We start from the raw sequence: 52,770 nt of genomic DNA, 5'->3' as shown, positions 1-52,770 counted from the left end.
GCTCCAAAATAAAGCCCTGCATAAAATAAATAAGTAAGTAAATAAATGAATAAATAAATCCTGCGCTCAAGAGGTAGCCAAATTTATGTTATAAAAAGATGCAGGATAGAGACAGCAGGGTTTTTTTGCTGTAAAAATAAGCCCTGGTGTTAAGGAACTGACTATAATCTGTGATAGTATAACACATAACAGAGCTCAGATTTAGATACCAAGTTCAGGCTCAATGCATTCTCTGAGTTTGAGTGCTTGTCCTTGAAATTTCCCTCACTAAACACTTGGGGAACTGAACAATACCTGAAGTCGCAGTCTGATGAGCACCGTAAATTATTTCTTCTGCTGTTTGAAGGAGTCACCTTCTCTCTGTCAGGCAAGAGCAGGCTCCAGGAAGAACATCAGGACACCAAGTAGAGAATCCAACAGCCCCAGGACAAGCCCTTGTTTCCTTCTGCAGCTCTGTTAAACACATCCCCCTAACCCCATGCCCTCTCCATCCCTTTCCATGCTCTCGCTGAGCCTCCCAACCCAACACCTGCCTTGTGCTGACTGCAGCAGGGCTGAATTACTGCACCTTCCAGGGCAGCCTGACAGCACTCGCTGACTTTGCTCCCCGTGGACCTGTGTGGAGTCAGGGAATATCCTGAGATGGGTTCCACAGGGATCATCGAGTCCAACTCCTGGCCCTGCAGAGGACACCCAACCATCCCACCCTGTCCCTCAGAGCATTGTCCAAGCAATCCTTGAACTCTGTCAGCCTTGGGGTCGTAACCACTGCCTTGGGGAGCCTGTTCAGTGCCCACCACCCTGTGGGGAAGAACCTTTTCCTGATATCCAGCCTTCACATTCCCCCAGTTCTTTTCCCAATCCAGGTCCTGTTGACCACCCAGGTCACTCACAGCCCAAATTCCCTGCACACCCTCACAACCCCTCAGTCCTCACAAGCACTCACAGCATCCCCAGCCATGAGGGCACCAGGAGACTCAGCACAACACCCAGAACTCCCCCAATCCTCTGGGGTGAGCTGGCAAGGCACCAAAAGGCCTCCAGGAGAGACTTTTACGGGAAAATCTGCCCTTTATTTAGCTAAACACGACAGCAGAGTGGACACAAAGCCAACACCAGCACGATGCCCGTGAGCAGGGCCAGAGCCCAACAAGGAGCCCCCACAGCACCCACTGGGCTGCCCTTTGTGAATGATTGTGCTGGGTTTGTTTGGAGTAGAGTGTATCTTCCTCACAGTGGCTGGCGTGGGGCTGTGTTTTGCTTTTATTTTTTGCTTTCCCTATCAAACTGTCTTTATCTCAAACCACGAGTTTCCCAGCTTTTACTCTTCCTGATTCTCTCCCTAATCCCCCGCTGGGGGGAGTTAAGCGAGCGGCTTGCGTGGTGCTTTGTTGCCGGCTGGGGTTAAACCACGACAACGATTTACTGGGTTTTAATTCAAAATTAACTAAATTACTAAACCCAAGCCTCTCCCCCTTGCACTGCCGGTGAGGGTCTCGACTCCCGCCCCAAGATGGCGGCCGGAGGCGCCCCCAGGGGGCTGTGCTGAGGCGGCGCCAAGATGGCGGCGCGCCGGGACTGCAGCTCCCGGCGGGCTGAGGGCGATGGGCCCGCCCCTCACCCGGCCCCGGGCACCGCCTCATGAACGGCGGTTAGATGTTAAATAACGCCGCGCTCAGCCGTTTGGTCTTTCTGGTTTTGTCTTTTTTTTTCCTTCTTCTCCTCCTATATATAAAAAAACAGTCGGAATTTTTAACGGTTCGAAGCCGAGCGTTTGCTGAGTAACCGGTGCTGGCTTTTGCCACTTAACGTGTTCCCGCCCCTCAGCACACCTGATGTAATTAAATCTGCATTTTCCCCCTCAAAATTTACCACATTTCTCTCCCCTTCTCCAGCCCGAAGGTACCGATGAAACACCGTGGTTCCAGGGGCTTTTTTTTTTGTTTCCCCCCTCCAATTCTGATGATTTTAGAGGCCTAAATGATTCTGCGATTTGAACAGTAGAAGGTGAAACCACTCAGGTCCTAAACGTGGGAGCGGGTTTAAGGTCAGCCACCGCTGCGCTGAGCTGCCTCTTTGGCACAGCCGTGGTGATCCCCACCGGCTTTCTTCGGGATAACATACAAATTTAATAACTCTTCTCGGTGGTCCAGCTCACGCTGCTCCTGCCACTTCCCTCCCTTGATCGTCACTGCCATCCTACTTCCAGACCTGTTCCACCCCGTGGTCCCGCACGCCACGAGGCTGGATGAGCTCTGTTTGTGGCTCTGTTTCAGAGGAGCAGGTTTTGGGGTGCAGCTTTGCAGGCACATCAAGCAGGGGAGGAAACCGAGGGGGGAAGGACTGCGTTGGCCCCGTTTGACCCGGCACATGTAGGAACTCGTGTGATGGAGGCAGATGCAAGACCATACACGCTGCTCTGTGGGACTACAGCTGCTTGTACCTTGAGGTGTGGATTTTGAGCTGTTCCTACGGCTGCTCTTGCAGCCTCTTCACAATTTCTATGATTGAGAGGAGCACAAGTGGCTTTCCAGCCAGCTCACCAAGCCCCCTCCTGCCGCAGGCTCGGGCAAGCTCGGAGTCAGGGCTGGGGAAGCAAACGCTGAACAAGACTCTTCTGCCTTTCTATTTCTACTGCAGGAAGGTAATTTTTCTAATCAGCTCTTCAGCGTGACTCAGAGCCACATTTAGAAAGGAACATCAGGGAACATGTCACCCTGTGTAGCCTTTCAACCAGGTACTTCTTCTCTTCCCTGCTTCACGAGCCGCAGAGAAAGACCTGAAAAATTCACTCGGTGATGATAATCCCATCACTCCCACAGCCTCTGGCTTTCATTAGCTTGGGAAACAGTGATCGACCAAGAAAGAGGAGAAAGAAGAGCCCTCCAAACAATTTATTTTTCTTTTGTTTCAGGCAGGCAGGAAGGTGCTGTACAGTCTGTAAGAGTTCTTTCGTTTTTCCTTTTCTTTCAGAGGGACTGTTTGGGCTGAGCACGGCTTGGCAAGGTTGGTGTGTAAATATGAGAGGATACCAGAAGGAAATGAAGTTGGATTGTTGGAGAGTGTGCTCATTCCTTTGGCAGCTGGCTGCCTGGGAAGCCTGTCACAGCAGGCATCTGAACAGACTGGGGGTGGTCGGACCCGTGGCCTGAAGTCTGGCAGGTCTCAACATTTTCTGTGCTCTCAATCCCTACTCTTTTTTTTTTTTTTTTTTTTTTTTTTGTGGCCCAGAAGTTAGCTGGGACCCACACCATGTTCCTTTTCACTGTCTGGGAAAACCAGGCACTTTACATCCCCCACTTTGTCCTGCAGCTCCCAATCTGCTCTAAACGTTGGTCTTTAAAGATCTCCTTCCTCTCTTTCACACTGATCCAGCTCCAGCTCCTCCTCATATGCCAAGCTGCATGTGTCAAGGCTAGAAACGTTTAAAAGGAGAATAAAGAAGCTGTTGACAATCCTTTACCAAATTCCTTCGTTTTATTAATGTAAGTAGCTCCTAACAATCCACTGTCTTGTAAAGTTTCTGTTGTAGAGACTATATAATACAGTGTATCATTAGCAAAGGTGGCACTAGACTGAGCATCAAACTCGTCTCTTCCTGGCTTTTCCTTTTAAATGACAAAATCTGTAAACTATCACATCTCACTGAATTTCTGTGCTTTGTGGGCTCTCCCTGCAGGGCTGTCTCCCAGGCTGGCAGCACCAATCAGTAATACCCCTCTCTCATACTTTCTCATTGAAGTATCCATTACTCACCACGGATGAACACAAGGTACCGAACTAGGTGTGACCAAAATGGTAGATGTGCTTTTCCTATATCTATATCCAAGGGAAATTCACCACTCCTCTTAAATAATCCTGGTTATCTGCATTTCCCAGCAGTGTCTTTGAACACCTGAGATGCTGAATTTGACGCTGCTTTGAATAGGATGGCAGAATTCACTCAGCACCTGAGATATGCCTGTCTTGCTGCCAGCATCTGGTACAGCAGAAGAAAGCAAATCCCACCCTGAATGCCTGTTAACGTTCCTGGACAGTACAGAATGGAGAGGACGCCAGAAGAGGAGGAATCAGCAGCATCTGCTGCAAGATTTTGGCTGCCGTTCCTTTCTCTGGGCTGCCCTTCCCCGGTGAGACCCTTCAGTCACAGAGGGAGGATTTGCCTTTAGAGCAAAGGACAATCTGTGCTGATCATCCACTCCCTCTTTGGTTTTTGCTGTTCCAGCCCATTGCTGGCCCCGGCGAGCGCTTTCAGCTCTCTCTCTTGCCGTTAGATGGCAATGCAGATCCACAGATCCCCTCCCTTCCTGGAAAAGAATCGTGCAGCAGCTGGAATGGCTCGTAGAAACTCAAATCTTCTACCTCACCTTTGGAGACCGAGGCACCTGAATGTGTTTCACCTGGAAGGAATGGAGCTGGATGCCTGGGATGGCAGCTCCTGTGCATTCACTCTCACTCCATTTGGGCCCTCCTTGGTGCACAGAAGTTTATTTTTTTCGCTCTTCCAGCAGTTAATTCATTTGTCTCTTGCTCTGCTGTTTCCACCACCATTTTGTTGTCTTGCTTGTTCCTCAGCTTCTTGCCAGCCCTGGCAATGAGTGAGTCATGGGCTGCCTCAGGCCAAACCCTGGAGGATACAGGCTCCTTCTGAGGGTCATGAATCTCTCATCTGGGAGGTTATAAAGAACTGCAGTGAGAAATAGCTACCACCACAAAATGCTTTCCTCCATACTCATTTTTCAGCTTTTCCATTGTCTGCACTTGACTGGTTCATTTAACATGTGCATTACTGGTTTTTTTTTTTTCCCCTTCACGTTGCCTTTTCCACCAGAAAATGCCACCAACTCACATCCAACTTTTGCTCAGAAAACTTCCAGGTTCATTTGTGTTCCAAAACCAGGCAGGTTTGATCCTTCAGAACTGAATATACATATTTTTTTTTTACTTCTGGAGCCTGTTTGAAGTTCAATCCCATGCCAAACCCAGTCCACCAGCCCTCATGCAATATTGTTGCTGGGCAGCCAGCCAGGACAACTGTAGGGCCTTTTGGAGTTTGATTTGGGTATTTGCAGCAGGATCTGTCTGACTTGGTGACTTCAGCTGCTTTAGTGGCAGGAATCCTCGTTTGTACCAGAAAAAATTAAACTACAATCAAACCCCATCCTTTTTTAAAAAATCTTTTATACTGGTGGAGCAGATGGAGAGCTCCTGACTGTGGTCTAGAACAGGGCAGGATGGTGGGCAGGTTTGCCCCCATGCCAGGCAAAGATGGGATATTGGAGCTTCCCTCATCACTCACACCTCCCATACACGTTAACACAAGCACCTTCCAGCTTTTCTGGATTTCAGATGATCTAAACAATGAGGATTTTGTCCTAATCCCCAGGAGAAGTGCTCCTCCCTGCCAGAAAGGCTCTCTTTATTCCTGCTGCACAAGAAGTTAATAGTGTTCCTGAGCCCTCTTGCAGATGTGAGCAGTGTGCTGCAGATAAGTTATATCAGGAGAAAGCGTTATCACTTGGGCTTACATATTTTGTGCTTATCCATTGGACTCTAAAAAGCTGTTGCATTTAATTACTCATTCCTCAAAGCTTTTATTAATCATTTATTAGCTCTTTGTTCCTTTTGCTGCAGATGTAACTTGACATATAAAGTGAGCCCAGTTATTTCATAACCAAGCACATCTCAGGAGGAGGAAAGCACTGAGTGATAGGAAGGGCCTTACTCATCTTGGCACGGGGTGGTACAGCTCTAGTTGGGGCCTCTGGGACTTCAGAAATATAAATATCAATGCCCCATCACCTGAGATATCTGTGGCACTGAGGAATTAGGTGGTTCCTCAAAGCCTTACAGGCTCTGCCAGGGGAAATCAGGGTCAGTTTTCCCACAGACGTTTCAGCTTCCCTGTGACTTCTAAAAGGATACAGAAACCTTCAGACCCTTATGGAAACCTTTATTTCCTGTAGGAACCTTTATTTCCTTATTGAGCAACATCCCCTTTCTCCTCTGTCAGCCTCTTGAAGGAAAGGAGCACAACAAACAGCAAAACAGCCCCTGTCAACCCCCTAACAAACCCCCACCTTCCTAAGAAAGAAGCATCTCTATTCTGGCCATATAAAATATTAAGGCCCAGGATCATCTCAACCAGCTTGAGATGTCTTAATAAAGCACCCAATTTAGGCAGGTGTTTCTCTTTTGCTCTAGTCAATGGAGTAAGGAAGCTCTGAGAGCAGGAGACATTTGATAAATGCTGTTGCTTTATTTCTTCCCCCCATAAAAGCATCACAGCCCACCTGGGTTTTAAATTGCTTTTCAGGCTTTCCTAATGAATGTCTCTGAATGTTTCCATGTTTTTTTGTTTGCCCTCAATATGGGGAAAAGCTTTAAGTCAACAAGTTTTTATTTGATTTGTAAACAATGCCAGAGTGACACATTATCACAGATCCCCAAAATTCTGACCCAATGTCTTTTCCTCCAGAGATGATGTGCCAGAGACACCACCCAAACAGGCTGCCAGGTGACAGAAATGAAAATAACTCGGAGGAAAGACCATCTAGAACTTTATTCTGTCTCTGTTTAGCCCACAAACCGTCAGGAGCTGGTGAAATAATTGCTTTGGACAGATGATAAAACATCCTCCAGCAAAACTAAGGTACTTAATATACTGCCCAAGTCAATTTCCCTTATTTCTGCTGTCCTCTTGCTTTTAATAATGGTTTAATGAAAAATTCAAAATTAATTGAAACTGGCATTAGACATTCACGTGTTCCAGTGAGGGTTTCACTACTTCAATATTTCATAAGCTGACTTCACTGCTGTGCTTCTCCTTATCCTGCTTTCCTAGGCTGGGATATCATCCCTGCTCATAAAACGAAGAGTCCCAGTGTGGGCAGATGGGGGTTTGTGAGGAAAGTTTGCAGCCACATCACAGGCAAAGAAATAAAAATAATATCCGTGTGTTTTCCTCCTGCCACCATCCCCCCCTTTCCGTATAATGATATTCATCTGAGCCTTGATGGGAAAGAGCTGTCCTAAAAATAACCAGGATCTGTCTGAAAGGTGTCTGAGGGAGGTTTTTGGCAGCTGTCAGGCTGTCACATATGCTGGGAGGATGGAGCTGATGGACTCTCTGACACCAGACAGGCTCTGCTGAGATGAGGATGCCTTATGCTCCCCTTGGCACTCACCTGGCAAATCCTCTTGGCCAGAGCCAGCAGACCTCGGTGTGTCTGGGGCCTCTTCCAGGTCTGGCTGCCATCAATGAGAGTCTGCCCTTGGATGGCACTGGGAGTTGGATCAGCCCCTTGCTGTACCCCTGAGGCTCTGGCTGCACACCAGGGATGATGAAGTTTGGCTCCCCAGGTGAATGTCACCCCAACGGAGAAGGAATCACCAGGCCCTGGGCTTGGAAGTTTCTGTAAGCCTCTGAAAATGAGACCCCTCCCTGAGGTACCTGGATATGGGACCAGATGACCTTTACTTTTTTTTTTTTATTATAAAAGCTTTGCACCTCAGTTTCTCCTTCTCTAATAGGGGTGATGTGGTCCTGCCTTCAACATTCACAGAATCACAGAATATGCTGAGTTGGAAGGGACCCACAAGGATCATCGACTCCAACTCTTAGCCCTGCACAGGACTAACCCCAAGAGTCACACTTATGTGCCTGAGAGTATTATTGACACCTCTGCAGATCCAGGTGGTTTTTAAATGCTCCCAGACCATGACTGTGCTGAGAGCAGTTCCTGTTCCCTGCAAGGCCCTCAATGGACACGAGTTCCACGTGTTACAAGGTGAGCAAACAGAAACACCAAGGCGTGACGTTGACTCATCTCAAGCCTTTGAAGCAACTCAGTGGCAGAGCGAGGACCCAGCAATCCCACACCCCACCAAAACAATCATACCTTTGGAGTGACCCAAGATGGGGAGAAAATGTTGCGAGCAGAAGCTTCAGTTCTTCTTAAATGCACAAGAAAATCTCCGCTGCCCGTGGGGTAACTGGAGGCATTTTGCTGCTGTTCTTGGCAGAGGCATAATGTGCTGGGGATGGAAAAGAGTGGGATGAAGACAGGCTGGAAACCTCGTTCCTCCATCAGAGAGCGGACACTTCTTTTGTTCTCAATGGGAGCTGCCTTCTGCCATATCTGAAAATCAGGCTGTTTTGTTATCTACTGGGCAAGAGCAGACTCTGAACTCAACTGTCTTGCAGCCCTTCGGTCTGAAAATACCGGTCTGTGTTAAGAAGAACGGATGAGGGAATTAATTCCTGTAATATGGGCTGCAGGAAGTTACCTCCAAGATAAGAGGGTGACTTGATCTTTTTGAGAAAAAGAGAAAAAAAGGCTTCCTTATCTTGATGGTGTTTGCTCTGAAGTATCATCTTGTGACTGCCAGAGTGTGCCTGGCAGGATCAGTCAATGACAGCCGGCTCTCGTGGCTGGCATCACTTCCTTCCTTTTGGAGGTGTCCTTGTATTTCCCAAAGTGTTGCCTGTTCCTCTCGGTGCTCCAAGGCTTCTGTTCCCAGTTTTCCTGGTGTGCCTGGAGTCCCGTGACGCTGCTCCCACTCACGTGCCGAGCAGGATACGATCAGCCCTGCAATTAGGCAGGGATCCGAGAGGAAGAGGAAATCAAGATGATGAAGCAACGAGGAGCACGTGTGAGTCAATATCAGCTATCTGAGGGTATGATGAGCACTGAGTGAGTCCTACCCCTTCTGGAGGGTCCCAGGCTGTTCGTGTACAGTGACTGTACAGACCTCCTGGGGAAATCTGCACTGGTGAGGGGTGTTCACACAGCCAGGCTTTATCTCTTCAGGGGGCTCTGGTTCTCCTCCATCAGGAATTTCACAGGATCACAGAATATGTTGAGTTGTAAGGGACCCACAAGGATCGCTGAGTCCAACTCCTGGCCCTGCCCAGGACACCCCAACAATCCTCCCCTGTCCCTCAGAGCGTTGTCCAAACGCTCCTGGAGCTCTGGCAGCCTTGGGGCTGTGCCCACTGCCCTGGGGAGCCTGGGCAGTGCCCACCACCCTCTGGGGGAAGAACCTTTTCCTAATATCCAACCTAAACCTCCCTGACACAGCTCCAGCCTTTCCCTTAGGTCCTGTCACTGGTCACCACAGAGAAGAGATCAGAGCTGCCCCTCCACCTCCCCTCATGAGGAACCTGTAGACTGCAATGAGGCCCTAATTTTCCACTATGCAGCGTACTTTGCTTCATTAAAATGGCCACATTAAATAGCCGTGAAGTTCCTAAATGCCTATTTTGCCAACAGGTCTTCTCCCCAGCTGGCAGCTTTTCAGAGCAGGAGACACGAGGTTGCTAAAGCCATTCATTTCTCACATGCACCCACGTTTCTAATGGCTGTGGAGATCCAGCTTTAAAGTCCTCTGAGAGCCATTGGAATGAAGAGCACTTTGTGAAGACGCTGTAATTATTATGGGATTGAGGGGCGTGTGGAAATGATTCATGGAGATGTTTCCCAGCCAGCAGGCTGATGGAGCCAGGTGAGCTCTTCCCTGGAATGCGAAGCATGCGGCGCAACAACCGGCAGGAACAGGTTTGGCAGGACACTTTAAGTTGTTCGAAGCAGACGCACCACGGGCTGTTCAGAGCCACATCCCTGCCTTGCCGACCTCCCAGCTGGATGCTCCTCTCCTCTCCGCCAGGCTGGCCCTGGAGAGCTGGCGAGGATGGACACGCTGCGCCGGAGCCTTTCCCGCTGGAAGAGGTACCACATCAAGGTGCACTTGGCTGACGAGGACCTGATGATGCCCCTGACGGTCAGGCCCAGGGACACAGTGATGGACCTGCGGGCTCTCCTGGTGCGGGAGGGCGTCACCTCCTGGAAGAAGACATTTTATTACAACTCCAGGCAGCTCGAGGAGCACGAGACTCTCAAAGAGGCCAATATCCAGAACGGCTCTGTCCTCCTCCTTGTCAGCAATAAAAGGTAGGCAAGAAGCTCGTTGTGCTGTGGGGGAACGCTCGCTGTGTCTCAGCCCCTTGGGACACTTTCCTACCGGGGTTTGCAGGCAGCAGATCAGGAGCTCAATCCCTGCCATTCCCAGCAGGATTGAGATTCCAGGCTCTTCATGTCCAGACGTGCTGCGGTGTGAAATAAGGGGGCCAGAGGAGGAGGGAATCTGCTTGATAGTGCCTGTCCTGTCTCGTTTTCCTGGCTATGTGGCCAAGCACAGAGAGGGGGGCAAGATGTGAGAAAGGGCAAGGGAGATTGTGCGACCTGGGAACCTCTCACTTGTCCTCATCCTTTCTCGTTGTGCCTGTGTCTCTCTCCATTTCTTTGTAGTAAATACTTTCTGCAGGTGTTTGGGGGTGGCACAGTCCTGCTGTGACAGGGAAGAGCTGTGAGCCTCCAGCTTACAGCAAAGATCCAGGGATGTCCAAAACGTGTCCAAATTGGCAGCAGAAAGTACAGTGAGCCTTGAGACTCCCAGGATAGCCAGTGCACAGGAGATCAATCATGGCAAGCATTATGTTCCAGAGGGGATGAAAGCTGAGATAATGGACCTGGGACCCACTGGCCCACAGGACAGTTTCGATTCAGTGTGGTGAATTTATGCCCACCTGCGCTGTCTTTCCTAATGCCTGGTTGTTGCTGCCAGCATGATTAATTCTGTGAAGCATTTTGGGGATACTGGGTAGAAGAAGTGCACGGGTGTGTTGTGTCTAATTCATCTTTCTCAATCCTGAGCCCTCTGAGTTATGTGTCTATGCTGATCAGAGTTTCCTCGGCAGAAAAACCTGCACTGAGGACTTCAGTTCCTGATTATATGCCACATGCTGGAATGGTCCTATTTTCCAGTCCAGAGGCAGCTTGAAATCTCACACAAAGAAGATTTAATAAAGCATTTCCTTTCAGAGCTCAGCCAGACACAGGAGATTTCACATTGCTCAGCTCACTGCAAACCCCAAGTCACCCAAGGCCCCTTTCTCCAACATCTCATTTCAGCTCTCTGATTAACTTGGCTCAGCTCCTCCTTTCCACCTTGTTTTTAATGGCAGGAGCACTTCTATTTGTTGTTGTTTGCAGTGTTTATTTTCCTAAATTGTACAGCCTGAATTCTTGGGAGTAAAAAAAATGGGATTTGGAGGGTCTCAGTTGATGGAGTACTCGTTTGGCAGATGCCTGATTTCCATAACATTTTGTGCACCTTCCCACATGCTGCCAAAGCAGGGTGTAACTGCAGCAATGCAAAACTCACCAGGAAATCCTGCCCCAGGTGTGCTGAGTGCAGGGTGCCCACCTGAAGTCAGTGGCCATTTCTGAAAATTCAGAGCCTGTTGCTCAAAGTCCCAGCTCAAGTTCTGTGAAAAAGGGAGTGGGGATTTCTAATATATTTCTCCTTGCATTTCTTGAAAACCTCCCTGGCTCCTGACAAGCACCTTTGGCCAATCTCTTATTCCCAGCACAGTTCTCTCAGGTGTTTCTGAGATGTGCTTGCGTGTGGCTGGGCAGTCACCACCCTGCTCGGGACAGTCCTGGGCTGAGGTCACGTTGTGACTCAGCAAGCTGGCAGATCCTCAGCACACGGAGGTTCCAGAGGGTTTTAGAGGGCTCTCTCTCTCCCTACCACTGGGAGTTTGGAAATACAGAGTGGGAGAAGGCAGGTGCTGCCTTGCAAGTGAGATTACAGGTCCAATTTGAGCCCTAAGAGCACTTGGGCAGAACTTTAGGTATTATAAATCCATGTTGCTCTCATAGTGTCCTTGGAAATACACTGGTCTCTCCAGGAGCCACAGGAGCAGAGAGGAGACAGAACATGATGCTGTGTTTGGCCAACAACCCTGAGGACTTAAGAGTTGGTTTTAGTGCTTCACTGACCCAGTGAGGCGATCGACCCTCCCCATCAAAGGTCAGCATCTACGTCTTTCAGTTCTCCCTGAAAATCTTGGTGCCTTCTACTTACTCTTTTGTACTGAGGTGCCAGCCAAGCAGAGCAATATTAATTCCAAAAGTGGAGTTGCTGTGATTGCCAAGGTCTGCAGCTCAGTGTCGTGCCCATAAATATTAATGGTCACTCTGCATGCTGTCTGTTCCTACAACAGGCTCATGGGACAGTTTGCTTTGAACTAGAGAAAACATGAAAATGACCCTATTTTTCATCCTCCCCTCCCCCCTTAATACCTTTGTAGATAATTGGCATTTAGCAAAGGCCAAGTCAGCATTTCCACTTCTTGCTCGTGTTTTCTGGGGTTTAAACTTAGTCATAAAAATTCACTTAAGGCAGCAGCTTGGCAGGAGAGGGATCAGTGTGCTAGCTAATGCTGAGAATTTATTTGCACCTTAGCGTTTAAAAGTTCAAGCAAAGCCATTCTGGAGTTCAGTCAACACGACCCTTTGCCCTGGGAAAACACATGGGCAGGCCAGAACTGGGAATATCCCACCCACCGAGGGTGCAGTTCCCCCTTGTGCAGAGCCTGTAAATCACACCAGTGCTGCGCTGACTGAGGTTGCAGTGCTGCTGCAGTGGAGGCTGAGCAAGGAACACGCTGAAAAACAGACTCTGCAGAGACATATTACAACAATGTGGTTTGCAAGTGGGTTAAACAAGCAAAGCAAGAATTAAAATGGCAGTGAGCAAGCAGAGAAATGCCCCGGCTCGGTGACCTGTGGCGTTCAAACCATCTCAGTGCCCAGCAGGAGATCGCCAGCGAGTCTCGGTGTGAGCGGAGCACCCACCCAGCTGGAGGGCAGGAGCACCCACCCAGCTCAGGGTGCAGGAGCACCCACCCAGGCATGCAGGGGCTGTCCCAAGTGCCCGAGGTGTGCTCAGCCCTGGCACTGCTGGCCCACGCCGTGGCAGAACCCGTTTGGCTCGCTCCGGAGGCGGCGCAGGGCCCCAGAGCCGGGGAGCTGCCTGGCTGGTCTGCTGGTGCCGTGGGAGTTCCTGAAACTGGCACGGTCCTGCCTGGATTTTGTGGGCTGCTCTTTGCTGGCTGCGTGCTGGGGAGCGCCAAAGTCAGGTTTGACTCCCTGGGACAGTCAGCAGCGGTGCTGGATGATGGGTGTGTGGAATTAGCTGCTCCTTGCCGGCCGTTTGTTGGCTGAGTTTTGATGTTTGATGGCAGATGGAGGGATATTGCCTCAAATTGGTGAATCCACCTCTTAACCCGGGAACTGTTTCCAACAGAGAATGTCAATGGGTGATCCAGAGTGATCCTTAGACGTGCTGGATCCCTGTCACTGCCCATTCCTAACAGCCAGATCTGGGTGTGGTATAAGCACAAGCACGTTGACAGAGCCTTTGCACTTGGTTCCAGGTTCCAGGCTCCTTTCCTGCTCAGTCATCCAGGTCTGTACTGATAAATTAAGCAGTGCTTGGACAGCTCTCTGTAACAATGCTGGAGTATTGCACTGCAGTTTTGGCCCAGTCCAGGGGCCTTTCAGGAGCCAGCATGGGCCAGGGTCTGCTCCTCATGGGCTGCCTGGGTGTTTCCACACAGGCTTGGGGGGTAGGAATTTAACACATAATCCTTGGCCATTCTGTGCCAGCTGTTCCCTCAGTGCAGGAGAAAGTCCCAGGCACATTTAATTTACTGGCACAGACTCAGCCACAGCACATGGGTTCCCTCAGCCTTTTGGAAGTCGAGGTTCATTGAGGCCAAGCAGCTTTTGTCATCATATATGGCTTGCCTGGAGAATGGAGTTCAGGGAGTCACTGGTGAATAGGTTAAATAAAGTAGATGCCAGCAGTGAGTTTAGCAGAAGTCTATTATCTGGAATCTATTGGTGTTGATTTTCTGGCCTGGAGCCACCTGAAAGCATCTATCTCAGGGCATTAGCTCAGTTACCATAACAACTCATCCAGGAACAGCTCCTGACAGCTCCAGGAGCAGACCAAGGTCTCACGTGGTGCATCAGCCACTCTTAGGTCAAAACAAGCACGTCCAGGATTCTCCCTCTCCAGCAATCCAGCCTCAGTGTCCCTGCTGAGTGCCAGTCCTTAAACAAGCTTTGACATGCTTGGGACCCTGTTTTATCCTTCAGAGGCAGTTCAGCCAGGTTTGCCTGAAAGTCCATCCACTCAAGAATGGATATTCTGTCTCCTGCCAGAATAAAAAAACCCATCCATCCTCGGGGAGCCTGTCACACTCTCCTACTGGCATTCAGTTTACAGCCTCTGATTTTTGGCCTCATAAAGGGAAACTCTGTCTGAGCCACTTGCACAAGGTCCAGCTTTGGTGATGTTAAACTCCAGCCTACAGGATGTCATAAGGATCAGTGGCAGACACTTGCCAGTGGCTCACTCCACACTTACATCACTCCACTGTCCTGTCAGCCCTGCTCACTCTCACTGGAATTCCCTGGGAAGCAGTCACAGCAAAGCAGGGAACGTTGGATCTCTAGAAACCAGCAGAATAATGAGACCTGCACCGTTTGACCCCAAAAGGCGACAGGACAGCCCAGACCTCAATTCAGTTCTCTACACTGGATTTCAGTGTGGTTTTGTGATGCCTCCTCCTTGCACCGACCCTCCCGCTCCTGGGGCTGTTCAGCAGTTGCTCCTCAGCAGGGTGGGGAGACTTTTCACCCCCCTCCAAGTTCTGCAGCCTTGCCCTGTTAAGCTGAGGCCCAGCAGCAGGCTCCGAGGCATCTCGCTGTAGGATAACGATCCTTTAAACAGCACTGGGAGTCTCTCTTCTCAGGGAGAGCTAATTAAGTTCTTCAGTACATGCTTAGGCATATGCTGACCTGGTGTGGCCTTAACAGGCCCGCTTCCATCTACCAGATAAATAATGCTGGCTTAAAAAAACATCCTCCTGGAGATGTGTTACTGAGGCAACAGCCAGGTGGGGGGCTGACTGCATCTCTGTGGCTGGAGGTATTTATGTGTATTACTCACGGGCCAAGCTCTCTGTTGGTGGACTGAGTTAAGTGATTTTTAAGTTCTGAAAGCACCGGTGCAGTTACCTCTGCTGACCTCTCACAGTGTACAGGCCAGACAGTGACACCTGTATTTAGCTCGTTCACTTCGTGTTCAGCCCAAGAAGCTCATTTAACAAAAGCAGAGGGTGTTGCATCAACAGAGAACGTGGTCCATAGGTTGTGAATTCCTCCCTGTGCAGTTGCATGGGGGTTGCAGGAGATGAAACCGAGCTAATGTGTCCCCCAGGGGTCTGTCTTGGCTCTAGGCAAAGAATTAATGAATGGAAAGTACATCCTAAACTAGATTCCTTTCTGGTGTGATATGGCCCAGCTTCCTGGACTTCTCTGCAGTGCTGGTTTATAGCAGGTGAGGATTTTACCCCTCTGGGATAAATCCCCTCTCCTGTGTGACGGTGTTTTACGGGGCAGATGTGCTACAGGGTGTGCTCCCAGAAACCCTTGGCTATCACAATCCTCCAAAATTTCAAGTGAAGAAGCAAATGCTGGAAATGTGAATCCTGCTCTGGGTTTTACAGACAACACAAACAGCAACTAATATCAGCCTAACTAGACTGATCCTTTGCTAGAACCCAACAAAAAAACCCACCCCATAAACTCTGAACTTCTCTAAGGCCTGATGAAATATTTGCAGCACAGGCTCAGTTTCTTGTCTGTGTAATTGCAAACAGCAATTCACAGGAGTCAGAAGACTCAGCCCTGCTCTTACTGGCTTGGCTGGGTGGGGTGGCTGCCTGGTGAAGCTGCTGTGGGCCATGAGAACCTTGGTTGAGGTCCAAGGTGGGATAATGAGCTCTCTGAGCAAATCCCAGCCCCGAAGAGGTACCCCTAGAAATTTGGAAGAGCTTTAGGCTCTGTTCTGGAGACCCCAGGGAGTAGCCCTGGTGATTTTGAAGGGTTTTCAGAAGAGTAACTCAGAAAGGAATTCTACTTTTGCTAAGCTTAAGCTTTCTATGCAGGGTCTGTACCCCTGTCAGAAAATGTTGATGGACCCACAACCCCAGAAATCCATTTAGTGCTAATGCCTGGGGCTCAGCCTGTCGAGAGCAATTCAAGCTCTGTCTTACTGTAAACATTCTCAAAGTGCTTCTAAAGCTACAGACTGCCTTGTTCCAAGATGAAAAATGGATTTCCAGCAGCATGCACTAAAGAGGAAGAGCCTTGCTTATGGGGAAAAGGCTTCCAGACAGTTGTGGATTATCTGGAGGAGGCTGAAGGCACCTTCTGGGGAAGGATAAACAAGTTTGAAACCCTGCAAGTGGCTTATCCTCAGTTTTACAGAGTGAGTGAAGAACCAAACCAGGGGGAGGATGAGGTTTACATTCTCCCCATGTCGAGTCAGTGCCTCCTTGGTCAAATGCCATTTTTGATTGTGTGTCCACAGTGCTCCAAGTATTTGCCTCTTTCTTGTTCAGATAATGCCAAGGAGCAGAGCCAAAGCCATGAGACACGGGGAGTGTAACAAGGGCTGAAGGGAAGCAGATGGAAGAGAGCTTGGCCATGGAGATGCAGCCCAGCCACCAGTGTTGGTAAGTCCCTCCCCACACACCAGCTCAAGGACTGCTCAGAAAGCAGCTCTGAGTGTTTTCAGCACAGTGCCCACGAATAATTAACCCAAACAAAACAACAAATGACGCTTCCTCATCAGTGTGCCATGTGCTGCCAGCCGAGGAGCGTGGGTAAGGCTGACTCAGCTCCTGAGGGCAGTGAATCAGGGAAATGCCCAGGGAAGGGGACTTCTGCCTGGGCAATGGAGTGAGAAGAAGCTGGGGGAGATTTTGTTTAGGGCCCTGGATGGGGACATGGGACATCTGGGCCTCCTTCCAGCTCGCTCTCAGGATTCTGCAGCGAGTTGCCGATCTTGGCCTTTGCTTTCCTCCGTGTCAGTGTGAGGTAATTTATCCTTCCCTTTCTTCTATTCTTTGTCCACCCAGCTGTAAATGACTCAGGCTTGTGCTCTGGAGCACTTTCTATGCAGTGAGGCCCCAGTTTTTAGGCTGAAGGCTCTGTACACCAAATAAGAGCACTATAGACAGTCGTGGAGCTTGGCATTGTACATCCAAAGGGATAGCTGGTCTCTGTTATGGTGACCACCTCCCCTGACCTCAGCAACTCATACTTACACCAAAACTGCCTCGTTTTTGAGCCAGAGTTTATAAAACAATGAGCCTCCTTGTGTTCTCCATCTGTGCTCCAGCTCTCCCCTCCCTCCTCACCCTGCTCCAATAACTTCTGACCTGATTCAACCCAATTTGATGGAAAGAGAGAGGTCTCACAGACCCAAGATCCCTGCAATTTTCGTGAGCAAACAGCAGCTGGATGGAAGAGAGACATTTAAGTTAATATCCTGCTGAAGGAGAGGTAATTACACCTCTTGCTCCTTATCTATTTTGGGATGCAGCAGCCAGGTGACCATTTAGATATGGCTGGTCAGTCAGTTCCTGCCCAGCTTCAAACCAGCCCCTGCAAAGCCAGAAGCTGCTGGAAGAGCTGAGGATTTTGCTGGGGGAGGCCTGGAGGGGATGAGGTTCCCTGGGGATATTGCAGTGAGCTGGGAGCACCAAGAAAGGAAGAAATAAAAAGCAGTTGTAATACACAAATCAGAAGGAGAACGGGTTTCACCGGTTCCCTGCTCACAGAACAGCTTGTTTTTTTAGGTTCAAACTTATTTTCAGGAAAAAAATAGATGTTTCACTAACCACTCCAGTACTTTCCCTAGAAAATTCCAAGGACTGGCAACTGTCTTACCAAACCCTCAAACCTGCCTTTTCTGTTTTGCAACTCCATTTTTTTGGCCACGAGGAAACACCTGCTTCTTTTTTTTTCCAACACCAGCATTTGAAGAAATGCCATGGAAAACAGAATTTTTTTTCCTTTTCCTTTTTCCAAGGGACAAATATAATTCCCCAAGTGCATCCTTGGACTTTGCACAGAAAGAGATTCTAAGACAAACACGTGAGCTTTGTCGTGGCTGAAGATCTTTCAGTCCTGGCAACTGGGATGGATAAAGAGTGGGATGGGACTGAGATGGGAAGAAGGGATGTGACTTTTCCAAGGTCAACCAGCAATCCAGGAGACCAGGGAAGAGCTGGTGCTGTTGGGTCAGCAGTTCTGCCACTTGCCCATGCGGCGCCTCTGCACGTCTGTCTACCCCTGGAATAATGAATTCCTTGGAGCAGAGCCAGTACTTTCCTGAGTGCTTGGAAAATGCCTCGCACAGCCCTTAGGTGCAGTCATAAATAACAATTAAAATGATAATAATAACACTAAAGTGGATGTGTGCCACTGGAGATGGGACACACTCAGCAACAGAGCCCTAAATCTATGCCCCTCTTCTAGTAAAAGGTACAATTTGCCTCCCAAAGCCTGGGAGACCAGGATTTACTTCCCTGGACTTGATAATCACAGTCTTTTGCTCTGCAAAAAAAAGCAAACTGACCTGAGCTGAATTAGGTTCAGTATCTACTCTAACACCTCTTGCCTGTAGCTGGCAGCTCTGGTCAGCTCTGGCAGGCTTTTTGCAGCTCAGGGGGATATCTGGAAAGACTAAATTAACTGTGGTGGTGTGGGGAGCTGCCTGGACTAATGTTTTTTTCAGTGATAGGCTTTGATTGACACTTCAAATCTGCCTTACAATCTTTTATTCTAAGAGCAGTTGCTGCCTTCCTCCAGAGCAGGAAGAGCTGGTTTGGTTGCTGTCCTTCAAATGATGGATCTTATCACGTGGGAAAAAGAAGTTAAGAAAAGGCAAACCACCTGGAAAGAGCCACAGGACCAACATAAAAAGAGGTAAAACTAATCTATTTGAGGTGTTTCTGGTTTTTTTCCCTCTATGCCATAATCCAGTGATATCCAAGAACAGGGGCTGTGCTCTGAGGAACAAGAGCTGACTGTTTTCTTTCTTTCTTTGCCTCTTCATTCTGTCATTTCCTTCAAGGAATTTGTTTAATACTTTGCAAATAGAACTGTGCAACTCTCTAGTGACGAGAGAATCATGGAAGATGACTGGAAGGGACACAGAGGGGTCATCAGTCCAACTCCTGGCCCTGCTCAGGACACCCCAACAATCCCACCCTGTCCCTCAGAGTGTTGCCCAAACACTCCTGGAGCTCTGGCAGCCTTGGGGCCGTGCCCACTGCCCTGGGGAGCCTGGGCAGTGCCCACCACCCTCTGGGGGAAGAACCTTTTCCTAATATCCAACCTAAACCTTCCCTGGCACAGCTTCATGCCATTCCCTGGCATTCCCAGGACAAAGAATGCAGTGGGACAACCTCTTTTACTCACTTTTTTTACCCTGCCTCTTCCTGCTGTTGCAGCTATCCCTAAATGCTTGCTAAATGCTGGGATCACACCACTCAGCTGCTCTCAGGTTCTCTAGCCTGCAGAGCTTAGGGCTGTGGTTGTGTGTCCAAACACCAAAAAAAGAAGATGCTGATGGTAAGAACTGCTCTGAAAGGGATGTTTGCCTTATTCTCTGTGAACACAGGTGTGGACAGGACCAAGGCCCAGCACTGGAAGGTGTGTGAGGAGTCTGTGTGACAGCCTGAGCTTACTGCAAGATGGACAAGTTCCCAGCTTCACAATGCTGCTCCATGGGAGGGGTTTCTGCTTGTCAGGAGTGTTTTATCTCCGGGATCCTGCTGTTGTTGGGGCATGATGGACAGGATTACCCAAAGCACTGCTCTTTGCTGCTGTTCACCTCCACCCTGCAGACAGGCCTTCCCAGCCAGCTCCTCTGGAGCTTCAGGAGCAGAAAACAGGTCCAGGCAGGTCATCTCCACCAGCTGCTGTGCCCCAGCAGGGCAGCTCAGCCTGGGGCTTGTTTCAGTGGCTCTTCTGTGCTTCTCCTCTACCCGAGACATGGATGCATGAAATGTTTCAGTTTACCTGGCATTTTTCCTCAGCACTAAATTTACTTTTTAAAGTTGCATCAGTGTTGTACCCAGAGGGAGTGGAGGAACAGATGCAGCCTGTGAAGTTCTGGCTTTAATTCACCTGCCTCATTTAATTTCCTGCCCTGCCTTCTAATCAATGAGTCTGCACTGGTGGCTCTGGGAATACCGAGGTTTTTCCATATCCAGGAGAACTCCACACAGTGGCTGAGCTCCCAGGGTCTTGAGAAGGCCATGTCACATCTCCTTTGAGGCTTCCTTGTGGATTTTCCTCCCCTAGAAACACTTGCCCACACTCCCCAGCCCATGGCAGCTGCACTACATTTCCTCCCAGGGCAGCTGTGCCACATTAACCTCTCTTAGCCAGGCTGGCTGTGTGGCATTCCCTCCTGGAAGTGCTTTGCTTCCAGGATTTCAGCCACATGGCGTGTTTTTCAGGGCCCCACGCTGCTTTCTGGGGCTCTGTGCCCACTGCAGCTCTGCTGTGCTACCTCAGATGCTGCTGAGGCCGTTTGGGCTTTGGCACCCTCCCAGCGTTCCCAGCACATCCCAGGATCCAAGGTGCCTTCCAGGGGCTCTTTTCTCCCTTCCAGAGCCCCCAGGCCAGGTCATGGTGCTGTGCTGGCCCTGAATGTGTCACTTCCCAGGTGTCCCTTCCCCGGGGACAGTGGCACTGCCTCAAACACTCAGGGCTGTCAGGAAACCCTGATGAAAGGGGTTTGGTTAAGCAGCCTCCCACTGTCCTGCTTATTTTGGGCTCGTGTTAATTCCAGGCATGGAATTAATTCACGATAAATCCGAGCTGCCCTGGTGTCAGAATCCTGGGAGACAGGAGGGTGGTGGCACCTATTTTGTGACACCACTGCTTCACCTCGGGCATTGCAATCTGTATCAGATTTTTCTTTGCCTGCTAAAATGGACAATTAGGATCCCGTTGTAATGCAAATTGCATGGTGGAATAAAAACCCGTGGAGAACAAAATCCCAAATCAGTAGAGTTCTGTCAGCCTTTTGTGGCTGTGTGATGGGTCCTGCTCAGCCTCCTGCTCGCTGGGAAGGATCAGGCAGAGGAGAACCAAGAGTGCCTTTGTGTTTTGTGGGGATGTGAGGCTGCCTTTAGGCACTGACAGCCCTGATACTCTGTGTGTGTGTGTGCAAACCTAACAGACAGATTTTCTGCCTGCACTGGAAATCTGATGATTGTCTTGGTTTTTTTTTTTCAAGGCTCTGTTTTATGCACCCAAACCCCTGGGGTAATTGCCAGTCTCTCTGCACAGGGCTGAGATGACTTGGGGGGAGAAGCAGAGAGATGCTGGAATTCCAATTTCAGCCCCATAATGTGCTCCCCATCCCAATGGCCTTGAACATGTGGTGCTGTCACTGGTGGTGTTGTGGTCGTTCTTGTCATTGTCGTCTTGTGTGGTGCTAAATGTTGTAAATGAAGACAAATCTTTAAATTTGTGAAGGAATCGAAACTTACTGTGGAATTAAACACACAGGAGCCCTGAAAGAAATGGAAGAGGTATTTATGTCTTCATTTCAAGTGGCAACATGAAGTGATATTGTGTTGATAGAGCTGCTTTTACTGAAGATCAGCTTTGCATTTCCCCGGGCCACAAGGAATTAAGCTGCACGTTTTCACAGCAGAGCTCATCTTTGAGGTGGAATATCTGTGCTCATAAAGTGCTATAAGTGGCAGTCAGGAGGCCAGTGTTTAGCTGAGCTTGTAGAGTGCCTGTGAGATCCAGAGGGAGAGCAATGCCTGTCCATGTCCCACGGGCACGGTGGCTTCCAGAGGACAGCAAGGAACAAGAGCGAGAGGTGGTGGAGCCAGATGGATGAGCTGAGTTCAAAGTGCTCCTAGAAGCTATGGCAACATCCCTTGTATATCTACTTTGCAAGTACCATAAATGACTCTAAATGGCCTTATTTCCCTGCTAGCAGTGAAATAAGCAGCTTCAATGGGGAGGAGTAAATCCACTTGATTGCTCCTGTTGCCTGGAATAACCCTCTTATTGGTTATTACTAATAACCCAATCTATTGCTGCCAGCCTTATCTGCCAGGGAATCACTGTATTGCTCCTAAATTTCCAATTACAACAGAACCAGGGGAGTAGGAAGGGCCTCAAGGGAGGAAACTCTGTAGGAAGCAAAAGGCAACATGGAGCACTTGGGTTATAAACAATGTGTGTGACAACTGAAATACCTCAGGGCCAACCTATCTTGGGAGGAAGGTTCCTGCCAGGCAAGGCTGAGCTCCTTCTGTCCTGACTCCTTCCTGAGCCCATCCATGGTGTTTTTATGCCTGCCCATGGGGTGATGGAGGTGTTGGCTTGTTGGCTCATCTCCTGAAGGAAAGAGGGGCTTTCAGACCTTGGGTGTGCACAGCAGCTCGAGCTCAGGCCTCCAGTCCAGGATTTGGATGATCATTCTCCGTTGATATCCATGGCAAAGTACCTGATCCCCACAGCAGGGGTGTTCTCACACAGCAACACCCTGGGAAATTCTTGGAATAGAGCAGACTCTGCTCTCATTTATGCAATTATAAACCCAGTGTAGCTCCATTTGAAGCAACTGTTTTCATCCAATGCAAATAAGATCAAGATCTGGCCCGGGCTGGTTTTGTACACAGTGGAAACCAACTGAATTATGGAAAACAGGAAACAAATCTAATGTAAATCTGAATGGAAATATCATGCTCTCTGTTACATCAGAATAAATTGGAAGCAAGTCTGTTGGTTCTAATGGAATTCATCTGGATTTACACCAGACTGTGGCTCAGCATTTGTCAGTTGGCTGCACACCGACATCAAAACGCAAACCAAGCCACCTCATCTGAATAGCTTTGAACAATTTCTCCTTTTCCCTTTACATTGAAGCAGTTGCCTCTGCATCCCGATGGCTGATTAGCCTTTTCAAACAAATAAACTCCTGCCTCAACAAAGGGGCCCTGCTCTCACTGGCATTTGCAGAATGGAAATGATGAATATGAGGAACTGAGCTTGGCTTTGCAGTCACTTCAACTTGCTCCTGCTCCCCCTGTGTTCAGGGGAGGGCAAACAATCATTCTGATTTCCCCAAAGGAGGGGAATTCCACAGGCAAACCCACTGCCTTCCCTCCAGCAGTGGGCAGGGCCAGCTGTTTCCTGGGGTGCTCAGGAGACCCTTCAGAGATCACCAAAATACTGTTAATGCTTCCACCCTTGCTGTCTTCAGCCAGATGGTCAGGACGAAGCCAAACCCCTCCCTGATGGATCCAATAGGGAATTGTGTCATCCTCTCTTTCCACAGGCAAGCTGCTGTGCAGGGAAACATGGGTGTTATTCATGGGAAAGTGAGAGGGTTAATTAATGCCTGAGCAACAAATGTGACTCCCTGGGTGAAAGTCACTGGAAAAACACAATATCTGAGCAAGAGCACAAGCTGTGGCTGCCCTTCCCTTGAATCTCATAGACCCCAGCTTCCTCCTTAATTCAGTTGTTAATCTGTGCTCTTCTCTTCAGATAATTAGTAAAATGTATCTTAATTAAAGCAAGAGGAGGAGAAGAAGACACACAAACAAGGCAAAGCCCTAAGCTGGGATTTGGGGAGGGGCAAAACCATTATTCAAATAGAAATCTTGAGGCAAACATGGTAATGGCAGTGATGCAGAGGGGATCAAAGGGAAAGAGTTTTCTGGAAGTTGGATAACTGTTTGTCTTCTGAAAGAAGGGACTGGCTAGAGCCTGATGTCTGACCTGGGCAGTGCCCACCACCCTCTGGGGGAAGAACCTTTCCCTGGGATCCATCCCAACCCCCCTGGCACAGCTCCAGCCCTTCCCTGGCTCCTGTCCCTGGTCCCAGAGCAGAGCTCAGCGCCTGCCCCTCCGCCTGCCCTCGGGAGGAGCTGCAGCCCCCGAGGAGTCTCCCCTCAGTCTCCTCTGCTCCGTGCACTGGACTGCACAGTCCCCACAATCCTGGGAACCAGCTAAAGCCAATTTTCCAAGCTCCTTGGAGAGTCTCAGCAGCATCACTGCTCTTTACTCACTGCCTGTAAATGATCCGAGTGCACAGGAGAATAAAGCTGATATTGAGTTGGGTGTAATGGGGCCACCAAGCAGAGTCAGGAGGGGATCACAATTGCAGAGACATTTTCTGCTCCAGCAATACAAGAAGATGGGGGGCAGTTATTTGCTTTCATAGGAGCAAAACTCTTTAAGCAAGGACCTTAAAAGTGGGAATAATCATAATTTACTGTTCACACTGTGCAGTGGGGAATCAGGCCCAAGCTTGTAGCTACAAGCTTTGGCTATAAATGCTGTGGACTGAATGTGCTGTGCAGAGCTTCACTGAGTCACATTGATTTGAGAACAGCTTTCCCCAGGGAATGGCACTGCTTTATTCCAGTATGGGTGTGAGACCCTGCTCTTGATTCTGATCTTATATTCTGAAAAAACAAGTGATTTTTGGTGGGTATGGGTCTGACTTAATGCTTATGCATGGAACGTGCCTTCAAGAGCTGCTACAACTTTGATAAGATTCCTATTTAAGTTACTCTTCTAATTAAACCCTGTTAATTCGGGCAGAATCTTCTCCATTTCCTCATGGAGACTCTGTGAACACAGAACTGGGTCTGATGGCAGGAATCAGGTTTGCCCCTGATGGCAATAGAACAGGTTATCCTGTAAGCCCAGAGTAAATTTGCAAACTCCAGCTGGTAAAAAAGAAATGCATTAATGGATTCTGTGACTGATCTCCCGAAATGCCATTTGAATAGTTTTGACTGTGCATTTGTTTTATTCCTGGGAAATTTCACAGTATAAAAAGGCTTTTATTTCCCTTCTTCATTTGCCAAGGATCTCTTTGAAAGTTGTTTGTAATATAGACTGGGCCAGGCCTTAAGCTCACATAAGCAGACCTCTCTCTTTTGACTTCTGTAAAGAGATGCTGATACACCTGAGCTGAGGATCAAGGACAAGAAAATGAAAGTAAAAAACTGGTAGGAATGAAGCTTTTTGACCAGGGGAGTAGTTACTCCAGGAAACCTGTTATTTCCTTAAAAAAAAAAAAAAATTAAAAAGAAAGGGCTCTTCTAAAATTATAAATCTTATTATTTGGGATGTGAATATCTAAAGCAAGTCTTACTGTCCCAAGTGCTGTCCTTCCATCAATCCCTTCTTATGCTGATAATTTGGGGCCTTTTCCACTGCCTGCTTTGCCTCCCAGGGCAGGTGCAGGTGGTTTGAACGAAAATATTCCATTGTGAAAAAAAGCTTTTTAAACACAAAGTCTTTGCTGATAGTGAATTGGAGAATGGGGTGCTATGGGAGGGAGTCTGATTTTAGGTGATTTTAGTGCTTTTAAAAGCCAAATGCTGAGAATGCAAGAGAGGATGTACATGGAGTGGTGTGTACAGACATGCCTGGGAGAAGGAGAGAGGAGGATAATGTACATGTGGGTAACACTCTGAGTAAGGAGAACCACCCAGAGAGTAATGAGACACAAACTTTGGGGATAAAAGCAGAAGCTCCACCATCACTGGGGAGGTGACTCTTTTGTAGTTTAATTGTCAGTCTTCAGGCCTGTCAGTGCAATGCCTTTGTCCCACAGCCTGGAGCTCGTTTCAGCCACGAGTTATTCCTGCTGTCTGTGGAAGAGAACAGAGCTGCTTTTTTTTTTTCTTGAAAGGACAGAAGAAATACTCTTCCTGACAGAATCCCAGTGAAGGCACTGGGCTATCAAATCCCTAAAATCATTAATTGTGATAATGCCAAAAGCAGCAAAACCTACACTGAGGGAAAACACAAGGAGGGTGTCCTTTGTGAGCTGTAGGGCCAGGCCATCAAACAGCTGCAGGTGCTTGAGGAAGGAACACAAGACCATGGGATATTTGGAAGTGGCCTCTGCTATCTGAGCTTCTGGAGGCTCATGCTCTGCCCAGCACCTCTTCTCCTTCCTGTCGCTGTTGACTGAATTTTGTTTCTGTTTTCTGGCACTTTGAACACGGGGAAAGGAGAGGAAGCAGGTCTACAAAGCAATTTCCAATGTGCTTCCCTATCTGTCTGTCTGCTCCCTACAAATAGTTGTTTTTCTTCGGGATAAAGGCAGAAGATAATTCCTTTAAGTTGCAATTAAGCTCCAGGTGGCTGCAGAAAGCTGCAGCTTTCTCCAGCCCCTGCAGAGACACAGCTTGAGCCCAGGTTTCCCTACTTCCTTAAACCAGGCCATTTTTTTTTCCTGTTTTTGTTTTGTGCCTGGTGGTGATTATGGCCCCACTTCTGCAGGGTAGCCCGAAGTGATTGGAGCAGCAGGGAAAATGACAACGCTCCATAAACCGGCTGTGCCCTCTTTCTGAAACGCTGATTCCAGAGAGCGGGGAGCAGATCCCTCTCAGTCCTGATGTCAGCTCCTCGTGTTTCACCTGCAGCACCTCCTTTTCCCAAGCAGCGAGCCCGGTTCGATCTCCTCTCGCCCCTGCTGTGCTGGCAACTGCTGGGAAGTGTTTTTTATGGTGCTGGGTGTAACACCGAGGGCTGGTGGAGCAACACGGGTGCTCCGAGGCCTCATCAGCAGCCTCGTGTGATCGCTGTGGCTCATTAGTTAATGAGGTTGATGAGGACACCTGTGTGAGCCATCTGATAGCAAGAGGGCTGTGTCTAGCCACGGTGATTGCTCAAGATGACACAGCAAAGCACTGGCAGAGCTGGGAGCCAGCAAGGCAGGGCAGGGCTCCATCTCCAGGTCTGAACTCATCCCACCCGCCCTTTGGTGGATGGACACGGCCAGGAGCTTGAGGACACGGCTCAAATTCGCTCTGGGGCAATGGATTGGAAATGTTCTCCTCTGCCAGCGAGGCCTGTGAACCTTGAGAGCTCCAAAACCTCCCCCACACCTCGACCTGCAAAGAAATGTGAGGGGCTGACTCTGAGGACCTCCCTTTCCCAGACAGGCTTATTATCAATGCCATCAAATGTTACCATTTCCACCTGGTTTTAATGATTTATCACGCCTGAATTATGCACCACTGGTGACAGTAATGTTCTCTGATGTGGACGGGTGGATGGAGTAACGACTGTCTCTGTTTGATGTGCTAACAGAATCAGAACTAATATTTTGCCTTGCCTGGCTTATCTTAGCTAGACAGTAGCTATTATTTCACCTACTCTGTTTCTCTTCCCCCTCTCTGCCACCATTGAAATAATTTGGTTTTGAGCTATGCTTGAAGCAGGACTCACCTCAAATCAGATTTCAAATTCCTTGACCGGAGTCCGATCCCAACGCTATCAATCTCCGTGTCCGAGCACAGTCACTCATGTAACAGGATGGATCAGGCAGGGAGAGCACATTTTGTGGGTGACTGCAGACACCTGCACTCAAACACACTCGACTTGGACGTGCAAGTCAGCTCAGGGCAGAGCGAGTGAGACCCTGCCCCCCATCAGCCAGCACGGCACGTGGTCCTGTGCCCCACACCACACACCTTGGGGACATCAACCCCTCGTGGAGATCGTGGGGACACCCCTGGAAGTGTGTGGTCGCTCCTGCTGAGTGGCTCTGAGCACGTGTGTGCACACCTGGGTGGATGCTGGGGGCAGGTGGGTGAAACAAGGAGGGTTTGGTTGCTCACAGCGTGCTTTCCCCTGCCTTTTCTTTTTCTCTGCCTTTCCCACTCGTGCTGAATTGCAGTCCTTGCCTCCCCATGTGGGAGGCTGTGTTGTGTTAGATTCCATACATATTGCATTGTTTGCCTTCTTCATTTCCCTTTCCCCTCCCTGCTCGTGGCTGTTTGTTTTCTCTTCATGTGTGGCATCAAAAGGCTGTTTGAAGGGAAACTATCCAATCTGAATGAAGGGGATGTTGCTTTTGGAAGATCCAGCTGAAGCCTGAGCAGAACTGATAGTAAATTATGAATTAGCTGGAGATTTTTCTCACCTCTTTTCTTTTTTCTTTACTTTTTCTCACTTTTTTTTCTCCTCCCTGCCTCTTTTCCTAACCCTAATTAAAATGTGCTGGGCACAAAACTGTAATGAAGGGCTGGACTCATTACTTTTGTTTATGGCAAAATCCAAGTGGAACAGAACTCTAAATGGGCTCTGGTTGAGTCCCATCTCCCTCCATAAAGCATGTAATAAATATCAGCCACATTGATTTTCCTTCCCCTGAACCCTTTCCTATTTGTTCTGGTCTAAGTGCACTATGTTTTCCTCTGAGGTTTCTTTTGCTCTAACTGTTCTATTATCTGTTGTTGTTGTTAATCTGTGTTGAGTGTGTAATTGAGATCCTAAGAGGGAGGTTAAGAGAAACCCCCTTGGGAAGACATCTGACCTACATGAAGACAGAGAAAAAATAAAATAAATAACCCAAGCCATTGAGGCCAACTGCTCCATTTACTTGGTGGAGCCATTTCCTTCAGCAAGGGCTTTCATCCACTCCAGGCTCAGCTCTCTTTCTGTAATTAGTTCTATGGATGTGTTTTTAACCTCTACTTGATTTTCGCATTGATTTCCTTGCCCTGGGGGAACATTTGCCCGTTGATTCCCTACATCTGATTTTTCCACTACCTGCTGAACTGGTGTTACAGGCACAGGTAGGATGTGACCCCTTTTCTCTTCCCATTTGCATGCTCTGATTTATCCAGGCTCCAGTTGACACAGGTCCACGGTGAGGGATGATGTCCCAAAACACACATGACAGCTACTTCATTCCCCTTGGGTTTCCCAAGGCATGGGCAGGACTGAAATCCTCCTGAGAGACTGGGAAACTGCGTTCCCCCAACCTCAGGCGCTGTTCACCAGCTTTCCATCCTCCTCCAACCTCCTGCTCCGGGCACTCTCTGTCCTGAGTGCTCGAACTTCCCATCTCCCTTGTTCGGTCGCTGCCTCGGGGATGTGTTGCAAATACACGGAATCCATTATTCCCTGCTCCCTCTACCAGTCCCCAAACCTCAGCAGATAAAGAGTTCTTAGTGTTTTCTTAATGTCTCTTTGTAGTTTATTGGAGGCCCAGGAGGCACGAGGGGGAAATGAGAATGTGACTCAGAAATCCCCGCTCTCGCTCACGTGCTTCCCTCGCCGTCTCCTTTGTAACCAGACTATTAAAAGTGAATTATCCGAGCCGAGGGGCAACGCTGAAATGGAAGGGCTGGGGGGAGGGAAGTCACACTTCCCTCGGGTGCCTCCACATCCGAGCAGCTCCGTTCAGCCACTTCCATCCGCCCCTTTCTGCCCAGGCTGGATTTTTGCCGTCGTTGGCACTGACGGTTGTGGGCGTGATTTTCCCTCCGGACCTGAGGGAAATGTCCCTCTTGGCTGCAGCGTGGGGATGTCTTCACAATCCTGACACGGAGCCAGGAAGAGGAGAGGGAGGTGCCCATGTGGTGCCAGCTCTGCTCCCCTGGGAGAGCCCGTGGATGGAGAGGGCCCTGAGCTGACAGCTCGACTCGCTGACACGTTTCCATGGCACTGCCATCTCTCCTGCTTCCAGGGATGTCTGCTAAACTGGGGTAAATTGAGATGAGGGATTATCAGGCATTAAATGGTGCTGCTGAGCCAAACCTCCTGCTCCGTGCATTGGGATGAATTTCTGTTCTCTCAGGGGGACTGATGTGATCCCAAGGGATCAGGGTGAGGAGCAGCTGCGTGTCTGGGGCTCCTCCACATCCTGGCTCGTCTCTCAACTCCTGCTTCCATTGAAGTGATTTCCTATCTCTCAGTAGGGGCTGGATCAAGCCTTTAAGGAATTAGATTCTGCTTCAGTTCAACCCCTCAAAAAAAAATTCCCTTTTGATCTCTCCTGTTCTGTTCAGGAACTTCTCCGAGTGGATCTATTGACTTTCCATGGAAAGTGGACATACCCAAGGAAAAAAACCTGCTGCTGAAGGTTTCATGGAAGTAATATTGACCTTCCCACAGACACTGAAGAGAATAAAATAGTTTTCTCTGTAAAACTAAACTAAAATTGTATTTGACGAGCTCTATAAAGTGTTTATAGATTTTTATTTTTTCCTACTTTGGCTGAAATGTCTTTTTTTTTTTTTTTATCCCACAAAGGCCAGAGGCAGAATATTTACAGAGAAAGGGGGGAAACCTTTCTCTTTGAAAAATATTTGTGCTGGCAAATTGCTGCAAATTGGTAAGTTCCCAGATGCATCTAAATAAATAATAGCAGAACTTTGGCTGCATTTGCAAAAAAAAGGATACATTGGATTTATGGGCTTGTTTCAGGTATAATTGGGATCTAAGTCAGGCTTACTGAGTATTTACAGGTTTTATATCGTTTCCAATGGAAGCAGTACCCGTGCAGTCTTTTGGGGAGTAAATCCAGGTCACACCCACTCCAAAACCAGCCCAAACCTTGTTTTTACTGGCAGTTTGTTGCTGCTCTTGTGCCCTGCTGTGGCCACAGGCTCATGGATCCACCCAGAGACGTCACAGATTTTCATGTGGTGACATCAGTTCCTCCCCTGGGTGAAAAGGGGAGTCTGTGCACACTGGGAGGAAACAAATGGTTCAGGGTTAGGTTTGGTGTGCAGGGATATGAAATCCCAGGGGAACATTCACTTGCCAAACTTCACCTGGTGCTGGGCTGGACAAGGCTGAGCTGGGCAGAGAAAGATCTGTCCTGTTCCTGGTGTCCAGAGGGATCCCATGGCCTCCTGTACTTATAAAAGGTGCAGGAAAATGATAATTCTTCCTAAGAGCAGCTCAAACCTTGTTCTTGCTGCTCTTGCCCCTCCTGTGGCTCATACCCTGACAGGAGCTCATCACTTATCAGCACCCTGAACGCTGTGACCATCGATCAAAGCTCTTCCCTGCCTGGAGCAGGAGCATCTCCAGCAATCAGAGAACGTCTTAAAACGAGAGCTGGGTCTTTATTTGCTTTGTGGTTCTCAGCTTCATGTTTTCTAGGTTTTGTGCCATGGAGAGAGTACAGAAAGGTTCCTCTCATTCTTAGAGAAAACAGAGATAATCTGTGTCACAGGAGAGTGAACACTGCAAAAGGTTCCCAAGGAATTTTAAATACACTGTGGTCACAAGCAACCTGTTGGCTGAGATAGCCCAAACCAACTGATTATTACAATGTACTTCAATAACCATTAATTAAAAATGTATAAAGTCTTTCTGTGTCTAAGCTTCATGAAGTACATGATCCCTGCTTTCCTCTGAAACCTCTTTCTTCCCACTGAGTCTTTCATTTTCCTATCAGCCCTCTAAGTCTTCTTCTTCTGTCTTTTCTCAGCCCCTGATGGCTTTGCTCAGTTCATCCTCTGTCATTTGTGTCTGGATCTGGCAACATTTCTCAGGATGTTTGACTCATCCATCATTTAGATAATCACAAGGAAAAAAAAAAACAAACCCAGTTTCCAGCTATGAACATCCATAAAAAGCACCAAGGAAAAAAAAAAAAAAACAAAAAAACCACCACAACCCTCACCTTGAACTTCCCTTCCTGCTTTTCTTTTCATTTAATTTGAGAATCTGACTTGACAGTCTTTGCTCTGGCAAAAGTCCCACTGAAGTTATTAAGGGCAAGAGCTTGTCAGGATTAAGAGGAAGGATTTGAAATATCTGTGGGTGATAGCAATATCCCCACTTCTATTAGGGCCGGATCAGTGTTCGCAAAGGACATTAACCCTGGAGCCTCGAGCCAGCTGCTGAAGCCCTGGGGGGAAAGGAGATGAGGTTTCCAAGGGAGACACCACTCCACAGCTGCTGTAATAAGGTTTTGCATCCCTTCCCTCCCGGAATTGTGCTCGGATCACTTCCCCTTGGAGGATCCCTTTGACCATCAGATACCGGCGCTGGGAGGAGCGAACGGGCAGGGAGGAGCCTAAGTGGGGATTGAGACTTCAAAGGTGGTGTTGGCACCGAGCCTGGGTGGGCTGGTGGCCATCAGAGATGGTGACACAGCGGTGCAGCCCTGTCAGGAAGGTTTGGAAAGGCCACCTGAGCTGCACTGCAACCTGTGGGTGCAGGTGTTTGGGAAGTGGAGGGAGCACAGGCACCACAGTCACAGACAGCTCCAAACTGGGGTAATGGTTGTTACCTTCCATCAGCTTAACACCCCCTTCTACTGGTGGGAACTTCTGCTGTCTCTGCCCACGTTTTACAGGGAGTGACTGTTAAACAGGTCAGACTTGGCCCATTTGAAGAGCAAATCTGACTTGGAGGGCAAAGAATCCCAGAATGGTTTGGGCTGGGAGGGAACTTAAAGCCCGTCCAGTTCCAGCCCCTGCCATGGGCAGGGACACCTTTCACTATCCTGGGTTTCTCCAAGGCCTTGGACACTTCCAGGGATGGGGCAGCCACAGCTTCTCTGGGCAAACCTGTGCCAGGGCCTCCCCACCCTCACAGCCAAAAATTTCTTCCCAATATCCCATCAAATCCTGCCCTCTGTCTGCCAGTTTAAAGCCATTAGGACAAAGCAACAAAGATGAGTGGGTCAGGAAAGGAGACATCAGGATGGAGTCAGTTAAAAGAGCTTTTCTTATGCCTTTTTATGCTTTCTTGAGCCTGCAACACTGGATGGATTCAGGGAGCCTGTGTGTTCCCAGCTGGGCACAGTGAAGGACAGCTTCCTGGTTTGTGCAGTAAACTGAAGTGCTGATCCCACTTGTGCCACCTTCTTCTCTGTAAATCTTGCCCTGGCACACATGGCATCTCCATGTGCACGTGATTCCTCGTCCCTCCTGTCGGGGGAGATCACATTAATGCTGATGTGAAAATCAAATAAACACTGAAATGAAGTTAAAACAAAAATAGTGTTTTCGAGGCTGCTCCATCCCCACCACCCACCTCCATTTATAACTAATTGGGGCTTTGTTATATTCCCTCACCCAGTGACAGATAAATACTAAACTCCACTGGTTAACAATAATCACCCTAATTATGCCAAGATGACATTTACAATACAGGCAATTGCTAATCCATTACCTCACTCTGCTGAATACTAGAACACTCAAATTAAAAGTTATTCACCCACAAAGAACAATGTTTTAGTAGCTGACACAGCTTAGTAAAGGAATTTATTAAGGTAATTTGCAGTTTTCCCATAAATAAAACATTCTAGAGTTCCCCCGTCCTTCCCCCTCCCTTCCCCAAAACAACCTTTTGTGATAAATCTTTTTTTTTTTTCTTTCCTCTCTCTTGTAGCGTGGTTAAAAATAAATAATAATTGAAACTGTCAGGCAGAGTTACACATTTAAATTTGCTCACCTGAAACAGCATCGGTGTGGGGAGAAGAGAGGCACCTGGAGCTTTACTGCAGCACCTGGAGGCCTTTTTCTTTCAGTAATCTCCTCTTGACTCCTCTCCCATCACTAAAACACAAAATGAAAAAAGCATCCCCATTTTTTAGGGGAGTTCTGCAGACAAATATTAATCAAGGGAGGAAAGGGTTAAACAGACACAAAAAAAAATCAGAGCTGGGTTTCACTGCTCCCCCCCCTGAGCAACCCCTTGCACCTGGTGCTGACAAAGCCCCTGCCAGCAGCAGATCCAGCTAAAGGCTGGAGCAGGAAGGCATTTTTGGGGGTTTGGTTTTTACTGTTTATCACAGCAGCTCTGGCCAAAGCTATTTGCAATAAATCAGCACTCGCAGGGAGCCAAGACTTCCCCCCCAGCACATCCCCGTCGAGCTGGCCACCTACAGCAGCCAGGCCAGCATCCCCACGGGTGCCACTGTCACCCCGGGTGGCCCATGCGGGTCCCAGTCCCACTTGGAGCGATTATTTTGTGGGATAAGCCGGGTGTCGGGGGCAGGATGTGCCAGACTCGTCCCCCCCTCGAGCAGGACGCGGTCGGGGGAGCCGGGGCGGAGCTGCCGCGCATCTGCGGCTCCTCACGGATCCTCTCCTCCTGCCCGGGCGTTTCATCCCAGCGTCAAAACGAGCCACGAGCCATTTCCCCGCCACGTCAAAGCCTCGGCAGCTGGGCTGGAGCAGTGGCTCAGGGTGGGGAGCAGATGCCCAGAGCCCCGGTCAAACAGCCCCCGTGCAGGTGCAGCGGAGCTCGTCCAGCACCGACACCCCTCCCGTCTCAGTCACACTCAATTTACGCAGGTTGTCACTGTGGCAAACGAACTGTGTGACCCGGCATCGCTCTGCCCCATCCCTGCACACCACAGCTTTATAGCAACCATCTTTCTGACCGGCGCTTGGGACACGAGTGCAAGCCCTGCTTTGTGTCCCCTCCACCCCCGGCTGGAGAAAGGGAACCTGCCCGAGAGGAAAAGCCCCCCGTGCTCTGCTCTTTGGAGCAGAAGTGTCGGAGCATTTGGGAGCAGCTCTGACCAAGCACGTTCTCAGCCTTGCACCCCACGTGCTCCTCAAAAAAGAGCTCTGCTCCAGCTCCTCCCCGCACAACCCTCTCCCAAGGGTACCTTGGATGCTTCTGTGCCACCGAGCCGGGTCTCAGGAAGGCAGCTCTCTCGTAGACAAAGATCCACAAGCCTTGTAATCGTCTCTCCTCCCTCTTCTCCCCCAGCTCAATTAAGGGACTCTGTTTTCCTGCTCACTCCTCCGCTGGTTTTTGCTCCTGTGGAGTTTTTCCTGCCTTTTCCTTCTGTGGCTGAATCCTTGATGGACTGGGCTGCACTCCAGCCCTGAGCTCCCAGCCCTGTGCAGGCACCCAGGGCAGGAATGGGTTGACACCCAGACAACTTCCAAAACTGCTCCTGGGAAAATGGGAGCTTTTTTTTCTTTTTTTTTCCAAGGAAAGGCCTCGCTGCAAAGGAAATCTGAGTGTGGAAAACGGATACCATGAAAGACAAGTTTTTAAAACACACACAGAACCTCGTGTGGGGGTGCTCCTATTTGGAGACAAAGTGGTGTTAATTTTCATGAACTTTATTCCTTCCCGAGGAGGGTAAACGCTGCCAGATTAAAGCCACTTGAATTCTGAATCAGAGGCTCTGCCTGGGGAGTTAATGGCCAGTAACAGGCAGCAAACAAAGCTGGGTAATGCTTGTCACAGCAGGGTTCAAACTCCAGCACATAACTTCTTATGAGCTGAGAACTGTATTTCATCTCAACATATAAACTGACAACCCCAATTTGTACAGACGTAGCAAGACAGTAAAATGTAAAATGTGCCACTCTGCTCCTTCCTGTTCAAGGGCACAGAGGGCCCTGTGGGCACCTGAGTGTGGGGGCAATCACAGAGCAGAGGGGAGTCATTTCCACCACAGCTTGGAGTGAGGCAGTGACACCACCACCACCTCAGCCCTGCTGCTCACCCAGCTCTGTGCCACGTCATCCTGCAACTATCAAAATCACATCTTGAGTAAATGCAGAAGATTGCTGAGCTCACTCATGCCAGTTGTGACTCCTGTCCCAATTATCACTGTAATTGCCCCCCATTTTCCTCTTATTTTCCAGCTTGTGGCCATTAATCTGGTTTTTCATATTCCCCTCTACCGAATTCCTGCCCAGCTGAACCCATAACTCTGAGTCAGATGTTTCTCTTCTGATGGAAGCTCAGCCAGCCCTTCAGTGGCCATTCAGCTCTGTTTCCGATCATCCTGGCTGTCCAAGACCCCCAATTTAGGCCTCTGGATCTGAACCCAGAGCACTGGAGCTGAAGGTGCAACTCTACCCAAACTGGAACAGAGAACTGGCTGGAGAGAGCTAAAGAGTTTGTCCTGGCATCCAGCATCTATTTATAAGGAAAGGAGAAGGCTCCACAAGCCTGGAATACTTCCTCATTTTCTCTGATTGCAAATCTGAATTTTTGGTGGTGAGAAGCACCTGTAACTCAGTGTGTTTGACCCCCCACTTCCCTTCTGCCATTACCAACACAGAAAATTCACTGTCCCACCAAAAGAGTGAAAACTATAATTGCATCTCCCCTGGCAGATGCTGGTTGTGGGATCTGTGAGGAGCAACAGAGGATTCCTTGCTCTCTGTTCTTAAAGTCATGGAAAGATGGAGCTCCCTTGTTCCTCGCCAACCACAATTATTTCGTGTCATTTCTATTTTTGAGCTGCATTTTTCTTCCCTGCCAAGCTCCCACATCCATCAGACAGTGCCTGGTCCTTCGTACTGAGGGTGCACAAAAGTGATGGGAAAGAAAGAAGGAATGAAAGGAAGAGGGAGGGAGGAGTAACATTAAAACCAACAGTTTTTGTTCCTCTCATTTTGGGTCAGAAAAAGTCTTCCCAACTTTACGAAAGGCATACTGAAAAAAAAAAAATCAGTAAATTCATGAACATGCAGTTATTACTTAGCAGACAAATTGCATTTCTTCCAAAATGTTCCAAAATGCATTCATTTTCAGAGTACATTACTTTCATAATACTGTGTGGAACATTAAATGAGAATTTCCCTGACTTGGCTACAGAGCACATTTTTATATCTCCGAGTCTGACACAGAGCCCAGGGTAACTAATGAAAATCTTTTCGAAAAGTGACAATCTTGTCTAGCAGCCTCGCCTGTTGAAGAGATTGCAACATAAAACAGATGAGTGCCCTGCTTGACAGCTAATTGTGTCGGGCTTAATTACAACAAGCAGAATTTAATCGGCTGTGCAGTGCAGTTTTTTAGGATGGGGGAACCATCTGGAATGTACCTTGCTCCCGGGCTGATGGAGGGGCGGGCGTTGCTGGATTTCAAAGGCAGGGGAGCAACTGTGCGTGGATTGAAATGCAGCAGCGGTTCCTTCTCCGGTGGATTTCGTTTGAGCCGTTTGATGAATTTCAGAGATATTTATGCAAACCTGCACGCTGTTGCCTCGTGAAGGCGAGGTTTTGGAAGGCTTCCCAGGCTCAATTTGACGAGGCTCGTTCCCTTCCGTGCCCCGTGCCGTGGCCAGAGCTCGACACAGAGCTGTCAGGTCGCACATGTTGAGTCTCTCTGTCGGTCCCTCACCTCGCAGATCCTCCTTGTCTCCCACCTTTCCCTGCCCCAGGATCCTCAGGATGGCTCTGCCAGGTGTGGCCACTTCCCAGAGTGGGACAGAGCTCTGTCACAGCCAAGGGGAAGGTGCTGCAAGCCCGGGTTTCTCAGGGACAGGTTGATGTTACTGGCCTGTCGTGCTCTGCAGCCTGACATGGGGGACCTGCCCAGCAGCAGGAGCTGGAGAGCTGTGTTTGTATTTGCATGAAAATATTTGAAAGGGAAGGCTCCTAAGTCATGGAACCATAGAGTCCTGGAATATTCTGAGTTGGAACAAGGATCATGAAAGTCCAACCCCTGGCCCTGCCCAGGACACCCCAACAATCCCCCCCCTGTCCCTCAGAGCGTTGTCCAAACGCTCCTGGAGCTCTGGCAGCCTTGGGGCCGTGCCCACTGCCCTGGGGAGCCTGGGCAGTGCCCACCACCCTCTGGGGGAAGAACCTTTCCCTGAGATCCATCCCAACCCCCTGGCACAGCTCCAGCCCTTCCCTGGCTCCTGTCCCTGGTCCCAGAGCAGAGCTCAGCGCCTGCCCCTCCGCCTGCCCTCGGGAGGAGCTGCAGCCCCCGAGGAGTCTCCCCTCAGTCTCCTCTGCTCCAGCTGAGCCAGCCAAGTGCCCTCAGCTGCTCCTCACACCCTTCCCCATCTCTGTGTCCCTCCTTTGGACACTCTCCAACAGCTTTAGATCCCTCTGACACCGTGGCCCCCAAACAGCCCCCAGGACTCGAGGTGAGGCCGCCTCAGGTCAGGGCAGGGCAGGACAATCCCCTCCCTGGGCGATGCTGGGCCTGATGCCCCCCAGGACAGGGTGGCCCTTTGGGCTGCCAGGACTCTCTGGTCACTCATATTCAACTTGCCACCAACCAGCACCTCCTCACCCCTCCATGGCTGGGTCCATCCCTTTGTGCTGCTCATCATCGTCTCCACTTCAGCTGCTTGTTTTTCCTCAGCTCCATGTGAAGCTCCCTCACCTCATGTCGAGTTTTTCTCGGTGTGATTGACTTGAGGCATCCTTGTTTCATCTCCCCTGTCCATTTTTACCCAGGCTGCTGCAGTTTGATCTCTGAGAGGCTGCTGTGAGCTCCCTGCTGGGCTGGCATTGCTCCCACACCTCCCATCTCCTCCAGTGCCTGTGGAGTCCCTGACGATCGAAGGGTGGTGTCAGAGAGGTGTTTGTGCCTCCCCTGCCCTCCTAGGAAACTGGGAGCAGAATTTAGCCCAGGCTCTACATTCTTTGGCCTTATACTGGATGTGCAGCCCTTGCTGCCCCTCCAGTGCTGCTCTGGGTGTGCTGAAGGCACCCCCAGCTCTGCCCAAGGGAGAAGTGAAGCTCCTGGTGGGGCGTTTGTGTGCACTGACAGCCTGCACAGCCTGCCTGTGAACAGGCAGCACAATCCACTGGTTACAGCAGGCCTGCAGCACCTGCAACACTTGGGTTCATTCCAGAACTTCTCATATGACCTTGGGCAAAATCACTTGACCTTATATTTTTTGCCCCTTTGTTGAGATGAGGGCAATGAGAACATATGTAGGAAACGGCTCTGAGATCTCCAGAGGAGCAGCTCCTGCATCCCACACTCGTTGCAAAAACCTTCCTTCTGTTTCTTCTCCCCCTCTCCTCTGTAATTTTCAAGCCAATAATCATTAGCCATCCCCCAACGAGCTCCCCACCCCAGCAATTAACATCTTTTATGCCCATTTTACAACTGGCAGAAACCAAGAGGCAAGGTCAGCCACTGGCAGAGTGGAAGTCAGAGGCAGGAGGAGTGTGAGAACAGCCCATTTTCCTTACCAGCATCCCTGCTTTGACCACTAGACCTTGCTACACTCAGAAACCATATCAGGGAAAGCCAGATGAACAGCATTGTCCACAGTGCTAATCTTCAGAGCACCATATTAGTGCAATTTGATGTCAAGACGCCTTATCTATCACGAAGCAAAGAGGAAGATTAAAGGACTGGAGTTACAAGTGCCTTTTTGTTTGCACTAACTGGCTGAGTGTCTGGCTGGAAAACAGGGGCTTTCAATCTAAATTGCTGTCACGTTTGCCATACAGGAGTAGATTGGTCTCAACACCCTTATTAAAAATACTACTGGCATTCTCCAGCAGCTGCTCCAAACGCTGCAGCTCTCGGTAACGAGGCTGCAAAGTGGGTGTTGGACACCACGTTCTGCTCACTGCTTTCCTGGGGTAGATCTGAAAGCAGCTTTCCCAACACCAGTGGAATAACACCTGGATTTACACCAGAACCCTGCTTGTGTTCCCCACCCTCTCTGCTCCTGCTCATCAACGTCCTCTGCTGTCCTAGACCAGCAGAGCTGCTGTGGACCTGGATGTAGATGGATAGACTTGCACTGGGGTGATGCTGCCTCCAGTTTGCCCCACTAAAACTGATACACACACGGTCAGAATCAGTCCCTTCCACTGCACTGCATCTCGGGGAGGTGTCACTCCAGAGCACCCCTGAAATGACTGGGGAGAAAAAGGAAGGAAGGTGGAAAAAAAGAGGAAAAAAGAGAAAGAGGATGGGGCAGGAGAAATGCAAAAAGGAAAGGCGAGGGGGAGCAGGGGCAGAGTGTTATCAAAGGCTTTCATTGTGTGCTAATGATGCTTTAATCCCATAATGACATGGAGGCGCAGGAACATGAATATGGAAGGCAGGTACAGCCGGGATCAAACACTCTCAGGGGTTTTTTTTGTGTGTTTTCACCTGAAATGCATCCAAACCACACTGTCAAACAGCGTTTGCTACACTTGTCTCTTGCTGCTGCTCCTCTGCCTGGCAGCTACACTGACACTGCTCCGGCAACAGGGCGAGGGAGGGAAAGGGACTGCAAAGTTCCTTGGGGAAGAGGAGAACAACCATAACGCAGATCAGCATCCTCCTGAGACAGCCGGCTCTGCCACTGGCACCGACAGCCCCGCAGATGGCAGTGGCAGGTTAAAATCCAGCTCAGCTCAGCTCAGCCCTCCGATTGCAACCCGAGTATCTCAGCACATGCAGCTCCTCCAGCACTGACCAAACCAACAACTTTTAGCTGGTTGTCTTCCTGCTTCGAGGGAAAGTTTTCCTTTCCATTTTCTCTCCTTTCTGGGCTCGCTGTAGAGAGGAGCTGGGGCTGTTCACAGAGCAGGGCTGGGAGGCAGTGGAAGAACAGGACACAGGGCTGTGAAAAGCGGAAAACTGAGACTTAAAGGCAGTACTGGGGGAACAGAGAGGAGCAGAGCGAGGTAGAAAGGGGAGCAGATGGACGAAAATGCTTCTTAGCAGGGAAAGGGGAACCTACTGGAATAGGGTGCCCAGAGAGGTTGTTGTGGTTCCATCCCTGGAAGTGTCCAAGGCAATGCTGGACAGGGCTTGGAGCAACCACGTCAAGTGGAAGTTGTTCCTGCCCATGGCAGGGGGTGGAACTAGATGAATTTTAAGATCTCTTCCAACCCAAAACATTCTGGGACTCTATACCTTCTCCTTGGCATTCCTGCAAGCTCTGGGGTGAACCCCAGGCCCCCTGTCCCCGGGAGCAGTGTGGATGAGAGCAGACTGTTCATCAGCATGTATTTATTTGCACGGTGCCACGAGAGCACAGGGGACTTCACAAGAGCAAGAAAATGGAGCCCTTGCCTTTAAGCACTTTGCAACTCAGCAAGGAGAGAGAAGATTAATATGAGCTGGTGCTTTGGAGGGCAGCTGGGAGACAGAGTGCAGGAGGGGGACTTATATCATCAAGGCATGGAACCAGGAGGTGAGCACAGGGAACTTAGAGGGGCAGGAAATACATATCCTGGCTTTAAGCAGTTGGATGTGGCACTGCAGTATCCCTCCCACCTGCTCTTTGCTCACATTTCTAGCAGGAAGGAAAAAAAGTTCCTGAGTCCTCCTGCAAGTTCAGTGGGAAAGGCAGAAATCTGCATTCTTTTGTTTGAATAATTTAACTGTGAGACAACCAAGACACTGAAGAGTGGTTTATCGAGTGATTTATCTTCTCCAGAGCTCTCAGTTCACAGCAGACAAATGGGAGTCTATGGCATTGTGGATTCCCTTGCCCTGGACCCTTCAGGACACTTGGTGACACCAAGTGACCAAAAAGCTGAGTGCAGATCCCTGCCCTAAATTCAAATTTCACAGTGTTGGATGTGCACCTTGATGGAGCTGCGCAGGCTCAGGACAAGCTGCAGGTCCCTCCAAATGCTCATGCCACACTCCAGAACACAGGAGAGAAAACTTCTCCAGCTTGTTCTGATGCTGCCACCGAGGGCACAACACCCAAAAATGCAGCAACCTCAGCTGGAGCCAAGTGCAGGTTTCATTTCTGGCTCTCTGCAAGAGCAGCACTGACATGCAGAGCCCAGTCCTTCCCCTGTCCTTCTGTGTCTTGTGTTCATGGTCCATTTTCCCACGCTGGGTGTTACAGCTTCTTCTGTGGCTGCTTGGACAAGAATAACCCGCTGTCTTCCTCGCAAAGCCAATTAAACAGGAGATGTAAACTCCTGCCTGACTTTAATCAGGTGAATTGCCTTGATGTCCTCATGGGCTCCCTGTGAAAGCTTCCAAGCCTGGATTCCTCCTGTTCCCATCTCCAGCACCAGGACACGTGCTCTTGTCCTGCAGCTTGGCCATTTCCTCACGGAGCAGCTCTTTGACCTTCGGGTGTGCTCTGCATACACAACACCCTGGGGTTAAATGAGGTAAGAGATTCAGGAGGTAAAGCCTGAGCTGACTCCAGGCTGCCCGAGCTGGGAAGGGAGCAAGCAGATAATTAACATTAATCCATCACCCGTTGCTTTGTTGTCAAAGTTGAGCAAAATTGCTCCAGCGAGTCGGACGCTACAGGAGATCCACGGAAGTGCTGGGAAATCCTGAGCTCTGGTGGCAGCCTGAGCACTTCCTGCTCCCAGCCTTGAAGCAGCAGGTCAAGATGGCTCCTCTGAAAGGCCTCTTTACTCCCTTAGTCTTCCTCCCCCCACTTTTTGTCGTGTACTTCTCTCTCGTCCTCTCCCTCTTGCCAGCGAGCGATGGATTTGTCGTCATGTTTCCAGGGTAACGAAAAGAAGTTTCCCTCCAGCCCAGAGGTAGAGCAAAACCCATTCTGCTGGAAAATTCAAAGTGAGGATTAAAATTTATAAACCAGCACACGACCCAGTGCAGCATCTCCCAGTCCTGCCAATTTGTCCAAATCACCGCGTGCGAGCGGCAAAGCCGGTGCCACCTGCGCGGGATTATCCAGCGGGTCCCTGGTGGCACTGGAGAGCCAGCACTTGGCTGCAGGGACAGAGCTTTGTTCGTGGAGCCTCACAGCCACCAGTAGGTCCCATGGCTCCCTTGAAATCAGTTCCTTTGAGGAATGATGCTGGTGGATCCTGGAGAGCAGGGAAGAGAACGGCTTTATTCGTAACGATGATTCTGGAGCTCCCACTTGACCCACTCGGTCCCATCCTTCCAGACAAGGAAGAATTAGCAGGACAACTTATACCCAAGGAAGAGTTTAAGGATTCTTTAAGCAGGATGTGGTCTGGGTTGATCAGTTCCCCAAGAGCCCCAAGCAACAAAGGTAATGATTTCGTGAGGCACCAACTGGAGAGATGATGGTCCAGAGCAAACGACTTCACAAGACTTAAAGGGTAACAATTTATGCATTTAATATTTCAGGCCATTGAATATATTTCTTCCTGAATGAAACCCTGCGAATTAAGTACCTGAGTTCCTCTCTGGAACTGATTCCAAGGCGTCCCAGTCTTTAAAAACCTAAATTTCTCAGGCGCTTTTGTTCTGCCTCCTCACAAACCACTCTCCCTGCCCGTGAAGAGTTTACATCCCAGCGATAAGACAAGAGCCAATAGTTTGATGCCAACAGATGGAAGCAATAAGCAAGTACAGCGACTGTAACAGAAATAATAAACAACCACACGTAGAACATTTTCTCCTAGGCTGGCCAAGGAAAGTCCATTAATTCTCATCTGGAAATCCCTGTAACATTTGCAGCGAGGATCTGCCGTGGCTGTTCCTGCTGCTGCCCCTCAGCACACGTTTGCCTCGGTAATGTGGGCCATCACCCAGGAAATTCTGCTCTTTCCCCCTCCCAGCCCCTTTCCCAACACCCAGGGAATGCAGAATGCACTGACTGGTAAGAGCTGAGCCAGATGTGGGTGAGATGGGAGGGAAGGAGCCTCCCACCTTGCAGAGGGGTTTTTCTCACCCTGTCAGCTGGGCTGGTGAAACACAGGGGCGAGGTGTCATATTTACAACACCGGGAATTACGTAGGAGATGATCCCGCAGCATAATTATTAATAAAATGTTTAATTAATAGCTTATGAATGTGTTGATAAGTTCATTAAAATGATGCATGAGCACATGAATATTCCAGAGCAGGCAGGGAATCTGGGAAGTTACTGCTGGGAAGTGTGTTAACAAGGTGATTACGTGGTTAATGCGTGGAGCCTGCAAGTGCTCAGCTCACTCCTGTCAGATGAGCAGTTCCTGGCCCATTTGGGCTGGAGGATCTCACTGCCACCTCCTCTCTGCAGATCTCTCACTTTCCTCTTCCACATAAACAAATGGGTGATGTTTCCCACTTAATAGCATGGACCAAAGCAAATGAGTGAATTGCTCTAACAAGCTTTAACTGCATTTCCATTCATTGGAATTATTGCTTTTGGAAAAAACAAACAAAAACCTCCAGCAACAATAAGCAAGATACCCAAAGGGTCAACTCCAGCAACTGCTGGTGTGCAGCAGGGATATAAAAACACCCAAACCCTGACTGATTTTGTCTGCCTGGGATCTTCCCCTCTTTTTTAGCTCCAGAGAGCTAAAATTGAGCTCACGAGGGGTTGGCCATTATACCCCAGATCTAGAAAAGACCCTGTGCCCCAGCCTTTGGTGACTGTTACATTCACTTTTCCTTCCTTTATGTTCCTTTTTCATCTCAGAACAGACAGGCAGGCTGGGGTGGAGGCAGAGTTCTGGACAAATCCAAGTGCTGGTGGATTTTGAAGGCTGGAGGAAGCACGTTTTGGGTTTTGGCATTGTTGCACAAGCTGCTCTTGGCTGTGAGACTGAACAGGAAAGCCAGGGTAGCAGAAGAGCTGCTCTATCTAATCTCATCTTCTTCAACTAATAATCTCCCTAGCTGTTCATGCTTTTAGATCTGTTCTGTATTCTAACTAATCTATTTTATCAGTGCCTTATCCATTCCTGGATCCCTCCTCATCTGTTCTAATGATTTATAATCCACGTTGGATTCTGAGAACTAGTTTTAAAAGGCCCTTGTGAGCAGACTAAGCTTTGCTGTGAGCTTCAGTCTGAGTTAGGTGCCTAGATGTGAGTCAAAAACATTGCAGCTCCTCCTAAAAGTGCTTGGGAAATGTCACTTTTTTGATTACTGCAGCCTGAGAATGGGTCCATTCTTACCAGATTTCGGTAACTTTCCAGCTAGGTGGCACCTGGTAGCTTTGCCTGGAGTGGCAGCAGCAGAGAATCAGGACACAGGATCATCAGCAGTAGAGGAGAGATGAAATACAGCTTTTATGGCACCTGCAAAGACTACACCTGTGGCCTTTTAGTCCTCCCACACTAAAATAAAAGAGGGAGGCACAATTATGCCTCTTTTTTTGAGGTGCCAAAAGCATCACACTGCCTAAGAGGTATTTCCAAACTGCCCATGAGTGGACACAAACCCACAGCCTTCTCCTCATCCAGTGCTGCTGAGTCGTGTGGATACCTCACTCATGGCTATCAAAAGTCATTGTGGAGTGAAGAATAATAAAAAACCCTACAGCTTTAATTATTTGGGGCATTGAGTGACCTGGTCTAGTGGAAGGTGTCACTGTTGGAACAAGATGAGCTTCAAGATCCCTTCAAACCCAAAGCAGTCGGTGATTCTGTGATTCAACAACCAAATCCTGAATAATTCCACTCCCATTACCCAGGACAGAAAGCTGGTGATGTTCTGTTCATGTGAGCTCCCAGAGACACCTGGATGTGCTGTGGGGTCTCCCCCACACCATCTGTTCAGTGCCAGACTCACCTCCCACACCGCAAGGCAGGAGCACACTGAGCATCCTCAGGGGACTCCACAGCTTCCCAATTCCAAACTGCAGCCAGTCTCCCTTCATTTACCTGTCTTTTTACCTCCTATGCTCCTATATTTTTGCTGGCTGTGATCACAACCTCCCAGCACCTGAGTTAATGGCCCTGCCCAGTAAAAGGTGCTCTCACATCACCAACACACCCATCAGTTTAATTCTCACTCTGACTTCGTGCCACCTTTCAGGTGTTTTGAATCTGAAAAGCCTCTCAGCACTGAGCACCTCTCCTCTTTGTGTGATACATCTCAGCCTGCAAAGGGTGCTTTGGTTCGTATTTTGTGCAGACACGAGGGGAAAAAAAAAAAATTCAGTGTCATTGTTAAATAAATAAAACTAGTGACTGGCTTGGGAAAAGCCTCTAATGAGGTCATAAGGGGTGAAATGCCAGCACTGCAACTGGTGACCTTTTCTCAGCTCCAAAACAACATTTGCTACATACAGACATATTCCACTGGTTGTTTATAAAGTGACTGAGGATTTTTGCTTACAGAGAGATACCAGTGTCTGACTTTTGCTACTGCTCACAACCTCATTCCAACAGTGCCTTGCAGATAATGACCCACAGCCTTGCAAGGAGTTTCACTGGAAGTTGGGGAGAAAGAAAAAGCCTCTTCTGAAGGCAGAGAACTTGGCAGGAGTTTGGAAACATTTCGTTTTCTAACAGCAATCAGCAAGCAAGAAGGATTTGCAGCTTGGTAAACAGGCCTTGCCCAAAGAAAAGGGAGAGGGGGCAGGAGGTGAAATATTGCTGAGGAGCAGCTCCAGCCAGCCAGGAGCAAATGACCCCACATCTCCAACCACAGCAGGTCTTTTAAGAGCTCTTAAACTTGTATTCCTTCCCTGGGGACTGATCCTTCCCCTTCCCCTCACTTGGCTTTCCCAGAGCATCAGCTCCACAGGTTGCTCCATGTGGGTGACTGTGGTGCTTTCTTGGCTGTCCCCTCATGCACCCACACCCATTCTTGTGCCAGCAGCTCTTTGCATCTCCCCTGGGTCACACTGTAAATGAGGAGGAGGTTGAGGCACCAGTCATCAGCGAAACAGCAACATCTTTCTCCTTGACATTCAGGCGATTGAAAAGCTCCTTGTAGGGTCAAGCACAGTGGCTTTTAAATAATGCATCGTGTTTGTTAGTTTGCTGGCATTTAAATGCTGGCTGAGAGGGGAAAAAGCAACTGGGGTCCCAGTGCTCTGTGTTCTTCCTAATGCGGCCACTGGAAGGCCTTGTGCAGACACAACACCTGTCCCTCCACTCACATGCTTCCCCTCCACATCCCACCATAGCCCATCACACCTCCTGCACGTGTTCTGGCTCCTCAGGCATGCTCATGGACATGACCCATCACTTCCACCCTCACCTGCACATCCCCATCCCTCTCCACATCCCCAAAACCTCCGACCCCACACCAGCAACCCACTCAGAGCTCGTGTTGCCGGGCTGGGTGGCTGTGCAGATAACTCCACCTGGCCCTAAAATGTGCCTGTTGTCCCTCCTGGCTTCCTCACTGGAAAGCAGCAGGAGGCTGTGGTTGCCTGGGTGTCTCTCATTGCCCTGGAGATGGGCAGGAAGAGGTGGGTTTATGCAACAAATCTGGGCTGTGACACAGCTCCTTTCAGCCCAGAGCTGCCTGCAGAGCCCACTGTGATAGACAGACCTTCCTCCCAACCCCCCAGCTATGGCCATGCTCCCTCCTGGAGCAAGAGACACCACAGGGTGCTGTGCTCTGCCCTTCCCCACCACTGCCCTGTGGAAGAGGAGCCAGAATCCACCCTGCTCGCTCTCAGCTGAACATTTTGGAGGACCTGGGTTAAATGTTCAGGCTTGTGATGTGTTGCCAAGAGCTGTCACTTCTGCTTGGATCAGTCATCTCGAGCGGTGTGTTAGCAGGTGGTGTCACACCTCTGCCTGGGATCACTGAGCAGAGATGGGGGAAGGAGCTGCAAACATCCATGACCTCCTGCCAGTGCCTCTCCTGCTGCTGATTGTCACTGTGGAGCATTTTCTTATTGAAGTCACCCTCCACTGGCTTGTTTTAAAGCTGCTGGCTTGGGATGAAGTCAGGATCCACCACCCTGGTGTGGGGTCAGCTCCTTTCCCGAGGCCCAGCACGCCTGGAATTGCTGTGTCAGGGCTGTGGCCTTGCCCATTTTCCCAGTGCTTTCTGAGGCACACAGTGAAATGCCTTTGACATTGCTGCAAAATGTGTTTGTGGAGAGCCTGGGCTCTTTGAGAGCAGGTGGATTTTCCCAAGGGACTGTGGTGACAGCAGGGCAGAGCCCAGGTGTTCTGTCCCCTCCTTCTCCATGTCCACCAGCAGCTCTCACCTCCCAGCTCCCTGTTCTTGCACTCCTGGGTCTCCAAACATCCCAAGTGTAAGAGAAACGTTTGAATCTACAGGTTGTTTTGGTCTAGTCTAATGAAAAGCTAATTAAAAACTGCCCTTCTCTCTGTCCCCAGGAACCACCCCTGTTCCAGCACTTAGGAGCTGATCAGTCTCTCTTCTTCCACCACACAACCTCTGTCATTTATTTTATTTATCCTAGCCCAGGAAGGGAGTCCTTGTTCCCCCCTCTACCCCTGACTAAACCCCTTTCTACCCAGGAGATCATTATCAGCTTTTTCAGCCCTGTTGGCACAGACCCAACCCTGCATTCGAGTGCAGCATCACCCAAGGACTAAACAGCACAACTCAGGGGAGCAGGGAGAAAAGCAAACTGCTAAAAAACGGAGGAGAAAACGTGGAGGTGATTTTTCATCGTCACAACTTGACTGAAAGTCCTGTGAGCTGGGGCCATCTGTACCACAGACAGCCACTGCCTCATGGGGCTGCAATGGTAGCCCTAATTGCCCTGTCAGATATTTCCTAACCCCATTCATTCCCCAGCTCCATCAGCTATTGTTGTAAATTAATAAAGCCTGAACACATCTGTAGTTAAGAATGAAAGCACAGAGAGATGTGACAGAGCATTAAAGAGACGGGAGATCTGAGGACCCCAAGACTCTGATCTCTTCGCCTGCTTCCCAAAAACAACAACAAAATGTGGGGCTGGAGGTATTTCTAAACACAGCTGCCTAAAAACACATCCATTCAGAATTACAGGGTATTTTTAGGCTGTAAAAGAGAGCAGATATAAATATGTCTTCATTCCTGCTGCAATCCCATTGGCTTAATCAGTGACATCACTGATAGGTTTGATCCATGATATCCAAACAGAGCTTCTATTACTGAGTGAGCACGCAGAGCATGTACGTGTGTGTGTGTGTGTGTGCCTGGGGGATATGTGTGTTTTTATATATTTATACATACTATATGTATTTATATACAGGCAGAGACACATGTACTCCTCCCTTTTCTGTTTAAAAAAAAAAAACCCACTGCCTGGATCGTTTTCACAAATAAGACAAACCCCATATTTTGCTGGCAGAACGATTACCACTGTCAGGTCTGATGGACGCAGAGCCTGCCATGAATTATTCATAGAGGCTAATTATAAGCTGGCAGATTTCTGGCACAAATGGGCTGGAGATCCCAGTTATCTGTGACTGATCTGCTCCTCCCTAGTCCCTGAGGCACCAGAGCAGAGGGACAAACTGGTACCATTTCCTGTTGCCCGAAGTGACTCGCTCCGTGGGAGATGAGTTAGGTGGGGACTCAGCCCTGCTCCTAAAGAAGTTCTGTGTGACCCCAAAAGTGCCTCCCAAAGCCACCAAGGCTGTGTGCTCCAAACTGCCATCCTGGTCTCTAAGGATTTGATGAGGGTAATTGTTATGTGAAACAACTACAAGGGGTCTGCCCTCTTCTCCTCAAATCTCCTGCCACATACCCAGCAGTGGGACGTGGATGATGTCCAAGGAAAAGGCATAAAATAGGTGATAACAGCTCAAAGCCAGAGCCTCTTCTAATCAGCACTGCTTCCTGCATCTCTCCTGCCTTTCCCTGTTAGGATTCCCAATACTGTGGCTCCTCCCTTCCCCTCTGCTCACTCCAGCACAGCCCCCGTGGCTGGTGATAAAGAGTCTCTAATGCAGAGCAGTGAAGAGTGGATTTTTTGGAGAGTCAGCAGATGAGCTCAAGGGGTTTGAGAGGCCCTGACCCAGCCTTGCTAATCCACTGCTGTTTGGGAAGTCTCTGAGGCACATGCTGAGCCTCTGCCAAAGCCCACAGGCACGAACAAGGCTGCAAACCCTGTGCTGAAGTGTGGAGGGGAGGAAGAGGAGGGCAGGGAAGGAGGATGAAGCCACCAGTCCCACTGGCCTGACTGGGAAGCAGAAGAACTGCTCCAGTCCAGACTGGATGCAGTCAGACTGGATGTGGGAGATGCATTACCTGCTTCCAGGCAGCGTTTCAGGTGTCCCTCCCTCCCTCTGCTCTTCAGCACTTTCCTGAAAGCCCGCTGAGAGAGTTTGTAGCTCTGGTTTAAAGCTCCTTGATTTCTTTGAGGCTTTGGGCACTTTCCAGGACTTTTATTCACCCATCAGTCACTGGCTGGAGAACAAAGCTTCCCAGGCACAACCAAAGGTCAGGAGAAGTTCCCTGTTCAAAGTCTTGTGCTCAGCAGGAGTTAAGCACGGCACCGAACTCCACTGCCAAGCACGATGCCCCTCCAAGGCTCTGTTTCCATGGTGGGAGCCCAACTCTGAGCAATCCAGAGGCCAAAACTCCCAGGGTTTGACTGGAGGTTTCAGACAAAGTGCCAGGCTCTGCTCCACACCAGAAAACCTGGTCTAAGGACGGCAGATAGCGAAGATCAGAAAATCCATGACCACAAATTCCCTGTGTGAGGGAAACAGCCGAGGCAGATTTCGCCAGGCTTCTCCAACCCATTAATCTTCTGCCCAGTAATATAAGGCTTAATGCTGTTAGCACTGGACACCTAAAGGGAGAAATTCAAGGCTTATTGGTTCAAATAGTCCAGCTAGTTTCCAGCTTCAGTGGCTGTTTCATTACTGCCCAGTGGGGCCGGTCACTCGTGGTGTCTTCAGGACACACCTAAAGAAAATGAACACCCTGTGTGAGCCCCTGCCTCGCCCTGGCTCCCTGATAGCCCCAGTTCCCACTGGAATCACAACTCCCCCAGGGGACTGTCAGTACCTGAAACATTGCTGTGATTTCCCACTGGCTGTGGGGTCACCAGCCACCAGACTTGTGCACCAAGAGCAGGTCCCCAAACCCCCAGTGGGCTCAGAACACCCGAGGCACAGCAAATAATCTCATCACACATCTGTCCCTGCCCCTGCTCCTTCCAAAATAAAAGGGCAGGTTATGAACAGGAGAATGAATGTCCCTAATAAGGCCAGGGCCGGTAAATAACATCACGTTTGCCCTGAACCATTCATATCCTTCCAAGCAGAAAGGTAACAGGAATTGTGCAGCACTAACAGATCGTCAGCTGTTGGGAGCTTTCAAACTTTTTCTCTCCTCTATAAAAAATACCCCCTCGGAGACTTTTCTTTCTTTTTTCCTTTTCCTCTTGACATGCTGTAGACACAAGCTCCCCCTGCAAGGGAATTTCTCCTCCCCTGCATTCCAAGCTCAGTGACATTCTTCACGGTGCCCCCGAGCACAGGAGCCCTGTGTGCGTCTGTCTCTTCGGTGCGAACCTAAAGATCAGGAGTCATTCATTTACAAAAATAGTGAGGACACTTTTTTTTTTCCCCCTCTCCTTGCCTGAGTCTCTTCCTAAATCTCACGGAAGGAGGAGCTTCCCAGATGCCAAGGGAAGGGAGCAACCCACCCAGGATGGGGGCCCTGTGCACGTCAGGATAATTGTGATGCAGAGAAGACAGACCCGGCTGATGATGTGCATAAATCCCCCTTGTCTACACTCTGCTCTTGCCCACCCTGCTCCTCCTCTGCAGTTTTAATGTTTTGTTTCAACCTTTGGATTGTGTTGAAATATTAATGCCGACGTTTTATTATAATTTTATATTCCGTGGTTAATATTTTAATGCAATAAAAGCCCAAATGAAATCTTTCAGCGTTATCGGGTGAAATGATTGCTCACAACTGAAACTAAACAATCTGCTGGAGCCAGGAGGATGTTTTCCTGGAATTTTCTTTCCCTGGGTGTTTTCCAAATGTCATTCTTCCGTTCTGGTGGAAGGACAGCCCTCCTCCCTTTCAAGATATTAGGAATCCAATTGAAATGTGCATTGAAGTGCCTCAAATTGACTTCTGGCTGTAAGATCTGATGGAGCTCTGAGGCCTGAGAGGAGTGGGAGTGGCCCAGAAGGTTCTAAATGAAGACATGAGGGTGCCCAGCCCTGCTGCCTCCTGCCATGTGCCATCCCAACACACCATCCTACGCTGCTGAATTCCCTGTCCTGCTCCCCACAGGGCCATGGTGACAAAGTGGAGACCACCACGTTGTTCTGCAACAACAGTGAAGATGGGCAGGTGAATCCCTGGGAAATGTGGACCTTGGCTACTCGATCTGAACACTCTGGGGATGCCCCATTTGGCACCACGGGCCTGTGGTACCCCCTCTGTTTTATGGCATGAGAAAGCTATCAACACTTCCAAACAATTTTCCAATTTGAGGCAGATTAAGGGCAAAATTCTACTGGGACTAATGGTGTGTAATCTCCTTTCCAGTCCTCCCCCTGCATTATGGAGAACAGTTCACTGCAATGGCGCATTTCACACTCCGATGCTGATATTTCAATTTCCTGCTTAAGTTACAATAAAAACTGCCCACACTGCTGATGCTCCCATGAAGAATAATTTATGTTGATTGACGTTCTTTAATTCCCCCTTGGATGCAGCTAATGATTAGGAGATGCCAGGAAATTTAAAAGCATGTCCTACCTGTGGACTCCTCTAAGCTCCTTTGGAAGGCTTTGAAAAGCTTCCAATTTCGAGCACAAAACACAGCTACTGATCTTTAAGCACTTTCCTTGCCTTCCCTCTCTTCCATCCCCAGCTTTTTTCCCCCCACCTCATAGGATGACAGAATTAAACTCCTGAGTTCAATCAAAGCTCAGGGGATTGAATTCATGGCAGCAGGGCAATGCTGGGAGACACCTTTCCAAAGCTCAGGGCAGGGCAGCTGGTTCCAGGTTACCCTGCCTGCCTTCCCAAACAAATCTTTAGGGCAGCTAACTGTTTGATGAAGCTGAAAACCCCGTGACTGGAGTTTGTATTGATTTTGGGGACCTCTGGGACATATTTCAAGACCCTGCAGGGCACCTGCCTCTTTGTGTATTGGACAACAGAGTGACAGCAATTCTGCAAAGATTCTGCCCTGGAGTTGTCCCTCATGTGCCCAGTTCTGCCAGACAACCTTATCTACAGGGAAAAAACTGCTGTAGAGGAAATGGTAGAGACTCAGGCACCTGGGTGTGAAATCAGGCTGCAAACCTGCCCCAAAACCAGTCCCTGCATGGACACCCTCAAGCCAACTTTGCTGGCACCCTTACACTGATCAGACCTGAGAAAATATCTTCCCCTCCCTCAACCCACACACAACTTTCCCAGCAACCCTTCTGCCCCTCACACAGCTTTGCCCCTGCCATGAAGGAATCATTTATGTTGTGTCCTTTTTTTCCAAGATAATCAGTGTTTTCCTTGTATTTGGCAAAGAAACTGTCTTCAGGTTTTTCTGTGGTCGGGAGCTGTCTCTCCATGAGAAGGCGATTTACTATTCCAATCAAAATACAGCTCCACAGACTGCTAATCCAGCGTATCTACAGCACAGTAATCCATGCAGCACAGCCACATGAGGGAATTTCTCTGTGTGGACAAAATCTTGTGGACCCTTTGCAGGCTGGTAAGTGAAGAGGAGAAGGGAATTGGTCCCCGGAGCTCCCCACATTTCAGCAGATTCCCTCAGGTGCTGTTACAGGGCTGCTGAAGCTCAGAGAGTTAAAAAGCAACCCCAAGCAAGCAAGGGAAGACTGAACATCATTTCAAAACGCTGAGAAATCTTCTCATCAAAATAATGTCAGAGCCTGTCACGGCGGAGGGAAAACAAACGCGCGATACACGGCGGTTCTGCCTGAAATGTAAAACGC

The 52,770-nt window shown here is 49.2% G+C and overlaps 1 protein-coding gene and 1 long non-coding RNA gene across 2 annotated transcripts; one reads left to right on the top strand and one right to left on the bottom strand.

The window, feature by feature from the left end:
- Positions 1 to 9,682: 9,682 nt before the first annotated feature.
- Positions 9,683 to 16,403, top strand: TINCR (TINCR ubiquitin domain containing). Its single transcript, XM_050320988.1, has 2 exons — positions 9,683 to 9,953; positions 16,325 to 16,403. The coding sequence occupies exons 1-2, from the start codon at positions 9,694 to 9,696 to the stop codon at positions 16,326 to 16,328; spliced, it is 264 nt and encodes an 87-aa protein (XP_050176945.1). The 5' UTR covers positions 9,683 to 9,693; the 3' UTR covers positions 16,329 to 16,403.
- Positions 16,404 to 32,172: 15,769 nt separating this feature from the next.
- On the bottom strand, positions 32,173 to 34,422 carry LOC126642932 (uncharacterized). The gene is made up of 3 exons (XR_007629632.1): positions 34,159 to 34,422; positions 32,994 to 33,097; positions 32,173 to 32,467 (listed from the first exon to the last, which is right to left on the bottom strand). It is a non-coding gene; the product is annotated as an uncharacterized LOC126642932 (long non-coding RNA).
- Positions 34,423 to 52,770: the final 18,348 nt, after the last annotated feature.

This window comes from Myiozetetes cayanensis, unplaced genomic scaffold (assembly GCF_022539395.1).
Source record: "Myiozetetes cayanensis isolate MyiCay16 unplaced genomic scaffold, myiCay2020 scf26, whole genome shotgun sequence".
NCBI classification, from domain to species: Eukaryota; Metazoa; Chordata; class Aves; order Passeriformes; family Tyrannidae; genus Myiozetetes; species Myiozetetes cayanensis.
The sequence above is the reverse complement of the archived record's forward strand: the minus strand, read 5'-3'. Positions and strand labels throughout refer to the sequence as shown.

What these genes read in the sequence shown, in the direction of transcription:
- TINCR (XM_050320988.1), top strand. Translation starts at nt 9,694, where the DNA reads ATGGACACGCTGCGCCGGAGCCTTTCCCGCTGGAAGAGGTACCACATC.